The 72,089-nt window shown below is 37.1% G+C and overlaps 1 long non-coding RNA gene across 1 annotated transcript; it reads left to right on the top strand.

Moving 5' to 3' along the window:
• The first annotated feature begins 21,141 nt into the window (after positions 1–21,141).
• LOC116556746 lies at positions 21,142–46,320 on the top strand. Its single transcript, XR_004271140.1, has 4 exons — positions 21,142–21,179; positions 29,708–29,791; positions 32,455–32,457; positions 46,308–46,320. It is a non-coding gene; the product is annotated as an uncharacterized LOC116556746 (long non-coding RNA).
• Positions 46,321–72,089: the final 25,769 nt, after the last annotated feature.

Below are 72,089 nucleotides of genomic sequence, written 5' to 3'. Positions count from 1 at the left end.
CTTTTGTTACCAATGCTTTTGGTGTTTTAGTCATGAAGTCCTTGTCTATGCCTATGTCCTGAATGGTTTTGCCTAGGTTTTCTGCTAGGGTTTGCATGGTGTTAGGTCTTAGGTTTAAGTCTTTAATCCATCTGGATTTGATTTTAGCGTAAGTTGTCAGGAAGGGGTCCAGTTTCTGCTTTTTGCACACTACTAGCCAGTTTTCCCAACACCATTTATTGAACAGGGAATCCTTTCCCCATTGCTTGTTTTTGTGAGGTTTGTCAAAGGTCAGATGGTTGTAGATGTGTGGTGCTCCCTCTGAGGACTCTATTCTGTTCTATTGGTCTATATCTCTGTTTTGGTACCAGTACCATGCTGTTTTGATTACTGTAGCCTTGTAGTATAGTTTGAAGTCAGGTAGCATGATGCCTCTAGCTTTGTTCTTTTTGCTTAGAATTGTCTTGGCTATATGGGCTCTTTTTGGTTCCATATGAAGTTTAAGGTGTTTTTTTCCAGTTCTGTGAAGAGGGTCATAGGTAGTTTGATGGGAATAGCATTGAATCTATAAATTACTTTTGCCATTTTCATGGTATTGATTCTTCCTAACCATGAGCATGGAATGATTTTCCATCTGTTTGTGTCCTCTTATTTCCTTGAGCAGTGGTTTGTAGTTCTCCATGAAGAGGTCCTTTACATCCTTTGTTAGAAGTATTCCTAGGTATTTTATTTTGTTTGTAGCAATTGTGAATGGGAGTTAGCTCTTGATTTGGCTCTCTGTTAGTCTGTTACTGGTGTATAGGAATGCTTATGATTTCTGCACATTGATTTTGTATCCTGAGACTTTGCTAAAGTTGCTTATCAGTTTCAGGATATTTTGGGCTGAGACAATGGGGTCTTCTAAATATACAATCATGTTGTCTGCAAATAGAGACAATTTGACTTTGTCCTTTCCTAATTGAATACCCTTTATTTCTTTTTGTTGCCTGATTGCTCTGGCTAGAACTTCCAATATTATATTGAATAGGAGTGGGGAGAGAGGGCATCTGTGTCTACTGCCAGATTTCAAAAGCAATGCTTCCAGTTTTTGTCCATTGAGTATGATATTGGCTGTGGGTTTGTCACAAATAATTTTTGTTATTTTGAGATACTTTCCATCGATACCTAGTTAATTGAGAGTTTTTAGCATAAAGGGCTGTTGAATTTTGTTGAAGGCCTTCTCTGCATCTATTGAGATAATTATGTGGTTTTGTCTTTGGTTCTGTTTATGTGGTGGACTACGTTTATAAACTTGCATATGTTGAACCAGCCTTGAATCCCGGGATGAAACCTACTTGATCATAATGGATAAGCTTTTCGATGTGCTGTTGCAATCAGGTTGCCAGTATTTTATTGAAGATTTTTGCATCTATGTTGATCGTGGATATTGCCCTGAAGTTTTCTTTTGCTGTTGAGTCTCTGCCAGGTTTTGGTATCAGGATGATGTTGGTTCTATAAAATGATTTGGGAAGGATTCCCTCTTTTTGTTTTGTTTGAAATAGTTTCAGTAGGCTTGGTACCAACTCCTCTTTGTATGCCTGGTCGAATTCAGCTATGAACCTATCTGGGCCTGGATTTTTTTGGCTGGTAGGCTATTAATTGCTGCCTCAACTTCAGCCCTTGCTATTGGTCTATTCAGGGTTTCAACTTCTTCCTGGTTTATACTTGTGAGAGTACAGGTGTCCAGGCATTTATCCATTTCTTCCAAGTTTACTGATTATGTGCATAGAGTTATTTGTAGTACTCTCCAATGGTAGTTTGTATTTCTGTGGAATCGATGGTGATATCCCCTTTATCATTTTTTATTGCATCTATTTGATTCCTCTCTGTTTTCTTTTTTGTTAGTCTTGCTAGTGGTCTGTCTATTTTATTGATCTTTTCAGAAAACCAGCTCCTGGATTTATTGATTTTTTGAAGGGCTTTTAATGGCTCTACCTCCTTCAGTTTGGCTCTGATCTTAGTTATTTCTTGTCTTCTACTAGCTTTTGAGTTTTTTTCATCTTGTTCCTCTAGCTCTTTCAATTTTGATTATACGGTATCCATTTTAGATCTTCCTCCCTTCTCATGTGGGCATTTATTGCTATAAATTTCCCTCTAGACACTGCTTTAAATGTGTCCCAGAAATTCTGGTACATTGTGTCTTCATTCTCATTGGTTTCAAAGAACATCTTTATTTCTGCCTTCATTTCATTGTTTATCCATTTGACATTCAGGAGCCAGTTGTTCAGTTTCCATGAAGTTGTATGGTTCTGAGTTAGTTTCCTAATCCTGAGTTCTAATTTGATTGCACTGTGGTCTGAGAGACTGTTTGTTATCGTTTCCATTCTTTTGCATTTGCTGAGGAGTGATTTACTTCCAATTATGTGGTCAATTTTAAGTAGGTGGGATGTAGTACTGAGAAGAACATATATTCTGTGGATTTGGGGTGTAGAGTTCTGTCAATGTCTATTAGGTCCTCTTGGTCCAGATCTGCGTTCAAGTCCTGGATTCCTTGTTAATTTTCTGTCTTGTTAATTTGTCTAATATTGACAGTAGAGTGTTAAAGTCTCCCTCTATTATTATGTGGGAGTCTAAGTCTCTTTGTAGGTCATTAAGAACTTGCTTTATGTATCTGGGTGCTCCTGTATTGGGTGTGTATAATTTAGGATTGTTAGCTCTTCTTGCATTGATCCTTTTACCATATGTAATGCCCTTCTTTGTCTCTTTTCAGGTTTGTTGATTTACAGTCTATTTTATCAGAGACTAGGATGGCAACTCCTGCTTTTTTTGCCTCTTCATTTGCTTGGTAAATCTTCCTTCATCCCTTTATTTTGAGCCTATGTGTGTCCTTGCATTTGAGATGGGTTTCCTAAATACAGCACACTGATGGGTCTTGACTTTTTATCCAATTTGCCAGTCTGTGTCTTTTGATTGGGGCATTTAGCCCATTTACATTTAAGGTTAATATTGTTATGTGTGAATTTGATCCTGCCATTTTGATGCTAACTGGTTATTTTGCCCATTAGTTGATGCAGTTTCTTCCTTGTGTCAATGGTCTTTATCACTTGGTACATTTTTGGAGTGGCTGGTGCTGGTTGTTACTTTCTATGCTTAGTGCTTCTTTTAGGAGCTCCTGTAGAGCAGGCCTGGTGTTAATGAAATCTCTCAGCAATTGCTTGTTCATAAATGATTTTATTTCTCCTTCACTTATGAAGCTTAGTTTGGCTGGATATGAAATTGTAGGTTGAAAGTTCCTTTCTTTACGGATGTTGAATATTGTCCCCACTCTCTTCTGGTTTATAAGGTTTCTGCCAAGGGATCCGCTGTGAGTCTGATGGGTTTCCCTTTGTGGGTAACTCAACCTTTCTCTCTGGCTGCCTTAGCATTTTTTCCTTCATTTCAACTATGGTGAATCAGATCATTATGTGCCTTGGGGTTGCTCTTCTTGAGGATTGTCTTTATGGTGTTCTCTGTATTTCCTGGACTTGAATGGCCTGGCTTGCTAGGTTGGGGAAGTTCTCCTGGATAATATCCTGAAGAGTATTTACCAGCTTGGATTGATTCTCTCCATCACATTCAGGTATACCTATCAAACGTAGATTAGGTCTTTTCACATAATCCCATATTTCTTGGAGGCTTTGTTCATTTCTTTTTACTCCTTTTTTCTCTAATCTTGCCTTCTCATTTTATTTTATTGAGTTGACTTTCAGTCTCTGATATCCTTTCTTCTGCTAGGTTGATTCAGCTATTGAAACTTGTGTATGCTTCACGTAGTTCTCTTGTTGTGATTTTTGAGCTTCATTAAGTCATTTATATTCTTCTCTAAGCTGTTAATTCTTGTTAGCATTTCATCAAACCTTTTTTCATGGTTCTTAGTTTCTTTACATTGGACATGTTCTTTTAGCTCTGAGAAGTTTGTTGTTACCCACTTTCTGAAGCCTGTTTTTGTCCATTCAACAGACTCATTCTCCATCATGATCTCTAAGAGGAGGAGAGGCGTTCTGGTTTTGGATGTTTTCATCCCTTTTGCACTGGTTTCTTCCCATCTTTGTAGATTTATCTACCCATGGTCTTTGTAGTTGGTGACTCTCGGATGGGGTCTCTGAGTGGATGTTCTTTTTCTTGATGATGAAGTTCTTTCTTTCTGTTTTTAAATTTTCCTTCTACCAGGCAGGTCCCTCTGCTGCAGGACTGCTGGAGGTCTACTCCAGACCCTGGTTGCCTGGGGATCCCCTGCTGCAGCTGCAGAACAGTAAGGGTTGCTGCCAGTTCTATCTTCATCCAAGACAGATGCGTGCCAGATGTCAGCCTGAGCTTTCCTTTATGAGGTGTCTCTTTGGATATACAGGGGTTGGGGAACTGCTTGAGGAGACAGTCTGTCCCTTATGGGAGCTCAAGTACTGTGCTAGGAGCTCTGTTGTTTCATTCAGAGCTGCTGGGCAGGTACATTTAAGTCTGCTACAGAGGAACTCATAACCACCTATTTTTCCAGTAGCTCTATCCTGGGCTGGTGGGGCTTTATTTATAAGTTCCTGACATGCTGCTTCCTTTTTTCAGAGATGTCTTGCCCAGCAAGGAGGTAGTCTAGTCACAGTCTGCCGACAGAGGTGTCGCTGAGCTGCCACAGGCTCTGCCCAGCTTCTGTGTAAACTTCCTTGTGGTTTTGTTTACAGAGGTACAGACCACCATTGCCTTGGTAATGGTGGTCTGCCTCAGTAATGGCAGACTGCCTGGGTAATGGTGGACTGCCTCAGTAATGGTGAATTGCCTAGGTAATGGCAGACTTCCTCTGTAATGGCATACTGCCTCAGTAACGATGGAATGCCTCTGTAGTGGTGGACAGTCTCAGTAATGGTGGACTCCCTTCCCCCCAGTGAGCTGGACTGTCCAGGGTTCAGCTGCACTTGCTGTGAAACTCTCAATCCAGAGCATTTCAGATTGCTGGTCTTTGTGGGGGTGGGACCTGCCAAGCCAGATCACCTGGCTCCCTGTTTCAGCTCCCTCTTTTTCAGTTGAATGGGTGGCTCTGTCTCCCAGGCATTCCAGGCACCAATTGAAATGACCACCCAGATTTGTGTGAATTTTTGTGTAGAAACTCCCAGTGCCAGCTGAAACAGCTGTGCTGGAAATTCAGCCCAGGAATCTCCTGATCTGTGGGCAGTAAAAACTCATTTGGAAATGCAGTAATCACTCACCTCTTCATTGTTCTTGCTGGGAACTGTACTCCAGAACTGTTCCTATTTGGCCATCTTGGATCTCCCCCCGGTATATATCTTTTTTACCCAAATGACTTGTTCCCCTAACAACAAGCTTGAAAGAATTAGAAGTTTCAAATGGCCTCTTTGAGCCCTGTTTGTACTTGATTTTTTTTAACTGAAATTTTGTTAGCAAAAATGACTTTTTCATAGAGAAAGCACAGATGCTACATATAACTTTGGCTGAGTCATGCTTTAATGTCCCTTCAACTTTCCCAATAACCAATCTTAATTCTTTATTGTATTTCCTGGAAAGCATCTGCAGCAGCTACTCCTGCTACAACTACTACTCATGTTGCCCAGACTATATTTGCTACAACTATCAGGGGTCTAGGCAAGTAGATCTCTGATGGAAGAGAGGGCTCTGGTGGATGAAGCAGCCAGGAAGTGGACCTAAAATCTTATGTGGGAAATGGAAAAGGAGGGATTTGGGCAGAGAAAAAGAACAACAAACTGAGAGAGACAGAAAGAGAGAGAGAAAAAAATAACACACAATTTGTTCTCTCCAACTTAAAAGTCTGTAAATTCTTATTTATTTATTAGCCTATACATTTTAAACCCAAACTTAGAGATTTTTCCCAAGGCCATTTTGAAAAATGGAAGAAAACTAGAATTATTAATTTTATAATGGAATATAAGCACAGATAGAATGGCTTAATCAGCACCAGTTTTCAGAGTTACATGCTACATTGTCAGATGCATTAGAATGTTTTGGACTGCAGGTAACAGAAAACGGAACTCAAAATGACTTAAGCCTCAGGGCATTTATTATTTCATATGACAAATTATCTGGAGGTCCATGATTTATTATTTCAATTGTTCAATGGACTCAGATTCTTAAAGTTCTATATGGTAGCTTCCAACAAGATTGTAAAATGGTTGCAGTAGCTTCACCCTCACCTTTGATACGCCAGACTTCAGAGGCAGAAAAGGTGCTTATATGTTTTTTCTTTCCCTTTTTAAGAGTTAAGAAAGATTTGTCAAATATACCTCTGCCCCACTTTACCACAAGATTTTCTTTCACATCTCACTAGACAGTCACTGGCCGGAATGAGATGATGCCAAAATCACTCTGTTTGGTTTTATCAACTCAAAGGTCACCCACTAAGGCTAGGGATGGAGCCAACCTTCCCTGAAGCACTGAAGCTCCATGTGGAGGAGATGGGTAGCATGTACTCCACAAGTTTCCTAGAGAGACAACCCAAACTGGATATTATATTTCCTTTCTTGTGTAAAAAGAAATGACCAGTGTACTGGAAGAGCTCACACAAGCGTCATTGCCATTTAGGATAGTTCTTAACATGGATGCCCTGATTGCTCATTGTCAGAGAGAAGATGAGAATGTTCCAGAATGCTTGTGCAGGGAGAGGGGAAGGATTCAGAGGGTAATTGGTCCTGGGAGGGGTAGGAGAAAGGAGTTGATAAAGAAATAATTGATTATCAGAAAAAAAATGCAATGTGAAGCCAGGATAAAGTGATGTATGAGGTAAGTAGGATCTTCATCATAATCATGTAGTAGAACAAGACCTGGTTTTGAACTCTAATGGAAGTGTTTAGCATACTTTCCAGTGCTAACCGGATAACTTTTTAATTTAAAAGCTTTTTTTTTTATTTTAACAGCTAAAAAAAAAAGAAAAGAAAAGAGAAATATCCCATTCTGCACCTTAGCTTCATGTAAGGTTAGATATGAGAAAGAATTTCCAAACAGTGAAAGCTGGTTATTTTAGAATCTCCATTGGATGTTTTTCCAAGTAGCAAACCTTGTTGTTCATCCTAGATTGGGTTCTATATGAAGAATGGAAGGTAGGCCATCTGAATTTGAAGGTATTATTCAGGCATAGGTTTCCACATAGATTGATTTTATTTAAGACTTGCCTTTTGCACCATATTTAAAATCCCACTATTCTATACTGATTCCTTTTAACTTTCCTGAGGAGTGTTACAATAAAAGTTGTTTCTAGTGTTTATCCCTATCCCTTTTCCTCATCTCTACATACAAAAACCCAGTGCTATTTTGAGAAAAGAATATGTTGGAACATTATTGCAGAAGCTCTTTTTCAGAATTTTCCCAGGTGTAATGGCATTGTTTTTTAACAAACATACATTACTTACCATATAACCAAGGGAAAGGATGGGGAGAGGCAAACATCAGTCATAATACTTATTAGTTTCTGTAGAACTAAGGGCTTACCCTATCATGCTGTTTCTTCCAATACTTCTTGCTTCAGGCAGGGAGGGGAAAGAGAAGAAACAATTCTACTAACAAAACTGTTTTATTGACTATCTCTTGTCCTTTCTTTCCTACCAAAGATGCTATGTGGTAGACACTGTGAGGGAATAATTCTACTGTTTATATGGCAGTTAAGAGAGAACTGGGAACATCTTTATATTTAGAATACAGTGCAGAGTTTCTTGTAAACAGCAGGATACTGTTTTGCTTTATGAGAATATATAGGCATTTTTTAAAGTAATGAAATAATTTATATATTTCTAACCTTCATTAGTAAATTTTAAATTTTATCATTTAGTAAAGTACAAAACAATTATAGGATTAAAAATAATGTATGTAATCCCTGTATCTATGTACCCTCAAAGTCTTCAAACTTTGGGGGTTACCTTGAATTTAATACTTAAAATCACTTGAGTCCATATCCCATATTGTGGAACATAGTATTTCTCAATATTTCTAAGAATTCTCGGAGATGTACACATTTGTACATGTCATCAATTGATCTATTCAACACTGTCTAATAGAAATATTTTAAATTACATTTGTGGTTTCATTATAATGAAAATATTTTGATACCCACATTAAGTAAAATTAAATAAGTGAAATTAATTTTAAGATTATATCTTTTAAAACCCAATATGTCCAAAATATTATCATTTCAAAGTAAGGCACAAACCACAATTCAAGTGCTCAATATCCACATGTGGCTAGTTGTCTGCTGTGTTGGCCGATGAAGCTCTATATCCTCACATGTCATTTCCAATGATAGACCTTTTCCCTCTCTGCCAACTGTAACATGGAGCATTGAACCATTTCTTCATTTCCCAAAGCAACCATGAACTATAGCTTTTGTTTGTATTACACTTTATGGTTTGGGAAGAATACAGGATGGTAGTGTTACACACATTTTGCCCAACCACTAAGACTTGACTACTGGCAATTCCAGGTCTTAATGTCCTTCTACAATTTTTGTTATGGTGAATTTTTTTCTATGCAATTTTTCCTAAGCCATAACCTCCCACCAGGCTTCTAAGCACAATATTAATGGTAAAGGATCATGGACATGAGGTGAATGTGTTGCAGGACTTTTTAAAAAATAGACAGCCATTCTGCCTATCTCAATGTCACATCTCAGAGGAAGGCTTTTCTGACTCCAACAAATAAATATAAATTATTATGAAAACTTCACCAAACTTTTCTTAAGACTATCAAATTATTTTGACTTGTAATAGCTACATATTTATTTGCTGAGACCCTACCTTGGTCCCCCGGGAATTTGAGGCCTGCCTTGTTTATAAGGAAGGACTTCTCTATTACTAAACTATGCATCCATCCTGTTTATGATAGCTCCTGACTGTCTCTGACTTGTGCCAACACAGGAACTCTGATGACTCACATCTGACTTCTTCTATTTCTTATTTGGATGGTCATGTCACTCTTCACTGTTGGTTTCTTTAGCCAAACCACTGTCACCACCTGATCCATATTAACCTATCTTGATGCCTGTGTGTATAAACAATTTGCCTGTCTCATGGCTGCACATTCTCCATACCCCTGCCATTCTGTCCATCTTTCAGGACACTTCGTAGGAGCCAAATTAGCTAAGTTTGAGCCAAGATTTGATAGTACTTACCATCTTTTTTTATCTAAACTACAGCTGATGTAGGCTTGAGAATAAACTCTGACTTGTAAGACAAAAATCTCAAGTCAACTGGAGAAGAGTCACTAACTAATGAAAACCAAATTCTAAACTAAAGAAAATATTTTAGATAGTTGCAAAGCTTGGCTTTTCACAACTCTGGATATTTAACTCTTCCCAGTGCCATATGCTACCCCACATGCTTGCCCACTGAGCAGGATGAGCCATTATAACTGTTGCTTTGGTGACAATTTTAATTGCAACACATTGAAGTCTTTTAACAATAATCTATATCTGTAATCACGAAAAAATAAAGGAACAGATAAAAATGCAGGCATTGTAGGAGGCTTTAAAGTGTTTTTATGGGACGGGTCTTTATTGTTCTTAAGGAGTTGAAAATTCCCAGACATCTTGACTTGCAAATATTATTATATGACCAAGATAATACAAATATGTTACACATTTTGGTAATCATTCAACATAAAATACAAAATTTTAAGGAAAATTCATCTCTTAATGGTGAGAATGAGCCTTTTTTCATTTACATATGTGTTTAAAGATGATTATTACTTATTTCTAGAATGACAGAAAGGCCAGCATCGTCTTCCAGTTTTACATGTTGTGTATGTATGCACCAAATAGAGGAAGATAAGAAGAAAAGGAGTTTAGTTACAACAATGTCACTCATTCTTTGAATGTCTTCTGGATTCTATACCACAAAGCTTTCACGTGCTTTATCATCAAAAACTACTTTTATTGATCTGTTAATGAGGAACTTAAACTTTTTTTTCAGTTTTGTCAAAAGCAGAGTTAGAAATTGACTTGGCAAGAGATTTGTTAGCTTCTCATTAGAATCATTCACTTAGACAACAATGGAATCAATATTTTGAATTGTCCTTTGTTTGGCAATAGGAAAGCTTCCACAACCAGTGCAATTGATGCCCAATAATCAGGTTCAGGATGATTGAGAAATAGGCTTTTCTTTTTGTAAAATGGGAAAAGTATGATTTAAAAAGCAAAGGATGGAAAATAAAAGTAGAATTATGGTGGGCACATTCTTCAATAGATTGACTTTAGGAAAGAATACATGGAAGAATTGAGGATCTGGAAATTGATTTATTTAAAGTTACCAATGCCAACATTCTCTTTGGATATTTTTTGTGTGCCTGAAGGGATCCATAAACTCCCTAAGTCTAGAGCACCCTGAAGTGCAACACACAAGAATCACTCTAACCTTGGAGTTGCTTTGGCATTACTGAATGATATTCAACTGATTAACTTGGAAAATTTTTGTATTTTTTGATTTAGAGTTTTATGTTTGTCATATTTGGTTGTTTAATTTTACCCCCAAGTGTATATTAGCTCCTGTTTTCTTAAACAGATTATAAACTATTTGAAGATTGGGACTAGATATTATTTATTGCCTCATTCATCTCAGTACCATTCACAAAACTAAACTTTGTTTGATTGGTTATTGGTGCCTGTTAACCTTGGTTTTGGCTTTGTTAAGCAAGTTTCTTTCTCTCTTATAGCCTCCTCTCCGTCAAATCACACTTCTATAAGCTTGTTTATACCTAAAAGTGGTTTCTACAAAAGGAGAGGTTTAGGTCTCTATGATTGCAGTTTGACCATCTATTTAGATCCTGGCCAATCCCAGTCTACAGGCTGATGTGGTAGTCAAAGAAAAACTCAGACAGCCTAAAGTGAATGTGACCAAGTTTGGAGTATTTGTACTATTTATTGACTTATAGTCGGTTCACTGCTGTATTTTGATGGTAATTTATTAGACTTGCACAAATTTTAAATTGTTATATATTCTTGAAAAAGTAAAGCTTTTGTCCATATGTGGTGATGTCGTGATTTGAAATAAACTCCCCTTTTTATCTTACAGACAAGAGATCAGTAAACTTCTTCTATAAAGGACCAGATAGTAAATGTTTTTGGCTTTGGGAATCCTACAGTATTGTCAGAGCTAATCAACTCTCCCTTTGTAGCATGAAAGCAGCCATAGATAAGGTGTAAACAAATAGACACTGCTGGGTTCCAATAAAACTTTATTTGCAAAAACAAGCAATGGCTAGATCAGGTTGTAGTTTGACAACCTCTGTTACAGACTATTTGACTAATATTAATAGGACCAGCCCGGGTTTACTTTGGTTACTATCTTTTATGTCCTTTTACTTGCAACCTTTCCACAATTTTCTGTTTCAGGCCCACAGCTTGCAAACAGCATATAGCTAGCTTTTTCTTTCTCAGTTACTCTGAGAGTCTGTCTTTTTACTAGCTACTTAGTATGTTTATGTTAATGAGATTATTTATATATAGGGCTTATTATCACGGTCTTACTTTTTGATTTCTATTTATCCTACAATCGTAGAGGATACAATATAATTTTTATCTTAGGATAAAAAAATAATTTTTTTTCTGTGCATCCTAAGTTCATTCACTGGGCCCCTTGAACAAAGGAAAGATTAACAAGAGAAAAACAGAAATATATTAACATATGTATTTTATATATGTGTGGGAGATACCCAGGGAATAAGTAATTCTCAAAGAGGTAGCTTAGAACTCTGGTTTATATAGCATCTTTAACAAAAAATAGTAAATTTTTAGAGCAATGACAAGACAAAGAAAAAGGAGGTTAATCCCTAGGAGTGACAGATGGTGGGAAGGCAAATACATTAGGTAAAGCCTAGTTAATAAGTTTGCCATGTAGATTCCTCCAGTGCCTTCTTCAGGCTGATAAGGGTCTAAAGTTGTCTTTGGTGATCAACCTTTCTCCTTTCTGTTAGAGAGAAAAGACACCTTTGCCTTTGTAAATTTATGTCCTGGTTTTGGACAAATAAAAGGAGAACAGAGGGCTTTTCTTGTATCTTCTTCTTCTCAATTGCCTTTATCTCAAAAATTATCCTTCTGCCAAAGTAACACATTTTGTGATGGATATTCTTGTCTCCAACACTACTTGGAAAAAAGTCTTTTAAAAAATTGTCTGACCTGTTTTTGGATAAAATATGATTGAAGGAATTCATACTTTTGTTTGTCTCTGTCATTCTCAAACTCTATCTCTTATTCTTTTTACTATGCATATTTAATGGAAACCTACATTTAAAAACCAATATGAATGATAATGGGAACTTTAGAAGATTAATTTCAACAATCCCCCTTCCTATTTTAATTGCTATTACTGTCTAGTATTTTAGTTCTGTGTTTTTTTTTATGCTCATCAAATTATACATGACTATGGTTATTTTATAAAATAATAATTGTTTAAATTTGGTTCATATTCACCTTTTCCCTTCTTATGATTACTCTGCATTTCAAACTTTTCTTCTAATATTATTTTCCTTCTTTCTGAGGTATGTAATTTAGAAGTGCATTTGGTGTAGGTCTGTTTTAGTAAACTCTTTTAATTTTTGTTTCTGTCAGTATATTTCACAAGAGTACTATTGACATTTTGAGTGAAATAAGCCATTGTCATTCAAGACTGTCTTCATATTGCAAGATATTTAACATCCCTTACTATCACCAACTAAATGCTGAAAGCAAAATCTCCGGATATTTTTACAACCACAAATGCTTCTACACAAATCCCCCATAGAGGTGTCAGAAAGTATTCCATTGTTAAGTATCTCTATATGTATACAAATGTCTTTATTTTTACCCCTTTCCTTGCATAAAGCTGTGTAGTATAGACAATTCTCACTTGACAATTTTGACTTAATCAAAAGTAAAACTTATGCTCTGTAAAAATCCTACCATTGACCTTCTTCACAAAACTGGAAAAAATGCTTTAAACTTCATATGGAACCAAAAGAGAGCTGCATAGCCAAGACAATCCTAAGCAAAAAGAACAAAACTGGAAGCATCACACTACCTGACTTCAAACTATACTACAAGGCTACAGTAATCAAAACAGCATGGTACTGGTACCAAAACAGAGATATAGACCAATGGAACAGAACAGAGGCCTTGGAAACAATGCCACACATCTACAACCATCTGATCTTTGACAAACCAGACAAAAACAAGCAATGGGGAAAGGATTCTCTGTTTAATAAATGGTGTTGGAAAACTGGCTAGCCATATGCAGGAAGCTGAAACTCCAGATGGATTAAAGATTTAAACATAAGAACTAACACCATAAAAGCCCTAGAAGAAAACCTAGGCAACACCATTCAGGACATAGGCACAGGCAAGGGCTTCATGACTAAAACACCAAAAGCAACGGCAACAAAAGCCAAAATAGACAAATCAGATCTAATTAAACTTAAGAGCTTCTGCACAGCAAAAGAAACAATTAGTAGAGTGAACCAGCAACCAACAGAATGGGAAAACATTTTGCAATCTACCCATCTGACAAAGGGCTAATATCCAGAATCTACAAAGAACTAAAGCAGATTTAGAAGAAAACAAATCCATTCAAAAGTTGGCAAAGGATATGAACAGATACTTTTCAAAAAAAGACATATATGAGGGCAATAAACATATGAAAAAATGCTAATCATCATAGATCAGTAAAGAAATGCAAATAAAACCACATTGAGATACCATCTCACACCAGTTAGAATGGCAATCATTTAAAAATCTGGAGACAACAGATGCTAGAGGGGATGTGGAGAAAAAGGAACACTTTTACACTGTTGGTGGGAATCTAAATTAGTTCAACCATTGTGGAAGACAGTGTGGTGATTCCTCAAGGACCTAGAAATAGAAATTCCATTTGACCCAGCAATCCCATTACTGGGTATATACCCAAAGGATTATACAGGTATTGATCAACTTACGACCTATGCAACTTATGACCATTTGACTTTATGACCACAATCGCTAGGCATGACTGCTCCACTGTAGATTTTTGGAAACACCACAACATTCTGATGTGTATCAAGAATATCGCTACCGCCTGGGAGGCTGTGACAACAAAGTGCATGAATGGCATCTGGAAAAATTGTGTTAAGCGCTATGTTAATGATTTTGACGGATTTGACAGTGAACGTGAACTTGAAACGATTCGGGAAAAAATAGTAAAACTTACTAAAGGCCTTTCTTTGGAGTGTGAAATGGAAGATGTCAAAGAGTTGCTAGACAAAGAATCCGGAGAACTTACAAATGAAGAGCTAATCAAACTGGAAGAAGAAAGAGTGGCGGAAGAAGAAAGAAGAGAAGCAGAGAAAGAAGAGGAGGAGCCAGACAGAAAGTTCACCACTAAGGGATCATCAGACAGTTTATCTTTAATAAACTTATACATTTCGAAGCAATGGACCCAAACATCAAACGATTTGCAAGGATTGAACGGGTGGCGCATGATGTGTTTCGTCTGTATCGTGAAATGTATGAAGAAAAAAAGAAACATACAATTCAGACAAAGCTCACCATGTTTATGAAAAAACCAACTCTGGTAACCCCAACTGCTGCCTCAGATGACAACATCAATGATCCGCAGCCAAGCACCAGTGGCCAATAAAATGTTTTGTACATGTTTATATATTTTGATATGTTTTGCAATTGGGAAAATGTTTCCTATGGTATTTTTTTACACCTGTATTTTGTATTTTTGTATGCACCTGTATTTTGTAATTTTGTATGTTTTGCAAATATTAAACCAGTTGTACTGGTAATGCAGTATTTTACTTAAATCTGACGAATATAAAAATAAGAAACAAAATGGTGTAGAGATGATACAAATGGCATAAAATGAACAAAGAAAATTATGATATATAACAATAATGAAAGAAAATTATGATAAAATATGACTTAAAGATTTTTATAACATCATTTCACAGTACTGTACATATAGCCTACTCAACTTACAACCAAATCGTGTTACGACTGGTCTGTGGGAACCAATTGTGATCATAAGTCGAGCACTAGCTGTAAATCGTTCTATTATAAAGACACATGCACATGTATGTTCATTGTGGCACTGTTTATGATAGCAAAGACCTGGAACCAACCCAAATGCCCATCAATGATAGGCTGGTCAAAGAAAATGTGGCACATATACACCGTGGAATACTATGGAGCCATAAAAAATGATGAGTTCATTCCTTTGTAGAGACATGGATGAATCTAGAAGCCATTATTCTCAGCAAACCGACACAAGAACAGAAAACCAAACACCACAGGCTTTCACTCATAGGCAGGTAATGAACAATGAGAACACCTGGGCACAGGGAAGAGAACAACACTCACTGGGCTAGGTGGGGGGATGGTGGGGAGGGGAGGTGGGACAGCAGGGGAGGGGCAGGGAGGATGGAGAGGGATAACACCTGGAGAATTGCCTGATGTAAGCGATGTGGTGGAGGGGATGGAGACAGCAAACCACCATGGCATGTATATACCTATGCAACAATCCTGCAGGATGCAGGATGTGTACATGTACCCCAGAGCCCAAAGTACAATAAAAAAAGATCCTTTTAGGAGGATGAAAAGATGAGCTACAGACTAGGAGAAAATATTTTTAAACCACATATCCAGCAAAGGACTCATATCTATAATTCATAAAGAACTCTCAAAACTCAACAGTGAAATAACAAGTGATCCAATTAGAAAACAGGCAAAGACATCAAAGGATATTTCACTGAAGAGGATATACAGATGGCAAATAAGCACATGAAAATGTGTTCAATATCAGTAGCCATTAGGGAAATGTAAATTAAGACCACAGTGAGATATTACTACACAACTATTAAAACAGCTAAATTTGAAGATAGTGACAACACTAAATGCTGGGACGAATGATGGGAAAATAGGAGTATGCAAAATGGTACAGCCACCCTAGAAAACAGTTTGGCAATTTCTTTTTAAAAAAAGAAACGTATTTATCATGTGACCCAGCAATCACATTCCTTGGCATTTATCCTAGATAAACAAAAACTTATGTCCACACAAAAAGAAAAATCTATATGTGATTGTTTATGGCAATTTATTCATAATAGCCAAAAATGAGAAACTGCCAAATTGTACTATAGTTGTTAAATTGTTAAGCAAACTATGGTACATCTGTACCATTGAATGCTATTCAGCAATAAAAAAGAATGAACTATTGATGCACACAGCAACTTGGAAGGATCTGAAGGGCATTATGCTGAGTGAATAAAGCCAAACACAAAAGTTCACATACTGTACAGTTTCATTTTTATGACATTCTTAAAATTACAATGTTATAGAGAAAGAGAACAGATTAGCTGTTTCTAGGGGCTAGAAAAGAGGCATGGTGAGAGGATGCCTATGATTATAAAAGGGAGTTCTTTATGGTGTTGGAATAGTTCTATATCCTGATTGCCATCATGATTATAGATTATATATCTTTGATTAAATGACATAGGACTGTGTATTTTCTTCTCCCTGAAGTACACGCTTTATACCAATATCAATTTCTGGATTTTGACATTGCATTTAGTTATGTAAAATGTAAATATTTGATGAAATTGGGTGAAGGGCATATGGGACCTCTCTGTACTACCTTTGCTACTTTCTGTGAATCTATAATTATTTAAAAAGAAAAGTTTTAAAATCCATATTTTATTTTTTACTTCTAGTTCTAGTTGGCTGTTTTTGTATCTGCTTTCACCTTGTTCTTTTATTTCTATAAACATCAATATTTTCTACTTTGTACCTGATAAATCTAATATCTTGAGCTTAAAAGTCTGGATTGAAGTTGAGTTCTTTTAGAACAAATTTCTGTTTGCTTCTGCAATCTGTTGGGAGTGGAGCCAAACCTGTACTATGATCAATTTAATTTCTCACTTGAGGTTTTTGGACAATATAAGTTGTATGAATCCTTAGGAAATACTTTATATTCTTATCATCTACTAGTAGGGTATTAATAGCCAAGTTTTCTTTCTGTTTCCTTTTGTAGTGGTGCTTAATTTTCAATTCACCCTTATTTCATGGGTGTGGTGGGTGTAGTCCTTTGGAGCCCTATGTATATGTGGGGAATGAATTATAGAAAAATCCATTTGAACTTACCTGGTCCTATCCTCTACATCATTTGCAGTCCTGAAAGGAAGAAGCTCAAAATCTCCAAAGTCTGGCAAAAACCCAAGGTTGAAAATTGCCTTTAGCGCTCACTCCACTCCCATCTCCTCTAGGTTCTTGGTTTAGCCTTTTTCTTTTTTTCCTCTGCTTCATTGATTTTCTACTTTTATTGAGCTCAACAATGATGATGCCCTTTCTATTTTATCAAGACTTTTAGTGTTTCACTAGAGAGAGTAATTTAGGCTATATAATCTGATATACAGCCTGAAATGGAAGTCTGCTAAATTTTCTTTTCTTGCGTATGTTTTTAAACACCGTACTTTGTAGTCTCAAGCCTTCCAGAAAACACCACACCCTAATCCCTCCACCCCCTGTCCCAAAACCCCCGGAGTCACAAAGCAGTGCTTTTGTTCTATTCAGTATATTAACTATTCCTTGTTCAAATTGTGTGCCCCTAAATACTTAAACTGGATGACTCCATTTGAAAAATGAAATTAATATCAATGGATAATGTGTAAAATATCACAGTGAGAATTATCAAAATATTTTTAAAAAGAGGTTGATATGAATATAAACAGAGATTCAATGGCAGGCAAATCTGAATTTTAGAAAATCTTTGCTAGCTTTCAAACAGGCTAATTGAGCATATTTGTACAGTTGACAGAATGAGGCAACTAGAAATGTCTGTCTTCACTGTTTCTGGGAAGGTAAATGAGGTCCAAAATGCCATCCTTTATAACTCTCTAGGAAAATTCTACCTGTTCTCCGGGAGACTAATATGGAATGAGATTTCTTACCAGGAGAATCTCGTAAATTTTTTTGATTATCTAAATTATTATCTAGGATGAGCCTCTCTCTGGTGTACAGTGAATAGTGTGGTTGGACTTAACTGGAGGTAAAATGAATTCCCATTAAGCCCTTTAAGGGGAAAACAGCTGAAGTAGTTCAAGTTGCTGGATTTTGTAGATCCTTCTTTTCTTAAAAGAGGTAGTGGGAGTTTGATGAATGTCTTGATTAAAATGGTCTTCCCTTCTTATAAGGAAAAAAGGAAGTCTATTAATATTTCAAAACAAAGATTGGACTACCTCTCCTTTTGCTTTCTTCCTTTTGCTTCAGGTACATGGCTAATGTTTGTGATCTGCTAGAACTTTGTTTGATTAACGCTAAATATTCTCTTTTCCCTGAGTTTCAGAAAGTCAGGGAAGGTTTGTTAAGATTTAACTAACTGGGAGATACATATTCACATTATATAGGTCTTTCAGTTACATCACCTCTAATCACAATTCTGTTCTTGTCCTGAATGCCTTTTTTTTTTTCTGATACATGTCTCTGATAGCACATATCAGATGGCACTGTCTGATACTTGTGTATGCCTTCTCCCTGTGACGCAATGAGCACTTGTTTAATAGTGGACAATCATGAAAAATAGTAGGGTTTTTCAAATAGTAAGTAGTACATAAAGCAGAATAGGAAGGCATACGCAAACATTGAAAGAATAAGTAAATGGTGCTGTAAATGTTATTTATATTCCATGCAACTTTAATTGGAATGGAACACTAAACTGAGAGATACTAAAAAAGAATACAGAAAGGTTCATGGGGCAACTATGTAAGGAGACCATAATTGGAAACCCAGAAATAAATCAGAAAACAATGATTTAAATACATAAACCATGAAAGTTGGATAATGTTATAATAATAACTAACATATATATAATTATTTGTAGTTTCCAAAGAATTTACTACATCTGTTATTCAAATGCTCAAGTGACTGTGTTCATGAGGTTATTATTTAGAATAAACAAAGATGAAAGAAGTAGAGTGAAGAAAACGCTAGTAAGTTAAATGATGTTACAAAAACATCAATAAGAGAATGTGTGTTCTCTATCTAAATCACAGCTCTAATCAAGTTATTTCACGGCAAAAAAATTCCTCTGAAGATCCTCTATTGCCAAGGGTCAAGTTGTAAATCCCTGGTGAAGCAGAAGAAGGTGCGTACTCTTTTTGCAGCTTACCATTTTAGTCTTATCGCTAAACATTTCTTTCAGCTCAAATATCTAACATCCAGTCACACATTTTTCTATTAACTGACCACAGAACAGGTTATGCTTTTTCCTTTTTCCTTGTTACTCTTTTTTATTATATAAGAATACAATCTTGCTGTTAACAGGTAACAGTGTATAGAAGAAACATGCAATAGGCCCGGTTCAGTGCCTCACGCCTGTAATCCCAGCACTTTGGGAGGCTGAGGCAGGTGGATCAAGAGGTCAGGAGATCAAGACCAGCCTGGCCGAGATGGTGAAACCCCATCTCTACTAAAAATACAAAAATTAGCCAGGTGTGGTGGCATGTGCCTATACTCCCAGCTACCCAGGAGGCTGAGGCTGAGAGTTGCTTGAACCTGGGAGGCGGAGGTTGCAGTGAGCCAAGAGCATACCACTGCACTCCAGCCTGGATGAAACAGACTCCATCTCAAAAAAAAAGAAAGAAAGAAACATATAATAAAGAAGCTTGTCTTCATTCCTCTCTAATATCCCCACTCAACCTAATTATCTAATTATCTAGAAGTAACCAGTTGTGTCTGTCAATGGTTTATTGGATATTTTAAAAACATTTTCTATGCCTATAAAATATATGTAATAAATAAAAACGCAATATTAACCCTAACCCTATGTAATAAACAATATAACATTTAACATTATATATATATATATATATATATATATATCCTACAAATTGTATTATATAATATCTCCTACAAATAAAACAAGGCCTTTTGCTACTACCTTAAACTGATCTCATCACAATGTCATATCCATAAGAAATCCAAATGTAACTATCTAGTGCTTTAAAATCTAGTATCTGCTTTTACTGGAACATTTTGAACATAGAATGAGGAGTGGGGAATAACATCCCCTTGTTCTCTGTATGCACATGGATTTCCAAAAATTCCTCTTTAAACAATTCTCTCCTTCAAAGTCACTATAATATCTGTCTTTTTTCATCTGTCAAAAAATTCCAGGCTACCTGTTTCTTCTTTCCTCAGGTAGCTCCATACTCTGCCTATATGAGAATAAAATTAGAGTTTCTTAGCTACCCTTAATTGACATTTTCACCTATTACCGCTAAACAACACTACAAAGATTGAGGATCAGAGAGACACAAACAAACAAACAAAAATCCTCCTTAGGAAGGAGACAGAATTATGGGGTGAGGTGGTGGATAATGGATTTTGTATTTACATTTTAATACATAATAACATCTAAGTCTGTGTGTATGCATATTATAGAATTATTCTATATTCTATAACTTTTATTCTATATTCTGTATCTTGATGTTTGATGATTTGCTTAGCAGCCTTTCCAAGTTAGTATAGATATATAAACTTCATTTTCTGAAAGCATTATATATTTGATATATTACCATGTGTGGAGGCCCCATAATTATTTAACTTTTCCTTACTGATGGATATTCAGGTTTTTTCTTTCTTTCTTTTTTACAATTACAAACAATGCTACTTTATTGCACATATATTTTGACTCTCCTTTTTTTTTTTTAAATAATGATGTCTACTTTGTCATCCTACTAATTTTATATGTCAAATGCTCTATAAAACTTAGGTTGAAAAATATTTCTGTTGTCTGAATTTTCATTAGAGTTTCAAAGCTAAGGACAATAGGTGTTAGCTATCTATCCCTATATTCTAATATCAGGGCCAAGATACTTCCAGGCATCCTCTCAGAGCTTAGTAAGAAATTTTACTCCCATTACCCCAACCAATCCATAAAGAAGGAAGTTCACTAAAGAAAGATCTTTTGTGAAAAAGAGAATATCTTATAAATATATTAGTAAATTGTTGATCTAATAGAATTTATTCTGGAATTTTTTCTCTCTTGTGTCCTATTTTCAGCTACCATTATCTTCCACTCTCCATTCTTCACCTGAATATAATTTCTGAAGTTGCAGATGTACAGAGCAAGGTGAAAATGTTGGAGAACTAACACCTCAGGTTTCTCAACCAATAACTCTCTGCCATCTTTTTTTTTTTTTTTACTTTAGGTTCTGGGGTACATGTGCGGGTCATGCAGGGTTGTTACATAGGTGTATACATAACCAGGTGGTTTGCTGCCTGTATTCCCCCTTTAACTATATCCGGCATTTCTCCCCATGTTATCCCTCCCCACTGCCCGCTGTTCGTCCCATGTCCCCCCAACTGCCCCCAGTGTGTGATGCTCCTCTCCCTGAGTCCACGTGTTCTTATTGTTCAACACCTGCCTATGAGTGAGAACGTGTGGTGTTTGGTTTTCTGTTCTTGTATCAGATTGCTGAGGATGATGGTTTCCAGATTCATCCAAGTCCCTACAAAGAACACGAACTCATCGTTTTTTATGGCTGTGTAGTATTCCATGGTGTATATGTGCCACATTTTCTTTGTCTAGTCTATCAATGATGGGCATTTGGATTGGTTCCAGGTCTTTGCTATTCTACACAGGGCTACAATGAACATACATGTGTGCATGTGTCTTCATAGTAGAATGATTTATAATTGTTTGGGTATATACCCAGTAAAGGGATGGCTGGATCAAATGGAATTTCTATTTCTAGATCCCTGAGGAATCACCACACTGTCTTCCACAATGGTTGAACTAATTTACACTCCTACCAACTGTGTAAGAGTATTCCTATTTCTCCATGTCCTCTGAGCATCTGTTGTCTTCAGATTTTTCAATGATCACCATTCTAACTGGCATGAGGTAGTATCTCAATGTGGTTTTGATTTCATTTCTCTATTGACCAATGATGATGAGCATTTTTTCATATGTTTCTTGGCTTCATATATGTCTTCTTTTGAAAAGTCTCTGTTCATATCCTTTGCCCACTTTTGAGTGGGGTTGTTTTTTTTTTCTTGTATAACTGTTTTAGTTCTTTGTAGATTCTGGATATTCTTTGTCAGATGGGTAGACTGCAAAAATTTTTTCCTATTCTGTTGGTTGCCAGTTTGCTCTAACGATGGTTTCTTTTGCTGTACATAAGCTCTGCATTTTAATCAGATTCCATTTGTCCTATCTTGGCTTTTGTTGACATTGCTTTTGGTGTTTTAGTCATGAAGTCCTTGCCTGTGCCTTTGTCCTGAATGGTTTTGCCTACGTTTTCTTCTAGTGATTTTATGGTTTATTAGGCTTTATGTTTAAATCTTTAATCCATCTGGGGTTAATTTTAGTGTAAGGTGACAAGAAGGGGAAAAGTTTCTGCTTTCTGCACAGTGCTAGCCAGTTTTCCCAAAACTATTAAACATGGAGTCCTTTCCCCATTGCTTTTGTCAGGTTTGTCAAAGATCAGATGATTGTAGATGTGTGGTGCTCCCTCTGAGGCCTCCGTTCTGTTCCATTGCTCTATGTCTCTGTTTTGGTACCAGCACCATGCTGTTTTGATTACTGTAGCCCTGTAGTATAGTTTGAAGTCTGGCAGCATGATGCCTCCAGCTTTGTTCTTTTTTCTTAGGACTGTCTTGGCTATGTGGGCTGTCTTGTGATTCCATATCAAGTTTAAAGTGATTTTTTTCCAGTTCTTTGAAGAAGGCCATTGGTAGCTTGATGGGGATAGTGTTGAATCTATAAATTACTTTGGGCAGTATGGCCATTTTCACAATATTGATTCTTCCTAACCATGAGCATGGAATGTTTTTCCATCTGTTTGTGTCCTCTCTTATTTCCTTGAGCAGTGGTTTGTAGTTTTCCTTGAAGAGGTCCTTTACATCCTTTGTTAGTTTTATTCCTAGGTATTTTATTCTCTTTGTAGCAATTGTGAATGGGAGTTAGTTCTTGATTTGGCTCTCTGTTTTTCTGTTATTAGTATATAGGAATGCTTGTGATTTCTGCACATTGATTTTGTATCCTGAGACTTTGCTGAAGTTGCTTATCAGTTTGAGAATATTTGGGGCTGAGACAATGGGGTCTTCTAAATATACAATCATCTCATCTGCAAATAGAGACAGTTTGACTTCCTCCTTTCCTAATTGAATGCCTTTATTTCTTTTTCTTGCCTAATTGCTCTGGCTACAACTTCCAATACTATATTGAATAGGAGTGGTGAGAGAAGGCATCCTTGTCTAGTGCCTGATTTCAAAGGGAATTCTTCCAGCTTTTGCCTGTTCGTATGATATTGGCTATAGGTTTGTCATAAATAGCTTTTATCATTTTATGATACATTCTGTCGATACCTAGTTTATTGAGAGTTTTTAGTATAAAGGGCTGTTGAATTTTGTTGAAGGCCTTCTCTGCATCTGTTGAGATAATCATGTGGTTTTTGTCTTTGGTTCTGATTTTGTGATGGATTACATTTATAGACTTGCGTATGTTGAATCAGCCTTGAATCCCCAGGATGAAGCCTACTTGATCATGATGAATAAGCTTTTTGATGTGCTGTTGCATTCAGTTTGCCAGTATTTTATTGAAGATTTTTCATCGATGTACACCACGGATATTGGCCTGAAGTTTTCTTTTTTAGTTGAGTCTCTGCCTGTTTTTGGTATCAGGATGATGGTCTCATAAAATGAGTTAAGGAGGATTCCTTCTTTTTGTATTGTTTGATATAGTTTCAGAAGGAATGGAAACAGCTCCTCTTCTTATGTCTAGTAGAATTAGGCTGTGAACCCATTTAGACCTGGATGTTTTTTGGCTGGAAGACTATTGATTGCTGCCTCAATTTCAGCCCTTGTTATTGGTCTATTCAGGGTTTGAACTTCCTCCTGGTTCAGTCTTGGTAGAGTATAGGTGTCCAGGAATCTTTCCATTTCTTCCAGGTTTACTGGTTTATGTGCATAGAGCTGTTTGCAGTAATCTCTGATGGTAGTTTGTATTTCTGTGGGACCAGTGGTGATATCCCCTTTATCTTTTTTTTATTGCATCTATTTGATTCTTCTCTCTTTTCTTTTTTATTAGTCTGGCTAATGGTCTGTCCATTTTGTTGAACTTTTCAACAAAACAGCTTCTGGAATCATTGATTTTTTTTAAGGTTTTTTTTTGTGTGTGTGTCTCTATCTCCTTCAGTTCAGCTCTGATCTTAGTTATTTCTTGTCTACTGCTAGCTTTTGAGTTTTTTTTTTTTTTTTTTGATCTTCCTCCTCTAGTTATTTCAATTTTGATGATAGGCTGTCAATTTTAGATGTTTCCTTGTTTTTCATGTGGGCATTTATTGCTATAAATTTCCCTCTCAACATGCTTTAAAGGTGTCCCAGAGATTCTGGTAAGTTGTGTCTTCATTCTGATTGGCTTCAAAGAACATCTTTATTTCTGCCTTCATTTCATTGTTTATCCAGTCAACACTCAGAAGCTCGTTGTTCAGTTTCCAAGTGGTTGTGTGGATTTGAGTGTGTTTCTTAATCCTGGGTTCTAATCTGATTGTGCTGTGCTCTGATAGACTGTTTGTTATGATTTCTGTTCTTTTGCATTTGCTGAAGAGTGGTTTGCTTTCAATCATGTCATCAATTTTAGACTAAGTGCGATGTGGTGCTGAGAAAAATGTATATCCTGTGCATTTGGGGTGGAGTGTTCTGTATACATATATTAGGTCCACTTGATCTAGCTCTGTATTCAAGTCCTGGATATCCTTGTTAATTTTCTGTCTCATTGATTTGTCTAATATTGACAGTGGAGTGTTGAAGTCTTCCAGTATTATTTTGTAGAAGTCTAAATCTTGTTTTACGTCATTAAGAACTTGCCTTATGTATCTTGGTCCTCCTGTGTTGGGTGTGTATATATTTAGGATAGTTAGCTCTTCTTGCTGGATTGATCCTTTTACCATTATGTAATGCCCTTCTTTGTCACTTTTGATCTTTGTTGGTTTGAAGTCCATTTTATCAGAGACTGGGATTGCAACCCCTGCTTTTTTTTGTTCTCCATTTGCTTGGTAAATCTTCTCTCATCCCTTTATTTTGAGTCTATGTGTGTCTTTGTATGTGAGATGGGTTTCCTGAATACAGCACACTGATGGGTTTTTACTTTTTATCCAATTTGCCAGTCTATGTCTTTTGATTGGGGTGTTTAGGCCGTTTACATTCAATATTAATATTGTTATTTGTGAATTTGATCCTGCTATTTTGTTACTGGCTGGTTTTCTTGTCCATTAGTTGACTCATTTTCTTCTTTGCATTTTTGGTCTTTGCCATTGGGTATGCTTTTGCAGTGGCTGGTACTTGCTCCTTTCCATGCTTAGTTTTTCTTTCAGGAGCTCTTGTAGGGCTGGTCTGGTGGTGATGAAATCTCTCAGTAATTGCTTGTCCATAAAGGATTTTATTTCTCCTTTACTTATGAAGCTTAGTTTGGCTGGATATGAGATTCTGGATTGAAAGTTCTTTTCTTTAAGGATGTTGAATATTGGCCCCCACTCTCTTCTGGCTTGTAGGGTTTCTGCCAAGAGATCCACTGTGAGTCTGATTGGCTTCCCTCTGTGCGTGACCTGGCCTTTCTCTCTCACTGCGCTTAGCATTTTTTCCTTCATTTCAACCCTGGTGAATCTGACGATTATGTTCCTTGGGGTTGCTCTTCTTAAGGAATATCTTTGTGGGGTTCACTGTATTTCTTGTATTTGACTGTTGGACTGCCTTGCGAAACTTCTGAAGTTCTCCTAGATAATATCCTGGAGTGTGTTTTCCAGCTAGGATTCATTCTCCCAGTCATATTCAGGTACACTGATCAAGCGTAGATTGGGTCTTTTCACATAATCCCATATTTCTTGGAGGCTTTGTTCATTTCTTTTCACTCTTTTTTCCTCTTGTCTTGCCTTCTCTTTTTATTTCATTGAGTTGATCTTCAATCTCTGATACCCTTTCTTCTGTTTGATTGATTTGGCTATTAAAACTTGTGTTTGCTTCACATAGTTCTCGTGCTGTGTTTTTCAATTCCATCAAGTTGTTTATGTTCTAATCTAAGCTGGTTATTCTAGTTAGCATTTCGTTTAACCTTTTTTCAAGGTTTTTGTGTTTTTTTGCATTGAGTTAGAACGTGTTCTTTTAGCTCAGAAAAGTTTGTTATTATCCACCTTCTGAATCCTGTTTCTGTCAATTAATCGCACTCTTTCTTGGTCATGTTGGGTTCCCATGTTGTTGCAGGATTATAATCCATTGAAGGAGAAGAAGTGTTCTGGTCTTTGATGGTTTCATCTTTTTTGTGCTGTTTTTTTCCCCATCTTCGTGGATTTACCTGGCTGTGATCTCAGGAAGCTGCTTAATGAGGTCCCTTGTCTGCCTACTGTGTTCCTAGGGACTCCTTCAGGTAGGCTTCCTGTGTCTTTTTTGTTTACACTGGGAGGTTAGGCCTGCCTCTGCTGGGTGGTCAAGAACACTGTCCCATTACTACGTAGGCTTCCTGTGCTTTTTGTTAAAACACGAAGCCTAGTCCCATCTCTTTAATGGTGAGTTGTGTCTTTCCTCCACAGGGCTGGATCATTCAGGATTCAGCTCAGAGTGAGGCACTGGCCACGTAACTCACTAGAGTTAGTGCTTTAGCCCTCTGGGGTTTGTGGGGGAGGGTAGGGACCCGCTAGCTGCACTATCTGCCTCCCCGCTTTCAGCTCCCTCTCTCTCTCTGGTCATGGGGGAGGGGCCCACCCAGCTGATCTGTCTGTCTTTCCGCTGTAAGCTCCCTCTATCTCCAGGCAGTGGGAGGGGTGTGATAGTTCGGTCTGCAGGTTCTCCTGGCAGGCTTATGGACTTATGCATTTGCTTAGATCTGTGCATCAATGCAGGACACTGTCCTGGATTATTATTCAACTCTGCACTTGTAATTCTCGGTGCTTGACTCACAAAGATCCCTTGTTCTGTGTATTGCTGAGGCTTTGGGGTAAGTGCTGTATCTGGACTGGAGTGCAAGAGCGGGAGCCTGTGACTGAATGGTCAGATGAACTCTCTGGGTGAAGCAGCACCCCTCTCCACCTCAGTCTACCCTGCCTGGGCTTTGCTCACCATCTGACCAGACCCACTGAAATGCACCTGGTACCTGAGTTGGAACTAGGAGATCTCTCAATTTCTGCATCTCTCTCACTGGGTGTTTTGCTCCGGAGTTGTGTCTATTCAGCCATCTTGACCTACACTCCCTTCTCTGCCATCTTTGTATAAGTACGTCAGCTCCCTTGCATCTCAAGTGGAAGAATTGGCAGCTCCTGAGTTACCCCAGGCCCAGTTGTTCGCTGATATTAATTTCTTAATAATAAAAACATTTATTGACTTCCTCTCTTTCCCTTTCTCACTTCCCCTCTTCCATGACAACGTTTCCTTGGATCACTTTTATTTTTTTAAATTTTTAATTGTTGTGAATACATAGTAGGTGTATATATTTATGAGGTACATGATATATTTTGATGCAGGTTGTTATGTGTAATAATTACATCAGAATAAATGGTCTATTCATCACCTCGAGCATTGTCCTTTGTATTACAAACAATCCAATTAGACTTTTTTTTAGTTATTTAAAAATGTACACTTAAATTAAAACACACAATTAAAATCTTTTACCATATTCACCCTGTTGTGCTAGCAAATACTAGTTCATGCTCATTCTTTCTAACTACTTTATTGTACCCATTAACTATCACCATTTCTACCACCACCACCCACACTGCTTTTCCCAGCCTCTGATAAGCATCCTTCTACTCTCTATCTCATACTGCATTTTCTTTATCCATTTGTCAGCTCATGGACAAAGGAGGCTTCCAAATCTTGGCTATTGCAATAGTGCTGCAATAAATATAGGATTACAGATGCCCCTTCAATATCCTGATTTCTTTTCTTTGAGGCCCATACCCAGCAGCGAGATTGCTCTATTGTATGGTAACTACTTTTAGTTTTTTCAGGAACCTTCAAACTGCTCTCCATAGTGGTTGTACTAATTTACATCCCAACCAATAGCATACAAGGGTTCCCTTTTCTCCACATCCTCGCCAGCATTTGTTATTGCCTGTCTTTTGGATAAAAGTCATTTTTATTGGGGTGAGATGATACCTCATTGTAGTTTTGATTTGCATTTCTTTGATGATCAATGACATTGAGGACCTTTTCATATTCCTGTTTGTTATTTGTATGTCTTCTTTTTAGAAATGTCTATTAAGATCTTTTGCCCATTTTTAACCAGATTATTAGATTTTTTTCCTATACAGTTGTTTGAGCTCTTTGTATATTCTGGTTATTAATCCCTTGTCAGCTGGGTAGTTTGCAAATATTTTCTCCCATTCTATGAGTTGCCTCTTCACTTTATTGTTTTGTTGTTGTTTCTGTGCAGAAGTTTTTTGATTTGATGTGATACCATTTGTTCATTTTTGCTTTGGCTGCCTCTGCTTGTGGGTTACTACACAAGAAATTTTTGCTCAGACAAATGTACTAGAGAGTTTCTCCAATATTTTCTTGTAGTAGTTTCATAGTTTGAGGTCTTAAATTCAATTCTTTAATCTATTTTGATTTGTGTTTTAGTATGATGACAGATAGGAGGCTAGTTTTATTCTTCTACATATGTATATCCATTTTCCCCAGCACCATTTATGAAAAAGACTATTTTTTTTCCCCAGTGTATGTTCTTGGCACCTTTGTCAAAACTGATTTCACTGTAATTGTATGGATTTGTTTCTGGGTTCCTTATTCTGTTCCACTGGTCTGTGTGTCTGTTTTTATGAAAGTGCCTTGCAGTTTTGGTTACTATTGCTCTGTAGTATAATTTGAAGTCAGGTAATGTGATTCCTCCAGTTTTGTTCTTTTAGCTTAGGATAGCTTTAGTTATTCTGGATCTTTTATGGTGCTATATACATTTCAGAATCGTTTTTTCTATTTCTGTGAAGAACAACATGTTGGTACTTTGATAGGGATTGTGTTGAATCTGCAAAATGCCTTGGGTAGTATAGACATTTTAACAGTATTGGTTCTTCCAATCCATGAACACGGAATAGCTTTCCTTTTTAAATTTTTGGTGTTCTCTTCAAATTCATTTATCAATGATTTAAAATTTCCATTGTAGAAATCTTTCACTTATTTAGTTAATTCCTACGTATTTCATTGTATTTGTTGTTATTCTAAATGGCATTATTTTCTTGACTTATATTTCAGATTGTTTGCTGGTGGTGTACAGAAATGTTGTTGATTATCGTATGTTGATTTTGTGTCCTGCAACTTTACTTAATTTATTAACCAGTTCTAGTAGTTTTTTAATGGAGTCATTAGGATTTTCCAAATGTAAGATTATATCATCTGCAAACAAGGATAATTTGACTTCTTCCTTTCCAACTGAGGTGCCCTTTGTTTCCCTCTCTTATCTGGTTGCTCAGGATAAGACTCTCAGTACTGTGTTTAATAACAGTGATGAATATGGGCATCCCTGTCATGTTTCAGATCTTAGAGGAAAGGCTTTCAGTTTTTTTCCTATTCAGCATGATACTAGCTGTGTGTCTGTCATATATGGCTTTGGTTATGTTGATATAAGTTCTTTCCATACCCAGTTTTTTGAGGGTTTTTACCATCAAGGGATGTTGAATTTACCAAATGCTTTTACAGCATCAATTGAAATGATCATATGGTTTTTATTCTTTATCCTGTTGATGTGATATATTATACTGATTGAGTGTGCAGGTTTGTTATATAGGTAAACTTGTGCCATGGGGGTTTGTTGCACAGACTGTTTAATCACCCAGGTTTTAAGCTTAATACCCTTTAGTCATTTTTCATAATCTTCTGCCTCTTCTCACCCTCCAACCTCTGAGTGAACCCAGTGTGTTATTCTACTCTATGTGTCCATGTGTTCTCATCATTTAGCTCTTACTTATAAGTGAGAACAAATGGAATTTTATTTTCTGTTCCTGCATGAGTTTGCTAAGGATAATGGCCTCTATCTCCATTCATGTTCCAGCAAAGGATATGATCTCATTCTTTTTTATGGTTGCATAGTATTCCATGGTGTATATGTACCAATATTTTTTTTATCCAGTCTTCAGGACCTGAATTCAGCACTGGATCAAGTGGACCTGATGTACATCTACAGACCTCTCTACCCTAATACAACAGAATATACATTCTCATTGCCATTTGGCACATACTCTAAAATTGATCACATAATCAGAAGTAAAAACTCCTCAGCAAATTCCAAAAATCTGAAATCATAAGGAAGAATCTCTCAGACCACAGAACAATCAAATTGGAAATCAAGACTGAGAAATTTACTTTAAACATTACAATTACATGGAAGTTGAGTAACCTACTCCTGTATGACTTTTTGATTAAATAATGAAATTAAGGCAAAAATCAAGAAGTTCTTTGAAATTAATGAGAACAAAGATACAACATACCAGAATCTCTGGGACACTGCTAAGGCAATGATAAGAGGGGAATTTTTAGCCTTAAATGCCCATGTCACAAAGTTAGAAAGATCTCAAATTAACAACCTAACGTTACAACTAAAAGAACTAGAGAACCAAGAGCAAAGAAATCAAAAAACCAGCAGAAGACCAGCAATAAGCAAAATCAGAGCTGAAATGAAGGAGATTGAGACATGAGAAAACATTCCAAAGATCAACAAATCCAAGAGCTGGTTTTATAAAAAAAATAATAAACTAGATAGACCACTAGCTAGACTAATAAGGAAGAAAATAGAAAATATTCAAATAAACACAAACAGAAACAACAAGGAGGATTTTACTACTGACCCCAAAGAAATACAAACAACCATCAGAGAATATTATGAACACTTCCATGCATATAAACTATAAAATCTAAAAGAAATGGATGAATTTCTGGACAAATACAGCCTCCTAAGGCTCAACCAGGAAGAAATTGAATCCCTAAACAGGCCAATAATAACTCTGGAATTGAGCCAGTTATAAATTGCTTACAACCAAAAAAAAAAAAAAAGGACCAGGTCCAGATGGATTGATAGCTGAATTTGACCAGATGTACAAAGAGGAGCTGGTACCATTCCTGCTGAAATTATTTCAAAAAATTGAGGAGGAAGGACTCTGTCCTAACTTATTCTGTGAGGCCAGAATTATCCTGATACCGAAACCTGATGGAGACACAACAAAAAACAAAACTTCGGGCCAAGATCCTTGATAAATATCAGTGCAAAAATCCTCAACAAAATACTTGCAAACTGAATCCAGCAGCACATCAAAAAGCTAATCCAGCATAACCAAGTGGGCTTTATCCCTGGAATGCAAGGTTAGTTCAACATAGGCAAATTAATAAATGTGATTGATCACATAAACAAAACTAAAGATAAAAATCACATGATTGTCTCAGTACATGCAGAAAAGGCCTTTGTTAGAAATTCAACAACCCTTCATGTTAAAAGCTCTTAATAAACTAGGTATAGAAGGAATATACCACAAAATAATAAGGATCATCTATGACAAATTGACAGCCAATATTATACTGAATGGGCAAAAGCTGGAAGCATTCCCCTTGAAAACTGGCACAAGACAAGGAATTTCTTTTACCACTCCTATTCAACACAGTATTCAAAGTCATGGCAAGGGCAATTAGGCAAGAGAAAGAAATAAAGGGCATCCAAATTGGAAGAGAGGAATTCAAACTATCACTGTTTGCAGAAGATGATTCTTTTTTTTTTTTTTTTTTTTGAGACTATGTTTCACTCCTGTCACCCTGGCTGGAGTGCAGTGATGTGTTCTCAGCTCACTGCGAACTCTGCCTCCCAGGCTCAAGCAATTCTCCTGCCTCAGCCTCCCAAGTAGCTGGGATTACAAGGGTGCACCACCACGCCTGACTAATTTTTTATTTTTAGTAGATATGGGGTTTCATCACATTGGCCAGGCTGGTCTTAAACTCCTGAATTCAGGTGATCCACCCATCTCAGCCTCCCAAAGTGCTGGAATTACAGGCTTGACCCACTGCACCCAGCTGATGATTCTATATCTAGAAAACTCCATAGTCTCAGGTTCAAAGCTCCTTAAGCTGATAAACAACTTTAGCAAAGTCTGTATACAAAATCAATGTGGTAAAGTTCTTTTAAATATGTTTTTGAATTTAGTTCACTAGTATTTTTAGAGGATTTTCACATCAACATTTATCAGCGATATTTGCCTATAGTTTTGTTTCATTTTTTCCTGATGTTCCTTTTTCTGGTTTTGGTATCAGAGAAATACTGGCCTCATAGAATGGTGTGGAAGTATTTCCTCCCCCTCAATTTTTTGGAACAGTTTGAGTAGGATTGGCATTAGCTCTTTAAATGTTTGGTAGAATTCAGCAGTGAGGCCAACAGGTTCTGAACTTTTCTTTACTGGGAGACTTTTTATTATGGCTTTGATCTCATTACTAGTTCCTGATATGTTCAGATTTTGGATTTCTTCATGGTTAAATCTTGGTAGGTTGTATGTGTCTAGGAATTTATCCACTTCTAAATCTTCCAATTTGTTGGCATATGTATTTGAAGGGTTTTTTTTTTTCTTTTTTAATGTAGTTGCTTATATCTATATACTACCATTTTAGTACTGCTTTCACTATATCCCATAGGTTTTGGTATGTTGCATTTCCATTATCATTTTCTATTTTCTTCTTTATTTCTTCATTAACCCACTGGTTGTTCAGGAGCATATTGTTTAATTTCCATTTGCTTGTATAGTTTCCAAAATTCCTATTGTTATTGATTTCTAATTTTATTCCATTTTGGTCAGAGTAGATGCTTTACATCATTTCAAATTTTGGAGATGTTTTAAGCCTTGTTTTGCTACCTAACACATAATCTATCCTTTAGAATAATTCATGTGTGGAGGAAAAGAATATGTATTCTGTAGCCACTGGATTAAATGTTCTGTAAATATCTATTAGGTCTATTTGGTCTGCAGTGCAAATTAAGTCCAATGTGTCTTTGTTGATTTTCTGTCTGGAAGAGCTGTCCAATGTTGAAAGTGGAGTGTTGAAGTCTCCAGATATTATTTAATTGAGGTTCACTTCCTTTTTTAGCTCTAATAATATTTGCTTTATATATCTGGGTGCTCCAGTGTTGGGTGCACCTCTATTTACAATTGTTACATCCTCTTGTTGAATTGACCTATTTATCCTTATATAGTGAATTTCTTTGTCTCATTTTATAGTTTTTGTCTTGAGGCTATTTTTATCTGATAGACTTCAAGACAAAAGATAGAAGTATAGCTATTCTTGCTCTTTTTGTTTGTTTGTTTTTGTTTTTGTTTTTCATTGGCATGGCATATCTTTTTCCATCCCTTTATTTTCAGTCTACATGTATCTTTATAGGTGAAGTGTGTTTCTTAAGGCAACAGATCATTGGGTCTTGGTTTTTTGAGGGGGGCCATTCAGCATTGTATGTCTTTTCATTGAATAGTTTAGTCCATTTACATTGAATGTTATTATTGATAAGTAAGAACTTACTCCTTCCATTTTCCTATTTGTTTCCTTGTTGTTTTGTAGTCTCCTTTTCCTTCTTTCCTTATTTTCTTTCTTTTACTGAAGGCGATTTCCTCTGCTGGTATGATTTAATTTCTTGCTTTTTATTTTTTGTGTATCTGTTGTATGTTTTTTGATTTGAGGTTATCATGAAGCTTGCAAATGCTATCTTATCACCCATTATTTTAGGCTGATAACAACATTACTTGCATAAGCAAACAAATAAAAAATAAGCAACAACAACAAAAAACTAATAACAACTCTATATCTTAACTTTGTCTCCCTGTTTTTTTTATCTTTTGTTGTTTTTATTTATAACTGTTGTACTGTCTTGAAAAGTAGTTGTAGTTATTAATTTTGATTGGTCCATCTTTTAGTCTTTCTGTGAGTAGTTTGTACACCACAGTTATAGGGTTATAATATTCTGTTTTTCTGTTTACTTACTGTTACCAGTGAGTTCTGTATCTCCAGATGATTTCTTAGTGCTTATTAACAGATTTTTCTTTCTGACTAAAATACACCCTTTTGCATTTCTTGTAGGACAGGTCTGATGTTGATAAAATTTCTCAGCATTTGTTTGCCTGAGAAAGGCTTTATTTCTCTTTAATTTTTAAATGAGATTTTTATAGAATGTGTCATTCTCGGATAAAAGCTTTTTCCCTCAGCACTTTAAGTATGTCATTCCATTTTGTGCTGGCCTGTAAGGTTTCCACTGAGAAATCTGCTTGCAGTGATATTGGAGCTCCATTGTATATTATTTGTTTCCTTTCTTTTCCTGTTTTTAGGATTCTTTCTTTATGTTTGACTTTTGGGAGTTTGATTATTAAATGCCTTGTAGTAGTCTTCTTTGGGGCCAAATCTGCTTAGTGTCTTATATCCCTCTTATACTTGAATGTTGATATCTTTCTCTAGGTTTGAGAAATTCTTTGATATTATCCCTTCGAATACACTTTTTATCTCTATCTCATTCTCTAATTCTTCTTTAAGGTCAATAACTCTCACACATGATCTTTTGAGGTCATTTTTTAGATCTTGTAGGGGTCCTTTGTTCTTTTTACTTTTAACTTCTCTGAATGTCTATTTTCAAATAACATGTCTTCAATCTTACTAATTCTTTCTTCTGTTTGATCAATTCCTCTGTTAAGAGACTCTGATGCATTCTTCAGTATGCCAATTGCATTTTTCATCTCTAGAATTTCTGCTTGATTCTTTTTTAAATTATTTCAATCTCTTGGTCAAATTTATCTAATAGAACTCTGCATTCCTTCTCTGTATTATCTTGAATTTCCTTGAGTTTCCTCAACACAGAGATTTTGAATTCTCTGTCTGAAAGGTAACATATCTCTGTTTCTACAGGATTGGTCCCTAGTACCTTATTTGGTTCACTTGGTGAAGACATGTTCTCATGGATGGTCTTGATGGTTGTGGATATCTCTCTCTGTGTCTGGGCATTGAAGAGTTAGGTATTTATTGTAGACTTCATAGTTTGGGCTTGTTTGTCCCCACGCTTTCTTGGAAGGCTTTTCTGGTATAATCAAAGGCACTTAGGCCCCAATTCCAATAAGGCTGTGGTTTTTGTAGATTCATAGATGCACCACCTTGGTGGTCTTAGATAAGATCTGGAAAAATTATCTAGATTAATAGGTAGTGATACTTGCAATCTTCTCTTACTTTCTCACAAACAATTGAGTTCTCTCTCTCTCTGTGCTGAGCCACCTGAATCTGGGGATAGGGTGACACAAGCATGCCTGTGGCCACCACCAGTGGGACTGTGCTGGGTCAGACCTGGAGCCAGCACAGAACTGGGTCTTACCCAAGGCCCACTATGACCACTAACTGACTATGACCCTGAGGTTCTATGATCCACGGGTGGCAAAGCCAGCCAGGCTTGTGTCCTTCCCTTCAGGGCAGCAAGTTCCTTCAGGCTCTGGGCAGGTCCAGGGATGCCATTCTTGAGCCAGGGACTGGAGTCAAATACTTTAGAAATTTACATGGTGTTCTATTCTACTGCAGATGAGTGGGCACTCAGACCATGAAACACAGTTTTTCCCACTCTTCCCTCTCCTTTCCACAAGCAGAGGAGTCTTGTTCTGTGGCCATCACCACCACAGGCCCATGGGGAGTACTGCCATGTTACTACTGTGATATTGTGCTGGCCTAGAGCCAGAACCTGAGCAATGCCATTTTTATAAAATGCAAAACTGTTTTTTAAATAAGTTGCAATGGCTGCCCCATTCTCCTCACAATAACTACTGGCCTTGGCCTCTGTAAATAGAACTGCTAGTTTGTTCTGCAAACTATGTAAAGCTGCTTACCTTTTCTTATCAGTAACTGCTAAAATCTGTGACTTCTATCACCACCCAGACAATGTGTAAACAAATGTGTACCTTGACTTCTGTAAACCACTGAAGTAACAAACGGAATGACAAAAGTCCCCTGGACCTTGGAATGTCCGGAGACCTCCGCCCTTGTCTCCACCCAGGAGGTGAATTACAGAATCCCCTGGACCTTGGAGTGTCCGGAGACCCCCACCCTCGTCTCCGCCCAGGAGGTGAATCACAGAATCCCCTGGCCCTTGGAATGTCCGAAACCTTTTCATCTTCATCCCCGCTCCTCACCCCTACTCCCAAGGTGGTTTTTCGGGTATAAAAAGTCTTGGCACCCTCCTTTTGATGCCACAGGTTGGAGAGACATGAGTCCTCTGTGGTCGCTGGCATAATAAATGACCCTGCAATCTGGCATACTTTTGTCTTGGTGCTAACTTTCTACGCTCGATCCAATACAACACTACCAATGTTCACTTAAGGCCCAAAGACTCTTCAGTTAGCTTGTGGTAAATGCTGCTAGGACTACAACTCACCCTTCAAGGCAGTGGGCTCCCCTCTGTCCCAGGGCAGGTCCAGAAATCCTGTACAAGGCCTAGACCTAGAATCAGGGACCCTAAGAACCCCTTTGTGCTCTACCCCACTGTGACTGAGCTGGTACCTATGGTGCCAGACAAAGTTCTCTTTACTTTTCCCTGTTCTTTTCTCAAGCAAAAGGAATGTCTCACCTTAGCCACCACAGCTCAGAGTGTGCTCGGTCTCATCTGAAGCCACCACATCTGAGAGTCTCACCCAAGGCCCATAGCATACTATCTGGGTATCACTGCTGGTTACTCAGGGCAAAAGGGCTATTTAGACAGTAGGTGATGTGTCCTGCCAAGACTGGGCCCTTTCTTTTAAGACAATGGGTTCCCGCCTGGCCCAGGGTGTGTCTAGAAATGTTTCGGAGCTAAGACCTATAAAAGGGGCCTCACATCTGTGACTGGTGCCCTATTTGATATGGTTTAGGTGTGTCCCCACACTAATCTGATCTTGAATCCCCACATGTTGTGGGAGGTACCCAATGGGAGGTAATTGAATTATGGGGTTGGGTATTTCCTATGCTGTTCTTATGATAGTGAATAAGTCTTATGACATCTGATGGTTTTAAAAATGGGAGTTTCCCTGCACAAGCTCTCTCTCTCTTTGCCTGCTACTTTCCAAGTAAGACATGACTTGCATCTCCTTGCCTTCTGCCATAATTGTGAGGCCTCCCCAGGTGTGTGGAACTGTAAATCTACTAAACCTCTTTCTTTCATAAATTGCCCAATCTCAGCTACGTCTTTATCAGCAGCATGAAAATGGACTAATACACTATTCTACTGTGGGTGAGCTAGTATCCAAGAATCCAAGACAAATTCTTTACTTTTCTCTCTCCTGTCTTCAAGCAGAAGGAAGGAGCCTTTTTTGATCCATGATCTGTGTAGCCTGGGTCTGGGGGGAAGGATGGCACAAGCACTCTCTTATATGCTTTGTGTGTGTGTGTGTGTGTGTGCGCGCGTGCGCACCTGTGCATGACGTAAAAACTTTATTTACAGCTGAACCAGAGCATTGCCATTAAGCAGTGTTACAGTTCTTTCTTAGGTATTTCAGCCTATGACTCCACATAATCATTTTAGAAAACCTACTAAAGCTAAACACGTTAAGACTCAGAAATGAGCACATATGTCCACAAAATCAGAAATATAAGAATATTTATAAGAGCTTTATTCATAATAGCCAAATGCTGAAAATATACAAATGCTAGTGAACAAAAGAATGAGTAAGTAAATGGTACTGTATTCATGCAATGGAAATCTATATAACAAAAAGAACAAGCTGCTGGTACACATAACAACATGGATGCACCCCCACATATTTTATGTTGAGTGAAAGAAGCCAGATACAAAAGAATGCATATGTATTCTCTGCCTCCCAGGTTCAAGTCATTCTCCTGCCTCAGCCTCCCAAGTAGCTGGGATTACAGGCATGCACCACCACACCCGGCTAATTTTTGTATTTTTAGTAGAGATGAGGGTTCACCATGTTGGCCAGGCTGTTCTTGAACTCCTGACCTTGTGATCCACCCACCTCAGCCTCCCAAAATGCTGTGATTATTGGTGTGAGCCACAGAAGTGTTAGTTTTATAAGAAATCTAAGGCTTAACATCTAAATACAGGCTCCTATTTTTTATTTATCTTATTATTCTACACAGCAAAAGTGCCATGAGGATTATCATAGGCCTTAAAAATATCTTCAGAGGCAATATAGTCTGGTAATTAACAGACTCCCCCATGTCCTAGAAGTATGACCTTGAGCAATAGCCTTGGTTTGGAAATAATATTTCCAGTGATTAAATATGTTATATGTTTATAAGGCTTGGAGTAGTGCCTGGCACATAGTATGTGATAATACATGTAATGTCTTCATCATTTAAAAGAAATCGGATGGCAAGCATGGAAGAAATTCAACTAGCTTGATGTTTCCTTTCTAATACAGATATGTCTCAACTTTTATGACTTACCATTGTAAATAAGAATGCATTTTTCCAAAACAGCTATATTCTCTCTTGTGTAAATTCCTTTAGAAACAGAGACTCTGGAGTTCTGTTGCACAGTAGGGGGATTATAGTCAATTATAATGTATTGTATACCCCAAAATAGCTAGAAGAGAGAATTTTGAATGTTCTCGCCACAAAAAAATGACAAGTGTTTGAGGTGATGGATATACTAATTACCCTGATTTGATCATTACATAATCTACATACATATTGAAACATCACACTGTTCCCCATAAATATATATACTTATTATTTAACAATTAAAAATGAAATAAATCTTATAAAAACAGCTACTCTATGGGTATAATAATCTTATGACATACATGTATGTTCTAAGGCTGAGAAGTAAGCAGAACTCCCATAGCTGATCTGCAAATCTGTAAGTGGGAGAAGAAATTCTTATTGTTGTATATCATTGAATTTAGGTATGGTTTGTTAAATAACATTATATGTCAACAGCTGATTAATTCACTTGGTAGCTTATAGTCTAGAGCAGAAGTTGGCTAACTATTCCCTGTTAGCCAACTCTGACTCATGGCCTATTTTTGTATAGTTCATGAGCTAATAAGTGGTTTTTACATTTTAAAAGTGTTGTTTAAACAAAAGAGAATATGCACCAAAGACCTTATAGGACCTGCAAAGCCTAAAATTTTTATTGTGTGGTTCTTTATAGAAGTAAAAAGTTGCTGATTCCAGTCTAGAGGAAACAGTAAGGAAGAGGAAAGAGAAATTCTCATTATTGCCATGGCAAAGGCACATTTTTGTGGACTACATCTCTGCCCGGATGGCTGTCTCTAACTGGATTTTGCCAATATATTGCTGAGTAAGTAGAAGACCACTGCATTTTGGAGAGGTCGTATGTGTATGTGTATGTATGTGTATGTGTATGTGTATGTGATATGGTTTGGCTCAGTTCCCACCCAGCTCCCCCCACACAAATCTCATCTCAAATTGTGATCCCTGTGGGTTGAGTGAAGGATCTGGTACAAAGTGAATGGATCATGGAGGCAGTTACCCCCATGCTGTTCTTGTCATAGTGAGTGAGTCCTCATGAGATCTTACGATTTTAAAGTGTGGCGCTTTTTCCCTTGCTCTCTCTCTCCCTCCTGCCACATTGTGAAGGAGGAGGTGCTTGCTTTTGCTTCACCTTCCACCATGATTAAAGTTTTCTGAGGCCTTCCCGGCCATGTGAAACTGGAAGTCAATTAAAGCTCGTTTCTTCATGAATTACCCAGTCTTGGGTAGTTCTTTATGGCGATGTGAAAAGGAACTAATACAGTATGTATGTTGAGGGACAGGTAATTGTAGTGGTTTCTGTAGCCCATTGACATAAACAACTGCTGGCCATGAGCAGTGTTCCTAGGAGGAAGCACTGTTCACAGGGATAATTGGGGGAGAAACCAGCACAAACCTTATAAACTAGAAATAATTTCTGCAGGTCTGATAGCAACTCATGGCCTCTCTCTTGAACTACATTTAGTTAAGAACAACTCCCAAGCCCTTCCTACTTTTTTTCTCCTACAGAACTATTTATACATTTGTTGTTCCTTGATGTACACTGGCAGTGCTGGCTATTGGAAAATATGATGAAAAAATGTCCTACAGCAGACTGAGCATGTGCTAGTACATGCAGCTCCTGACATTTGTTTGTCTGCTTTGACAGATGTTATTGAATGAGCAGGTAAAGACAGTGAGAAGTGAAGCAGAGACATTTAATAGACAGCATCACATTAGCAGAACCATTAACAACTGGCAATGAAAAGTAGCTACTGTTTGTATCCAGATGTCTATATTAGAAGGCAAAATAGTTCTATATATACTACCACTCTACTGGTAGAGAAAGACCCTGGAGGGACATGGGTCATTATCTGCAGTACTTACATGATATGACCATCATTGTTTTTGAAAAAAAAAAAAAAAAAAAAAAAAAAATCTTTAATCTACCTTTGGAAACTTTAATTCTAACCTACCTTTGGCACTTCCTCTTACCAAAATGTTACGTATGGCTGTGCAAGTGTTGTAACACTAGATTGTTTCTTTATCAAAACTTATAACTTATATTGATTATGTTTTGTGATACATTATTTTGTTTAAATGTAATGTGTGTGTATATACACACGCACAAGCACACACACATATATATAAATGGTTTATCTTTGAAGTATATATATATATGTATGTTATGCCCAAGAAATAAATGTCACTTTTAGAAAATCTAGAAAGCAGAGTTTGCTTGGGACATAAATATAGTTGTCTGCCTCTCTCTGCCTAGACGGTCTCTCATTATTGTTATTTTATACCTCATTCTAGGCTTTGCTGACACTGATTTGTCAATACACCATTTGAGCCTTAAGTTTGTTCTGATTTTTAAAAAATCTGGAGCTATATACTTGTTATTTGGAACCGCATTGTACTTTTATTTGTAAGAACAGAAGGAAACTGCAAAATAGTTATTGACCTGAAAATAACATATATTTTTAAAAACAGGGACTGTGTAGATATAATAATCTTAGGGAAGAAGTGTGTGTTTTTTAGGTGAGTCTGATAGCATTTATGAAATACTTTGATCTGGTTCTATGCTTGTCTCTGAAGCTCTTGTAACCTCAGTTAAGCCAGCTTACCTGGATTTTTCTGTAAGATCTATCTCAGGCCTTTGTGAGGTGATGTGAGAGATACCAAGAACGATCCTTTCACCCCAACATATCACGTCAACTAGATGCTTGAAGTGCAGGTGGTATTTGGGAAAAATGAGAGAGCCTTTTCAGAGTCCTGGAAACCCCTAAAGATAAACCTATTAAGTTTCACACTTTTGACTGGAGTGGGTTTCAAGGGTCATGGGAAGTGGACAAAATAACTTGCCTTTAAACTTTCCCCTTGGAAATAAGACATTATTTGTGACTTGCCTTCAGTTCTCTAGAGAGAAATCACATTTGGGCAGGAGGAATATTGTCAATAGTGGAACACCTTTGACATCAGGATGAAGGGTTTACTATTCTGGGAAGATAGAGTGCAGCCTTCCTCAAAGACAAGGAAGTAGGCTTGGTAAACTTCAAATGGCCATTCTGCTTCTTAGGCGTGATGTCTTGGCTCCTAAAGGATTCTGTTTAATCACAGTTTTCCATGACTATTTAATCACATTTTCATAATAAAGCATTTTATTTAATATGTACTTGATTGACCTTCAGCCTTTTTATGTTTCAATCTAGCTTTCCATTCCATCTCCATGCAATTTCATCCCATCCCATTCTATCATATTCCATTATTTTTCATTCTATTCCATCCCATTCCATTTCACCCCTCTCCACAACTACCTGTTGATTATCTACTCTGTACAAAGCATTGTTGCGTGCTCTGAGTTAGGAGGTGAAGTGGGCATTGTAAAACCTTCAATGAGCATAAGATCCAATTGGAGAGACCAGTCATATGAAACAAACAGTAAATAACACAAAGTCACATAAAACAAAGTGATCATTTTTGAATACAAAATCAGTATTCCAAAGAAAAGAAAGGAAATGTAGGCTTCAGTGATTAGATGTGGCTTTAGGCAAAAGATGAACTTAAATTCAGACCTGATAGATGAGGAAGTTTTGTAGAAACAGAAAGGAAGAGGGAAGGATTTCAGGATAAGGGAAGCAAATTTGTAAAGAAATGTACAGTTGAGGGGGAATCATTTTGTCTCTCTCATATGCTTGTCACAGCCCATAAAATGGTAACCTCTACTCTGGAGAGAGTATTGAAGAGAATGTGTTCATTCTTCTTTGTTCTTCTTATACAGTGTTCTCCATGTGAACATGAATTACTTACCTGAGTGGTGAATTGTTAGACTATGACAACCCTGCATCCATGCTTCTCTACGGGACTGAGCTGATAGGTTAGAAATCATTAGGTTGGTGTGCATTTTTTTTAATTGGCCCATCTGTGCTTGACCAAGTAGGAGGCAGGCCAAGTTTCCCTGTCTAGCTGAGCACCTTCTTTGCAGATCCAGTTCCCCTTGTGTGGGTTCCAAGATCTAGATTTGGGGTAGAGAAGTAGAAAGTCCATTCTGGCTTTAGATTTCAGCCAAACTCGCCAAGGCATCTTTAGTTAGAAATAAAGCTGGTATTTTCATCCCTATTCCATTCCTATATACTTCTACCAATTGTTTCAAAATTCAGAGGGACACACTATAAATAATCATCACTTGTGGACCACAGCTTAAGGCATTCATGAACGTAGACTGTTTGAGGTGGGTGGAAGCGAAAGAGACAATGAAGAGAGAAGACTAGTCAGTCAGAGAGCTTGTGGCAAAAAAAAAAAGAAAGAAATAGGTGATGAGCTAGGATTAGAAGGAAGCAAAGACAGACTGCAGAAGGCCTTGATTGCCAAAATATGGATAAGAATGGTCACAGCCTAGCTGCTACAAGAGAAGTATAAAATTAATTTCAACATAATGAGCTATTATAAAGATGTTTTCCAAGAATGGGAGAGGCTAACTCTGTTTGGAAAGTACATGAGGAAATGAAGCTTGAGGAGGGTGGAATAATCTTGGAAGGTTTTACAAAGGCGGAGCATTCCAAAAGCCAAAGATAGTCCTGTCTGTCAGCAGCATCTCTCCCCACTGCACACCACCATCTCTAGCTCAGCAGCTGCTTGGGAAATAGAAAAAGATGAACCTGAAAAAGTAGGCAGAAGAGAGTGTTAAAGAGGTTGTGTTAGGTGCTGGAGGCAGGAAGAAGCCTGTGGAGTTTATTTCATTGTACAAACTCATACATTATGGCACAGACGATTTAGGAGCCATGAGAATGTGTCCCTCAGGGCCAGGAACAGACATACCCACCATGTGAAACCTGAAATGACCTTAGTTGGAAAGAGTTCTTCGAAGGGGAAGAGAAGTGGCTTTGCTGTTGATTCTATATGCAGTAAGTATTTCTTCACTCAAGGAGGCTTTCTTTGGAGGTGCCTGCTTGTTAATCTTTTAGCGGGCACCTGCTACTACTGGTGCCAGGAGAAGCTTTGGAAAGAGTACAGTGTCTGCAGAGAGGCTTCAGTGAAGATGTGTTTTTGGCTGCAAACAAAGAATGGAAGCAGATATGGGGGAAAGGAAGAATTTGCTGCCTATCTTCGCAACTCAGTCATAATTGGTTTCTCTTTTCCTTTCTAGCATTTTTCTAGCTGTCTCTATTTCATAGCTTAATTAATGGGAAACATTGCTGAGAGTCCTTGAATATTACCAAAGATCTGGAAGGTAGGATCTGGAGGTGATTTTAAAAATTTTCAAACTTGGTGATTATCTTTAAGATATTTCAGGGGAGAATGGAGGATAAAACAAGAACCCTGAACTCTGCTTATATATCACTTTTCCAGTGACAGCCTTATTTAGTAGGGCACTCCCCACCTTCTTCATCTCACTTCCCACTCCAGTCCTTGGTCCCTTTCAATAGACTCTATGACTTATTATGTTATTTACTGTTTCTCTCTCACCCGAATATAAATTACTTGAGAGCAGGGATTTTTGTGTTTTATTCACAACTATAATCTCGGTGCCTAGAACACTGTCTGGTGCATAGAAAACATCAATTAATATTTGTCATATTTGTTTCATTTTGTATGAGCGCAGAAAGTGCAGGAGACATAGTCAGCCCTCGCCCCACCCCTATACCTTCATTGGCTACTCCTCAGTGAACACTAGCCTGACCTACAACTTCCAGGACTTGTATGTCTTTACCTAAGGGATTTCTTTGGCTATCACAGCCTGTTCTTCTCTGCAGCATATGACAGGCAAGAAGGCAAAGAATTAAGACTCTCCAGGTGGAGACCTCAGCTACTGGCTGACTAATGGGAGTTAGTGAAATAAAACCTTGGCTTTCCTCCATCCTCTCATTTGATATAACTCTGAGGTATGTAACTCTGAGGTGCATGTTCTACATGAACTTCCTTAGTGCAATTAAATCTAGTTGCCCACAGGGCCACTTTCTTGGAACATATATCTTGTATTAGCTTTTATTCCCTGCCCTATCTCATTTTCCCACTCCCCTATTAGTGTTTCCTGGGATCATCTCTCAAATAAACCATTTGAGCTCTGATTCTTACTTCAAGGATTAATCCTAAGGGAACCCAAATTAAGATATAAAGTGTTAAAAAATGTTTAAACTAATTCATGATTATGTTCTTATATACCTTTTACATGTATTGGAGTAGGCAGGAAACTGATAGGCTATAGCTGAATTTTGCCTGAAAGTGGGGGATGTGGGGGGGGCAATATTTGAATACATTCACATATGTGGCATGTACTTGACATCCACATATTTTCCCAGAGTTTCACTATTCTCTATTGTATTACCCCTACTGACTTCACAAACTTCACTCCCCACCTGGATCTTGTAGACCAGAGGTCTACAAACGTTTTCTATAAAATAGCAGATAGTAAATATTTTAGGTTCTGTGGGCCATGTGATCTCTGTCACACCTACTCAATTCTGTCATCATAGTGTGAAAGCACTTATACAATACCTAAATGAATGAACATGGCTATGTTCCAATAAAACTTTTTATGGACACTAAAATTTAAATTTTATATAATTTTCCTATGTCACAAAGTATTATTCTTTTGATTTTTCAACCATTTAAAAATGTAACAATTATTCTTATTTCCAGAGCTGTACAAAATTAAGCAAAATGTTGGAACTAGCCAGTGAGCTATAGTTTGCCTACCCCTGCTATAGGCATTCACATTGAAACTTTTGGCTCTGGAGAGTGTGTTCTGAGAGGCAGCACACTGAATTAAAAAGCACAACTAAAAAGGCTTTGATGTTACATCCGTACAATGGAATATTATTCAGCAATAAGCAGACATGCATTGACACATGCTACAACGTGAACAAAGCTTGGAAACATTATGCTAAGTGAAAAAAGTCAGCCACAAAAGACCACATATTGTGTAGTTCTGTTTATATGAAATGACCAGAATAGGCAGATCCATAGAGACTAAAGTAGATTATTGGTTGCCTAGATCTGGGGGTGTGTGGGATGGAGGAACAGAAAAGTTAATATTGATGAAAGCTGACTTTCTTCTTGGGATAATGAAAATGCCGTAAAGATTGTGCTGATAGATAAACTCTGTGGACATATTAAGATCCATTGAATTGCACACTTTAAATGAGTGAAGTATATGGGATGTAAATTTTATTGCAATAACACTGTTTCTAAAGAAGACTTTGATGTCTGGCAGATTTGGAGTTGAGTTTTTACTGTTCAGTATGCTTGCCATGTATGAGCCAAATGAGTTGTACAGGTAAACCTAAGGAGAAAGGAAAAGAAGAAGGATGAATCCCTTGAGTCTGATTTCTCACTCAAATGAGAGCATAGAGGTGAGAGTGAGGAGTATTTTAGTCTGGGGAGCAGAGAGAGTAAAGTACAGCAATAAATAATAATAACTTTTCCTTATAGAGCACTTACTACCTACAACGCCAGTTCCTTTACTAGGTATTTTGGCTCCATTATCTTTTATTTTTCAATTATTCTTCATGGTAGTTATTATTAACTCCATTTTGCAAAAGAAAAAGGCAAGGCCCAGAAGGATTAAATGATTCACCCAAGATCACCCAGCCTAGTAAGTCCAGACATAGAATCCAAATCCAGGTCTGTCTTCATCCAGAGATTGTACAACTTCCAATAATAATATATTAATCATAGCAAACACTTGCATATGGCTTGTTATATGCCAGACATAATTCTAAACTCTTTGCATATAATAGCTCATTTAAATAACACTGAGGGAATGCTGGCTGAAAAAAATTATAGTGTGTTATGGACTTATTGAAAAAGGAAGATTTGAAAAACATATTTCTTAAAGTTCTCCAAGTTTCCTAAAATTGAAAAATCAGATATCATCATTATCTGTGTGTAAATTAGAATTTTTTTGACAGGGTATTATTAGAGTTATTTTCCTTAGCTTGCATGGCTAGGAAGAATTAAAATATGAGGCTGCTTGTAAATTGCTGAAGTTAGCCAAGAAACCATTTTACGATATGTTTGAACTTAATCTTGTAGCCAAAGAGCAATACTAACGTTAATAGCAAACTCCATACTAATGTTTAGGTTTCAGGCAGTAAATCAGCTTGGCTCAAATGTTATCTTTAATAAGATAAATTTGGTCAGTAATGCACATTCTGAAAAATATGTTTTGATTTCTTAAATGTGTCCCTATAAGTAAGATAGGCGGTCGAGATCCCCTTTTACCATAGTTCTAGTACTGAGTCTTAGAGTAAACTAAGCAAAGGAGATTTGAGTCCTTCTACTTTTTAAAAGCCTCTGGGAAAGAGACCAGTTAAAGCTAGCTTTGCTCTAATGAACAGGATCCTTGCAGTTCCATGCGCTAAAAATGTCTGAGTCATCATCATAAACTGAGATGTCATAGCAAATTTTTTAACCTTTAAGTTAGGCTGATGCTTTGAGTGTTGAAGCCCTAACTTCTGGCTCTCTATAACCTGGAAGAGTTAGGGGTTTATCCATCAATATTACCCTGGAAGCCATAAGCCACACCCATCCTCCTAAGGAAGAATGCCAAAGTCTATCTAAGTGAGTCTTCAAACTTGGAACCAGAGAGCTCTGGCATTTCATGCCACTTCTCTTTTCCTGTCTTGTCTACTCATTCAATGTATAGTCCCTCTCCTTGATATCAAAGAGATCTGTTGGCATGTCTAAAGAGAATTGAAATGTTATGCTGTCTATAAGTATATAAATTACTCAAGTTAGCCAAGAAACCATTTTACAATATTTTGAACTTTATCTTAAAGCCACAGGGCAATCATTGAAGTTTTATGGATATGGGACTGACATGATATGTTTTAAAAATATGAATCTCTGTTCTGTGTGAGTAATAAATTGAAAGGGATACTAGAGAATAAATGTGGGCATAGTACTGCCTGGCTATTATTACAGTGTTCCTAGTTTGACAATGTGTATTGCAGAGCTGGGCAGAGGCAGGGAATATGGAAAAGAAGGGCAAGACCTAAGAGATAATGTGAAGAAAGAGCTAGTGAAAGGACGTTTGGAGAGAGCCTGGTGAGAGATAGATATCAAAGGTGGCTTTGACATTTAGAGCCTGGGAAACTGTACTGCCATTTCCACCCTGTGCAGAAGCTCTTTAGTTTAATTAGATCCCATTTGTCTACTTTGGCTTTTGTTGCTGTTGCTTTTGGTGTTTTACTCATGAAGTCCTTGCCTATGCCTATGTCCTGAATGTTATTTCCTAGGTTTACTTCTAGGGTTTTAATGGTGTTAGGTCTTATGTTTAAGTCTTTAATCCATCTGGAGTTAATTTTAGTGTAATGTGTCAGGAAGGAATCCAGTTTCTGCTTTCTGCATGCTCCTAGCCGGTTGTTCCAACACCATTTATTAAACAGGGAATCCTTACCCCATTGCTTGTTTTTGTGAGGTTTGTCAAAGATCAGATGGTTGTAGATGTGTGACATTACCTCCAGGGCCTCTGTACTGTTCCATTGGTCTATATCTCTGTTTTGGTACCAGTACCATGCTGTTTTGATTACTGTAGCCTTGTAGTATAGTTTGAAATCAGGTAACATGATGCCTCTGGCTTTGTTCTTTTTGCTTAGGATTGCCATGGCTACACCGGCTCTCTTTTGGCTCCATATGAAGTTTAAGGTGTTTCTTTCTAGTCCTGTGAAAAAGGTCATAGGTAGTTTGATGGGGATAGCATTGAATCTATAAATTACTTTGGGCAGTATGGCCATTTTCGCCATATTGATTCTTTCTAACCATGAGCATGGAATGTCTCTCCATCTGTTTGTGTCCTCTCTTATTTCCTTGAGCAGTGGTTTGTAGTTCTCCTTGAAGAGGTCCTTTACATCCTTTGTTAGTTTTATTCCTAGGTATTTTATTCTCTTTGTAGCAATTGTGAATGGGAGTTTGCTAATGATTTGACTCTCTGTTAGTCCGTTATTGGTGTATAGAGAGGCTCGTGATTTCTGCACGTTGATTTTGTATCCTGAGACTTTGCTGAAGTTGCTTGTCAGTTTAAGGAGATTTTTGGCTGAGACGATGGGGTCTTCTAAATATACAGTCATGTCATCTGAAAATAGAGCAGTTTGACTTCCTCTTTTATTAATTGAATACGCTTTATTTTTTTTTTCTTGCCTAATTGTTCTGGCTAGAACTTCCAATACTATATTGAATAGGAGTGGTGAGAGAGAGCATCCTTTTCTAGTGCCTGATTTCAAAGGGAGTGCTTCCAGTTTTTGCCCATTCAGTATGATATTGACTGTAGGTTTGTCATTAATAACTTTTATTGTTTTGAGATATGCTCCTTCAATACCTAGTTTATTGAGAGTTTTTAGCATAAAGAGCTGTTGAATTTTGTTGAAGGCCTTCTCTGCATCTATTGAGATAATCATGTGGTTTCTGTCTTTGGTTCTGTTTATGTGGTGGATTATGTTTATAGACTTGTATATATTGAACCAGCCTTGCAACCCTGGAATGAAGCCTACTTGATCATGATGAATAAGCTTTTTGATACGCTGTTGCAATTGGTCTGCCAGTATTTTATTGAAGAATTTTGCATCTATGTTCATCTGCATGTTGGCCTGAAGTTTTCTTTTTTTGTTGAGTCTCTTCTGGGTTTTGGTATCAGGATGATGTGGTCTCATAAAATGATTTGGGAAGGATTCCCTCCTTTTGTATTGTTTGGAATAGTTTCAGAAGGAATGGTTCCAGCTCCTCTTTGTACGTCTGGTAGAATTCAGCTGTGAACCCATCTGAACCTGGACTTTTTTGTTTGGTAGGCTATTAATTGCTGCCTCAACTTCAGCCCTTGTTACTGGTCTATTCAAGGTTTCAACTTTTTCCTGGTTTAGGCTTGGGAGGGTGCACGTGTCCAGGAATTTATCCATTTCTTCCAGATTTACTGGTTTATGTGCATAGAGTTGTTTTTAGTAATCTCTGATTGTAGTACGTATTTCTGTGGAATCAGTGGTGATATCCCCTTTATAATTTTTTATTGACTCTATTCGATTATTGTCCCTTTTCTTTTATATTAATCAGGCTAGTGGTCTATTTTGTTGATCATTTCAACAAACCAGCTCCTGGATTTATTGACTTTTTGAAGTGTTTTTTATGTCTCTATCTCCTTCAGTTCTGTTCTCATCTTAGTTTTTCTTTTCTTCTGCTAGCTTTTGAGTTTTTTTTATCTTGCTCCTCTAGCTTTTTCAATTTTGACAATAGAGTGTCAATTTTAGATCTTTCCTCGCTTCTCATGTGAGCATTTCTTGCTGTAAATTTCCCTCTAGACACTGCTTTAAATGTGTCCCAGAGATTCTGGTATGTTGTGTCTTTGTTCTCGTTGGTGTCGAAGAACATCTTTATTTCTGTCTTCATTTCATTGTTTACCCAGTCGACATTCAGGAGCCAGTTCAGTTTCCATGAAGCTGTGTGGTTCTGAGTTAATTTCTTAATTCTGAGTTCTAATTTGATTGCACTCTGGTCTGAGGGACTGTTTGTTATGATTTCTGTTCTTTTGCATTTGCTCAGGAGTGATATACTTTTAATTATAAGGTCAATTTTAGAGTAGGTGCAATGTGGTACTGAGAAGAATGTATATTCTGTGGATTTGGGGTGAAGATTTCTGTAGATGTCTATTAGGTCCACTTGGTTGAGATCTGAGTTCAAGTACTGGATATCCTTTCTGTCTCGTTGATCTGTCTAATATTGACAGTGGAGTGTTAAAGTCTCCCAGTATTATTGTGTGGGAGTCTAAGTCTCTTTGTAGGTCATTAAGAACTTGCATTATGTACCTGGGTGCTCTTGTATTGGGTGCATATATATTTAGGATTGTTAGCTCTTCTTGTTGTATTGATCCTTTTACCATTATGTAATGCCCTTCTTTGTCTCTTTTGATCTTTGTTGGTTTAAAGTCTGTTTTATCAGAGACTAGGATTACAACTCCTGCTTTTTTTTTTTGGCTCTCCATTTGCTTGGTAAATCTTCCTCTATCCCTTTATTTTTAGCCTATGTGTGTCCTTGCATGTGAGATGGGTTTCCTGAATACAGCACACCGATGGGTCTTGACTTTTTATCCAGTTTGCCAGACTGTGTCTTTTGATTGGGGCATTTAGCCCATTTACATTTAAGGTTAATATTGTTATGTGTGAATTTGATCCTGCCATTTTGATGCTAGCTGGATATTTTGTCCATTAGTTGACACATTTTTTTCATGGTGTCGATGGTCTTTACCATCTGGTACATTTTCGGAGTGGCTGGTACTGGTTGTTCCTTTCCTTTTCTAGTACTTTTTTCAGGAGCTCTTGTAATGCAGGCCCGGTGGTGATGAAATCTCTCAGCAATCACTTGTCTGTAAAGGATTTTATTACTCCTTTGCTTATGAAGCTTAGTTTGGCGGATATGAAATTCTAGGTTGAAAGTTCTTTTCTTTAAGGATGTTGAATATTGGCCCTGGGTCTCTTCTGGCTTGTAGGGCTTCTGCTGAGAGATCCGCTGTGAGTCTGATGGGATTCCCTTTGTGGGTCACCTGACCTTTCTCTCTGGCTGCCCTTAGCATTTTTTCCTTCATTTCAACTCTGGTGAATCAGATCATTATGTGCATTGGGGTTACTCTTCTTGAAGAATATCTTTGTGGTGTCGTCTGTATTTCCTGGACTTGAGTGGTGGCCTGGCTTGCTAGGTTGGGGAAGTTTTCCTAGATAATATCCTGAAGAGTGTTTTCCAGCTTGGATTGATTCTCTCCGTCACATTCAGGTACACCTATCAAACATAGATTAGGTCTTTTCACATAATTCCATATTTCCTGGAGGCTTTGTTCATTTCACTCTTTTTTCTCTATTCTTGCCTTCTCATTTTATTTCATTGAGTTGATCTTCAATCTCTGATATCCTTTCTTCTGCTTGGTCGATTTGGCTAATGAAACTTGTGTATGCTTCGTGAAGTTCTTATGCTGTGTTTTTCAGCTCCATCAAGTCATTTATATTCTTCTCTATGCTGTTTATGCTAGTTAGCATCTCATCTAACCTTTTTTCTAGGTTCTTAGTTTCTTTGCATTGGGTCAGCACATGTTCTTTTAGCTCTGAAAAGTTTGTTATTATTCACCTTCTGAAGCTTGTTTCTGTCAATTCATCAGATTCATTCTCCATCCATCTTTGATCTCTAGCTGGTGAGGAGTTGTGATCCTTTGGAGCAGGAGAGGCATCCTCATTTCTGGTGTTTTCATCCTTTTTGCTCTGACTTCTTCTTATCTTAGTTCCTTTATTTCCCTGTGGCCTTTGTAGTTGGTGACTTTTGGATGGGGTCTCTGAGTGGACATCCTTTTTGTTGATGATGAAGTTATTTATTTCTGTTTTTCAGTTTTCCTTTCTAACAGTCAGGACCCTCTGCTGCAGGACTGCTAGAGGTCCATTCCAAACCCTTCTTGCCTGGGAATCAGCCGCAGGGGCTACAGAACAGCAAGAGTTGCTGCCAGTTTCTTCTTCTGTTATTTTCGTCCCAGAAGGGTACCTGCCACATGTCGGCCTGAGCTCTCCTTTATCAGGTGTCTCTTTGGGTATACGGGTGTCAGCGAACTGCTTGAGGAGACAGTCTTTCCCTTATAGGAGCTCAAATGCTGTGCTGGGAGCTCCATTTTCCATGCAGAGATGGTGGGCAGGTACTTTTAAATCTGCTGCAGCGGAACTCATAACCACCTCTTTTCCCAGGTGCTCTGTCCTATGAAGGTCAGCTTTATTTATAAGTTCCTGTCATGCTACTGCCTTGTTAAATAGATGCCCTGCCCCGCACAGAGTAGTCTAGTCACAGTCTGCCAGCAGGGTGTTGCTGAGCTGCTGCAGGCTCTGCCCAGGTGCTGTGTGAACTACCTCGGTAGTGGTAGACTGCCCTGGTAGTGGTGCTTGCTTTTCCCCCCACTGAGCTGAACCATCCCGAGTCCAGCTGCACTTGCTGAGAAACTCTCAATCCAGAGCATTTCAGATTCCTTGTTTTTTGGGGGTGGTACCCACCGAGCCAGATCACCTGACTCCCTCCCTCTGCCCCCTCCCTTCCAGTTGAACGAGAGGCTCTGTCTCCCAGGCATTCCAGGCGTCAGTTGAAACAACCACCCAGATTTGTGTGAATTTCTGTGCACCAACCCAGCACCAGCTGAAACTGCTGTGCTGAAAACTCCTGGCGCTTTTCAGCCTGGAATCTCCCGGTCTGTGGGCAGTGAAAATTTGTTTGGAAATGCAGTGGGCACTCACACTCTGTGTTGTTCTTGCTGCACTCCGGAGCTACTCCTATTTGGCCATCTTGGATCCTCCCACCCTCCAGATTTATTTATAGGGATTTGATCATTTGATCATGGGGGTTGGTAAGCCTAAAATCTGTAGGGCATACCAAGAGACTGGAAAGTCAGGCTGGAGCTGATGCTGTAGTCTTGAGGCAGAAATTACTTTTCTCCATAAACTTATTTTTTACTCTTAAGAGCTTTAACTAATTAGACGAGTTCCACTTACATTTTCTAGAGTAATCTCCTTTATTTAGAGGCAGCTAATAACAGATGTTAACCACATCTACAAAATACCTTCACAGTAACAGCTAAGATTATTGCTTGATTAAATAATGAGGTACAATAGACTAGCCAACCTGACATATAAAATTAACAATCACAGTGGAGAAGGAGAAACAAGAGTTATAAATAAGATTGAGAGTTTGAGAAAACAGATTGAGAATGTTTTCATTGCTTCAGTGGCCTTTCCTCAAAGTAAAAGTACCCGTCTTTTTCTGTTATATATTTCTCTTCTATTAAAAATCTGGTTAGCAATTTTCCCATCAATTTCTCCTTTCTTTTTAATTATTTTATAACCTCTGTACATAAATACACAGGAAACAGTACAGAAAGATATTAAATCTGTCCTGATGGTAATCAAATTTCAAATGCACTGAAAATTTAAGAAGTATATTTAGAAAGTTAATCCTTTATAAAAGTATTTGGTATCTGTTTCTGGAAATACAGCTGACTAAAAATCCTGAAAAATATTGTATCACAAAAACCTAGACATCCTCAATAAATATATAAAACATTTTACGTTCACATAAAACCTAACAATAGATGAATGCAAATGTCAAAGGGCCAGAAAATAAAAGCCGAAAAAAATTATAAATCAGGACTTACATTTGTTGGGTATATATGCTAAAACTGCAAGGATATGAATAAAAGTATAGAAAAAAAAGATTTTTTTCATTGACTAGAGAAGGATAGAGATTTAAAACTCAATTAATTAAAAAGATATATACAGAGGAGTGATGTCAGCAAGATGGCAGAATAGGAAGTCTAAGACATTGTTCTCCCATTGAAACACCAATTTAATAATGCTTTATGGACTAAAATACTTTTATGAGATTTGAGAATCCAGTTAACAAGCTGTAGTACCCCACGCAAGCACAAAACCAAGAAGAGCCACATTGAAATAGATAAGAAGAACCCTTTCATTTTATCAATGCTAGCACTTCCCTAAGCCAGTACAGCTCACTCCTGAGAGAGAATGCCCAAGCTCCTGAAAGAGAAGAGGGAACTGTGTGTCCAATGTTCTGGCTTTTGAAGGGCTGCCCAAGGTACTGGTTTCTGTATTGACTCTTTTGCAGTGCTAATAGAACTGCCATCATTTAGATGCTTAGGGACTGCTGAGAACAATAAGAGCAGGGGACAGTTTGCTGCAAAGGGCATGGCTTGACACAATTTGGAGAAGGTGCACAACTTGAGACCTCTCAGGAGACAGAGAGAATAGGAATGGAGCATTGTTCAGCATTCTGGCTTTCTAGAGGGCTATTTGAGGTACTGATATCTGTATTGACTGACTCAGGATGTGACCAATTGCCTGGTGGCTGATGTGAACAGGAATGTAAAAAGACTTACCACTGTAGAAATAGAGAACTTTCAGTGCCACAGATAGATGCAATCTTGACCCAAACTGACTGGTAAGGTTCTTACCCTGTACAAAGCCAGTCTATAAACACTGGGAGAGATAGTCATTTTTTCAAATGTGAAGATCCTGACAAAAATTTATAAAATACAAAAAACAGGGAAATTTGACCCAAAAAGAACAGAACAATTCTCCAGAAACCAATCCTAAAGAGCTGAAGATACATAAACTATCTGTCAAAAACTCAAAGTAACCATTACAGAGATACTCTATGAGCTCAAGGAAATGATGCATGAACAAAATGAGAATATCAACAAAGAGATAGAAAATATAAAAAAAAAACAAATTTTGGAGCTGAAGAATCCAATAATCAAATTGAAAAATTCGCTAGAGTGATTCAACAGCAGCTTTAATAAAACAGAGGAAAGAATTAGTGAACTTGAAGACAGTCCACTTGAAATTACCCAGTCAAATAACAAAAAGGAATGAAAAAGAGTGAAGAACGCTGTAAGGACTTGTAGGATATTATGAAGCCAATTAATTTATTTAATATGGAAGTTACAGAAGGAGAGGAAAGACAGAAAGGGCCAGAAAGATTTTTTAAAGAAATAATGGCTGAAAACGTCTCAAATCTGGAACAGAAATGAACATCTACATTCAAGAAGCTGAAAAACTTCAACTAAGATAAATTCAAAGAAATCCATGTCAAGACACATTATAGTCAAACAGTCAAAAGTCAAAGAGAAAATGTTGAAAACAGCAAGTAAAGAAGGGACCCACCATGTACAAAGGAATCATTGTAAGACTATCAAATTTTTCAAGAGGAACCTTGCAGGCTAAATAAGAGTGAGATGATATAGTCTATGTGCTGAAAGAAAGAAAAAGAAAAAACAACCTGTCAAACGAGTATACTATATCCAGCCAGACATTCTTCAAAAATGAACGATAAATAAAGACATTCCAGGATAAATGAAAGCTGAGGGAGTTCATTGTCACTAGACCTGCCCAACAAGAAATGTTAAAGAAAGTCCTTCAAGCTGGAATGAAAGGACACTAAACAGCAACATGAAAGTATATAAAAGTATAAAGCATTAAGTACAAAGTATAAAGTATTACAGAATACTGTAATACTGTAACAGTGGCATGCAGATCACTTTAATTCTGCTATAGAAATTAAATGACAAAAGTATAAAGAATAACTATACCTATAAAATATATTAATGGATATGCCATAAAAAGATATAATTTGTGACGTAGATAACATACAGAGTGGGAGGAATATTTTCATATGATTGAAGCTGTTATTAGCTTAAAATAGATTGTTATACTATGGAATATTTTATGTAAACCCCATGGTAACTACAAAGAAAATACCTACAGGTATTGATCGACTTATGACCTATGCAACTTACGACCATTCGACTTTATGACCACAATCGCTAGCCACGACTTCTCCGTGTCTGGCAGCACAAACGTTGCCCAGCTGGGCATACGACAGTGCGGACCAGCTTCCGGTAGCACTACCATCTCCGCGTGCGTGCACCATTTCAATTGTACATATAGCCTACTTACCTTACGGCCAAATCGTGTTATGACCGATCTGCCGGTCCCAATCGTGGTCATAAGTCAAGCACTAGCTATATAGAATATATACAAAAGAAAATGAGAAAGAAATAAAGTATGTCATTACAAAATTTCAAAGAAACACAAAGGAAAACAGCAACAGAGGAAAAGAATAACAAAAAATGCTAAAAAGATAGAACACTTAACAAAATATCAGTAGTAAGTCTTTTCCTATCAATAATTACTTTAAATAGAAATGAATTAAAATTCCCATCAAAATAGAGTGGCTGAATGGATTAAAAATTATCAAACTATATATTGCCTATAAGAGATTTATTTTAGATTTAAGCATACACAGACCCAAAATATGTGAAAAAAAAATATCCCGTGCAAATGGTAACCAAAAGAGAGCAGGGATGGCCATATTTATATGAGACAAAATAGACTTTAGGTCAAAAATTTTCACAAGAGACAAAGGACATTATATAATGATAAAAGGGTCAAGTCACCAGGACAATATAACAATTATAAATGCATATGTACCCCAAATCAAACCACCCAAATATGAAACAAACACTGACATAATTGAAGGGACAAATAAACAGCAACACAATAATAATAGGAGATTTCAACACCCTACATTGAATAATAGAACATGCAGAAAAACAAAAAATAAGGAAACAGAGAACTTGAAAATCATTATAGACCAATGAACCTAACAAACATACACAGAACATTCCATCCAGAAGCAACAATATAACTTTCTTCTCAAGCACAAATGGAATTCTCCAGAAGAGGTCACATGTTATGTCACAAAACTTTAAAAAAGTAAGAAGATTGAAGTCATAACAAGTATATTTTCCAAACACAATGGAATGAAACTAGAAATTTATAATAGAAGAAAAACTAGAAAATTTACAAATTCATGAAAATTCAACAGTATACTCTTGAACAATCATGGGTCAAAGAAGAAATTAGAAACTATTTTAAAACAAATGAAAATGAAAACACAACCTACCAAAACTTATGAAACGCAACAAAAGCAGAACTAAGTGAAGTTTATAATGATAAATATCTACTTAAAAAAGAAACATCTCAAATAAACAAACTAACTTTACACCTCAAGGAACTAGAAAAAGTCAAAGAAACTATGTCCAAAATTATCAAAAGAAAGAAAATAATTAAGATAGAAATAAAGAATATAGCAAATAGGAAAACAATAGGGAAAACCCCACAAAAGTAAGAGTTGGTATTTTGAAAAGATAGAAAAAAATGGACAAACCTTTCACTAAGTTACCTTTAAAAAAGAGAAAAGACTCTAATAAATAAAATAAATAAATAAAGAGACATTCTACAACTGATGCCACAGAACTAAAAAGGATTATCAGAGTCTACTATGAACAGTTATATGTTAACAAATTGGATAACCTGGAAGAAATTGACAATTTCTAGAAACATATCATATACTAAAACCATATCACTAATAAATAGAATTTCTGAACAGAAGTGTAACTAGTACAGAAATTAAATTAGTAATCAAACACCTCCAATACAGAAAATCCCAGGACCACATGCCCTCCCTGGTGAATCCTACAAACATTTAAGGAAGAATTAATGCCAATCATTTTCAACATTTTCCCTCAATAAAGTGAAAAGTAGAGAACATTTGCAACCTCATTTTTTGAAGCCAGCATTACCCTGATACCAAAGCCAATAAAAAATGTGACAAAACAACAACAACTACAGGCCAACATTCCTGATAAATATATATGCAAAAATTTTCGACTAAATACTAGCAGACAGAATGCAACCGTGCATTGAAATGATCATACAGCATGACCCAATGGGATTTGTACCTGAGATGCCAAAATGGGTTAACATTAAAAAATCAATGTTATATGCCACATTATCAAAATGAAGGATAAAAAGCATAAGATCATTACAATTGATGCAGAAAAGCACTTGGCCAAACACAATGCCTTTCACAATAAAAACACTCAACAAATAGGAATGGAAGAAAATTACCTCAACAAAATAAAGGCCTATATATAAAAAGCCAAAGCTAACATCATACTTAATGGTGAAAAATATAAAGCATCACCTCTAAGATCAGGAATAAGAAAAGAATACTCACTCTCACCACTTTTATTCAACATAGTACTAGTCAGAACAATTAAGCAATGAAAAGAAATAAAAGGCATCCAAGTTGGAAAGGAAAAAGTTAAAAAATATCTCTGTTCACAGATAATGTGGTATTATATTTTGAAAATCCAAAATATTTCACAGAAAACTGTTAGAACTAATAAATAAATTCTACAAATTTACAGAATATAAAATTAACATGAAATCCCAGTGTTTCTATACACTAATAATAAACAACACCAAAAGGGTATTAAGGGAAAAATCCCATTCATGACAGCATCAAATTTAATAAAATGCCTAAGAATAATCTTAACCAAAGAGGAGAAACACTTTTACACTGAAAACTAAAAATGCTGCTGAAAGAAATTAAAGAAGAAACAAATAAATGGAAAGACAGTTCATGGATTAGAAGACAATATTGTTAAAATTCCCATACTACCCAAAGTGATCTACAGGTTCACTTCAATCACTATCAACAATCTAAATAACAATTTTTGCAGAAATAGAAACAACAATTCTAAAATTTATTCCACAAAGAAATCTAAATACTCAAAACAATCTTGAACAAGATGAACAAGCTTAGAGCCCTCACGCTTCCTGACTTCAAAACACATTACAAAGCTACAGTAATCAAAACAAAACAGAACTCACATAAAGAAAAACATAGGAGGCAGCTGGCAAGATGGCCAAATAGGAACAGCTCTGGTCTGCCACTTCCAGCATGATCAACACAGAAGGCAATTGATTTCTGCATTTCCAACTGAAGTTCCTGGCTCATCTCATTGAGACTGGTTAGACAGTGGGCGCAGCCCACAGAGGGCAAGCCAAAGCAGAGTGGAGTGTCACCTCACCTGGGAAGTGCAAGGGGTAGAGGAACTCCCACCCCTAGTCAAGAGAAGCCATAAGGGACTGTGCCTTGAGGGACTGTGCATTTCAGCCCAGATACTATGCTTTTTTCACAGTCTTCACAATGCCCAGACCAGGAGAGTCCCTCGGGTGCCTATGCCACCAGGGTCCTTGGTTTGAAGCACAAAACTATGTGGCCATTTGGGCAAACACTGAGCTAGCTGCAGAGATTTTTCTTTCATACCTCAGTGGTTCCTGGAATGCCAGTAAGACAGAACCATTCACTGCCCTGGAAAAGGAGCTGAAACCAGGGTGCCAACTAGCCTACCTCAGTGGATCTCAGCCCCATGGAGCCCAGCAAGCCAAGATCCAATTGTTGCTGCCAGCACAGCAGCCTGAAGTCAATCTAAGATCCAATGGCTTGAAATTGTTGCTGCCAGCACAGCAGTCTGAAGTCAACCTGGGATGCTGGAGCTTGGTGGGGGGAAGGGCATCCACCATTACTGTGTTTTCCCCTCACAGTGTAAACAAAGCTGCCAGGAAGTTTGAATGGGGTGGATTTCTGCAAAGCTACTTTAGCCAGACTGCCTCTCTAGATTTCTCCTCTCTGGGCAGAGCATCTCTGTAAGAAAGGCAGCTGTCCCAGTCAGGGGCTTATAGATAAAACTCCCATCTCCCTGGGACAGAGAACCTGGAGAAAGGGGCGGCTGTGGTCGTAGTTTCAGCAGACTTAGAGGCTCCTGCCTGCTGGCTCTGAATACAACAGCAGATCTCTCAGCACAGGATTTGAGCTCTGCTAAGGGGCAGACTGCCTCCTCAAGTGGGTCCCTAACCCCCATGCCTTCTGACTGGGAGACACCTCTCAGCAGGGGTCAAAAGACACTTCATACAGTAATGCTCCAGCTAGCATCTGGTGGGTGCCCCTCTGGGACAAAACTTCCAGAGGAAAGAACAGGCAGCAATCATTATTGTTCTGCAGCCACCACTGGTGACACTCAGGCAAACAAGATCTGGAGTAGACCTCTAACAAACTCCAGCAGACCTGCTCAGAGGGGCCTGTTAGAAGGAAAACTATGAAACAGAAAGGAATAGCGTCAACATCAACAAAAAGCATGTCCACACAAAATCCCCATCCCAAGATCACCAGCATCAAAACCAAAGGTAGATAAATCTGTGAAGATGGATCCTTTTACATAATGGTAAAAGGATCAATGCAACAAGAAGAGCTAACAATCCTAAATATATACACACCCCATACAGGAGCAACCAGATACATAAAGCAAATTCTGAATGACCTATAAAGAGATTTAGACTCTCACACAATAATAGTGGGAGACTTTAACACTCCACTGTCAATATTAGACAAATCAATGAGACAGAAAATTAACAAGGATATCCAGGACTTGAACTCAGGTCTGGACCAAGGAAACATAATAGACATTTACAGAACTTTCCACCCCAAATCCACAGAATATACATTCTTCTCAGCACCACATCTCACCTACTCTAAAATTGACCACATAATTGGAAGTAAATCACTCCTGAGCAAATGCGAAAGAATGGAAATCATAACAAACTGTCTCTCAGACCACAGTGCAATCAAAGTAGAATTCAGGATTAAGAAACTAACTCAAAACTGCACAACTTCATGGAAACTGAAGAACTGGCTCTTAAATGTTGACTGGATAAACAATGAAACGAAGGCGGAAATAAAGATGTTCTTTGAAACCAAGGAGAATGAAGACACAATGTACCGGAATTGCTGGGGCACATTTAAACAGTGTCTAGAGGAAAATTTACAGCAATAAATGCCCACTTGAGAAGTAAGGAAAGATCTAAAATTGACACCCTATTGTCAAAATTGAAAGAGCTAGAGGAACAAGATAAAAAAAAACTCAAAAGCTAGCAGAAGACAAGAAATAACAAAGATCAGAGCAGTACTGAAGGAGATAGAGACACAAAAAACCTTTAAAACATCATTAAATCCAGGAGCTGGTTTTTGAAAAGATCAACAAAATAGACCACTAGCCGATTAATAAAACATAGAAGGGAGAATAATCAAATGGATTCAATAAAAATGATAAAAGGGATCTCACCACAGATTTCACAGAAATACAAACTACCATCAGACATTATTACAAGCAACTCCATGCACATAAACCAGTAAACCTGGCAAAAATGGATAAATTCCTGGACACTTGCATCCTCCCAAGCCTAAACCAGGAAGAAGTTGAAACCCTGAATGGATCGATAGCAAGGGCTGAAGTTGAGGCAGCGATTAATAGCCTACCAACCAAAATAGCCCTGGTCCAGATGGTTTCACATCTGAATTCTACTAGACATACAAGGAGGAGCTGGTACCACTCCTTCTGAAACTATTCCAAACAATCCAAAAAGAGGGAATCCATCCCAAATCATTTTATGAAACCAACATCATCCTGATACCAAAACTCAGCAGAGACTCAACAAGAAAAGAAAACATCAGGCCAATATCCATGATTAACACAGATACAAAACTCTTCAATAAAATACTGGCAAAACAATTGCAGCAGCCCATCATAAAGGTTATCCCTCACGATCAAGTAGAATACATCCCGGGGATGCAAGGCTGGTTCAATGTATGCAAGTGTATAAATGTAATTCAAGACGTAAACACAACCAAAGATTATGTCAATAGATACAGAGAAGTCCTTCAACAAAATTCAACATCCCTTTATGCTAAAAACTCTCAAACTAGGTATTCATGGAATGTATATAAAAATAATAAAAGCTATTTATGACAAACCCACAGCCAATATCATACCGAATGGGCAAAAACTGGAAGCATTCCCTTTGAAATCTGGCACTAGACAAGGATGCCCTCTCTCACCACTCCTATTCAGTATAGTGTTGGAAGTTTTAGCCAGAGCAATCAGGCAAGAAAGAGAAATAAAGTGTATCAATTAGGATAGGAGGAATTCAAATTGTCTCTATTTGCAGATGACATGATTGTATATTTAGAAGACCCCATCATCTCAGCCCCAAATATCCTGAAACTTATAAGCAACTTCAGCAAAGTCTCAGTATACAAAATCAATGTGTGGAAATCACAAGCATTCTTATATACCAATAACAGACTGAATGAGAGCCAAATCAAGAACAAACTGCCTTTCACAGTTGCTACAAAGAGAATAAAATACCTAGGAATACAACTAACAAAGGATGTAAACGACTTCTTCAAGCAGAACTGCAAACAACTGCTCAAGGAAATAAGAGAGAACACAAACAGATAGAAAAACATTCCATGCTCATGGCTAGGAAGAATCAATATTGTGAAAATGGCCATACTGCCCAAAGTAATTTATAGATTCAACACTATTCCCATCAAGCTACAAATGACTCTCTTCACAGAACTGGAGAAAACCACTTTAAACTTCATATGGAACCAAAAAAGAGCCCACATAGCCAAGACATTCCTAAGCAAAAAGAACAAAGCTGGAGGCATCACGCTACCTGACTTCAAATTATTCTACAAGGCTACAGTAATTGAAACAGCATGGTACTGGTACCAAAACAGAGATATAGACCAATGAAACAGAACAGAGGCCTTGGAGGCATTGCCACACATCTAAAACCATCTGGTCTTTCACAAACCAGACAAAAACAAGCAATGGGAAAGGATATTCCCTGTTTAATAAATGGTGTTGGGAAAACTGGCTAGCAGAATGCAAAAAGCGGAAACTGGACCCCTTCCTGACACATTACACTAAAATTAACTCCTGATGGATTAAAGACTTAAACATAAGACCTAACACCATAAAATCCCTAGAAGAAAACCTAGGTAAAACCATTCAGGACACAGGCATAGGCAAGGACTTCATGACTAAAACACAAAAAGCATTGGCAACAAAAGCCAAAGTAGACAAATGGGATCTAATTAAACTTCAGATCTTCTGTACAGCAAAAGAAACAATTAGTAGAGTGAATCTGCAACCAACAGAATGGGAAAAAAAATGTTTGCAATCTACCCCTCTGACAAAGGGCTAATATCCACAATCTACAAAGAACTAAAACAGATTTACAAGAAAAAAAAAACCCATTCAAAAGTGGGTGAAGAATATGAACAGACACTTTTCAAAAGAAGACATACATGAGGCCAACAAACATATGAAATAATGCTCATCATCACTGGTTATTAGGGAAATGCAAATCAAAACCACATTGAGATACCATCTCACTCCAGTTAGAATGGCGATCATTAAAAAATCTGGAGACGAGATGCTTGAGAGGATGTGGAGAAACAGGAACACTTTTACACTGTTGATGGGAGTGTACATTAGTTCAACCATTGTGGAAGACAGTGTGGCAATTCCTCAACGATCTAGAAATAGAAATCCATTTGACCCAGCAATCCTATTGCTGGGTGTATATCCAGAGGATTATAAATCATTCTATTATAAAGAAACATGCACATGTATGTTCACTGCGGCATTGTTTACAGTAGCAAAGACCTCAAACCAACCCAAATGCCCACTGATGATAGACTGGACAAGGAAAATGTGGCACATATATGCCATCGAATACTATGCAGCCATAAAAAATGATGAGTTCATTTTCTTTGTAGGGACATGGATAACCCTGGAAACCATAATTCTCAGCAAACTGACACAGAACAGAAAATAAAACACCACATGTTATCACTCATAGGTGGGTGTTGAACAATGAGAACAAAGGGACACAGGGAGGAGAGCATCACACATTGGGGTCTGTTGGAGGGGACTAGGGAAGGGACATCAGGGTGTAGGGAGTTGGGGAGGGATAACATGGGGAGAAATGCCAGATATAGGTGACGGGGATGGAAGCAGCAAACCACATTGCCATGTATGTACCTATGCAATAATCCTGCATGTTCTGCACATGTACCCCAGAACCTAAAGTGTCATAAAATAGATTTTTTTAAAAATTAAAAAATAATTAAAAAATTAATGTGCAAAAATCACAAGCATTCCTATACACCAATAATAGGCAAGCAGAGAGCCACATCATGAGTGAACTCCCATTCTCAATTGCTCCAAAGAGAATATAATACCTAGGAATACAACTTACAAGGGATGTGAAGGATCTCTTCAAGGAGAACTACAAACCACTGCTCAAGGAAATAGGAGAGGACACAAACAAATGGAAAAACATTCCATGCTCATGGATAGGAAGAATCAATATCATGAAAATGGCCATACTGTCCAAAGTAATTTATGGAGTCAATGCTATCCTCATCAACCTACCACTGACTTTCTTCACATAATTTTTAAAAAGTACTTGAAATTTCATATGGAACCAAAAAAGAGCCTGTATAGCCAAGACAATCATAGGCAAAAAGAACAAAGCTGGAGGTATCATGCTACCTGATCTCAAAGTATACTACAAGGCTACAGTAACGAAAACAGCATGATACTGGTACCAAAGCAGATGTATAGACCAATGGAACAGAACAGAGGCCTCAGAAATAACACCACGCATCTACAACCATCTGATCTTTGACAAACCTGACAAAAACAAGCAGTGAGGAAAGGATTCCTTATTTAATAAACGGTGTTGGGAAAACTGGCTAACTGTATGGATAAAAGTGAAACTGGACACCTTCTTTTAACCCTATATAAAAATTAACTCAAGATGGGTTAAAGACTTAAACATAAGACCTCAAACCATAAAAACCCTAGAAGAAAACCTACGCAATACCATTCAGGACATAGGCATGGGCAAAGACTTCATGACTAAAACGCCAAAAGCAATGCACCAAAAACCAAAATTGACAAATGGGATCTAATTAAACTAAAGAGCTTCTGCACAGCAAAAGAAACTATCATCATCAGAGTGAACAGGCAACCTATAGGTTGGAAGAAAATCATGGTGATCTATTCCACTGACAAAGGGCTAATATTTAGAATCTACGAGGAATTTAAACACATTGACAAGAAGAAAACAAACAACCCATCAAAAAGTGGGCAAAGGATACAAACAGACACTTCTCAAAAGAACACATTTATGTGGCCAACAAACATGAAAAAAAGCTCTTCATTACTTGTCATTAGGAACATCCAAATAAAAATGAAACTGAGACATCATCTCACATGAGTTTGAATGGTGATCATTAAAAAGTCTGGAAACAACAGATGCTGGAGAGGATGTGGAGAAATAGGAATGCTTTTACACTTTTGATGGGAGTGTAGATTACTTCAACCATTGTGGAAGACAGTGATTCCTTCAGGATTTAGAACCAGAAATACCATTTAACCCAGCAATCCCATTACTGGCTATATTCCCAAAAGATTATAAATCATTCTACTGTAAAGACACATGCATATGTATATTTATTGAAGCACTATTCACAATAGCAAAGACTTGGAAACAACCCAAATACCCATCAATGATATACTTCATAAAGAAAATGTGGTACATACACACCATGGAATACTATGCAGCCATAAAAAAGGAAACGTTCATGTCCTTTGCAGGGACATGGATGAAGCTGGAAATCATCATTTTCAGCAATCTAACACAGGAACAGAAAAACAAACACCACATATTCACACTCATAAGTGGGTGTTGAACAATGAGAACACATGGACACAGAGAGGGGAATATCACATACTGGGGCCTGCTGAGTTGTGGGGGCTGTGGGAGGGATTGCATTAGGAGAAATACCTAATGTACATGACAGTTGATGGGTGCAGCAAATCACCATGGCACATGTATACCTATGTAACAAATCTGCTTGTTCTGCACATGTATCCCAGAAAGTAAAGTAAAAAAACAAAAAGAAAAACAGAAAAATGAAACAGAATAGAGAACCCAGAAATAAACTTATGCATACACAGGCAACTAATCTTTAACAAGGCAGCCCAAACTATGTGATAGAGAAAGGAGAGTAGGTTCAACAAATGGTGTTGGGAAAACCGACTATCCTCATGCATCAGAATAAAATTGGACTCTACCTTACACTGTGCATGAAAATCAATTCCAAATGTATTAAAGACAAACAGAAGAACTAAATTTGTAAGCCTACTAGAGGAAACATAGGGAAGAATCTTTGTAACATCGGTCTTAGCAATGATTTATTGGATCTAACACTAAAAACACAGGTAACAAAAGCAAAAATAGATAAGTGGGACTACATCAATCTGAGAAGTATCTGCACAACAAACGAAACAATGAACGAAGTGAAAATTCAACCTATGGAATGGAATAGAGTATTTACAAACCATATATCTGAAAAGCGGTTAACATACAAAATACATAAGTCCTATAATTCAGTAGCAACAAAACAATAACTCAATTAAACAATAGGCAAATGACTTGATTAGACACTTCTCCAAATAAGACACACAATGAACCAACAAGTATATGGAAAGATTTTCAGCATCACTAATTATCCAGGTTTATGCAAATAAAAACTACAATGAGATACCCTCTAACATCTGTTAGTGTGGTCATTATTTCTTATTTAAACACACACGCACACACAGACACACACACACATATGTGGGGGGGAGAAAGAGAGAGAGAGAGAGAGAGAGAAAAGAACAGAGAGAGAGAGAGAGAGAGAGAGAGATCCGAAAATCCCAAGTGTTGGCAAAGGCATGGAGAAATCGGAACCCTTGTGCACCGTTGGCTGGAATGCAAAATGGTATATTCACTAAAAGAAAACAGTATGAAGTTTCTAAAAAAATTTAAAATAGTATTACTATATGATTCATCAATCCCACTTCTGGATATTTAACCAGAAGAATTGAAAACAGGATCTCAAAGAAATATTTGCACTCCCATGTTCACTGTGGCATTATTCACAATAGTCAAGAGGTGGAAACAACCTAAATGTTCATTAGTGGGTGAATGAATAAAGAAAATGTGGTATATACATACAGTGAAATATTTTTCAGCCTTACCAAAGAAGAAAATCCTGTCATATGCTACACTATAGATGAATCCTGAGGGCATTATGACAAGTGAAATAAGCCAGTCACAGAAGGACACATACTACATGATTACACTTATGTGGGAAATCTAAAGTTATAAACTCACAGAAGCAGAAAATAGAATAATTGTTTCCAGGGGTTAGGGTGGAAGAGAAAATGGCCACTTTCTTTTTAGTGGATACAGAGCTTAGTGGATATAGAGTTCATTTTTTTAAGTACCAAGTTCAGTTTATTTAGGGATACTGTTTAACATTTGAAAATCATTTTATAAATTCAAATTTAAGGAGTGACATTACATGGTTATTTCAATGGAAGGAAAAACATTTGATAAAAATCAAAATATATTATAGTATCTTTCAGCAAACTAAAAATATAACTTTGTAATTCTGACAGAGGATAGCTATACTAAATGTATGGTGAATGTCTGATTTAATGTTTAAAAATAAGGATAATTTCTCTTTTTTGGCTGTTAAAAAATATTTCCATAGTTTTGGGGGAAGCACGTGATATTTGGTTATATGAGTAATTTCTTTAGTGGTGATTTGTAAGATTTTGGTGCACCCATCACCTAAGCAGTATACATTGAACCCAATTTGTGATCTTTTATCCCTCACACCCCATCCTTTCCCTGACTCACCAAAGTCCATTGTATCATTCTTATGTCTTTGCCTCCTTGTAGCTTAGCTCCTACTTATGAGTGAGAACATATGATGTTTGGTTTTCCATTCCTCAATTACTTCACTTAGAATAATAGTCTCCAGTTCCATCCAGGTTGCTGCAAATGCCATTAATTTGCTCCTTTTTATGGATGAATAGTTTCCCATCATTCATATATATATATATATATATCTGTGTTTGTGTGTGTATATATATATATACACACACACACCACAATTTCTTTATCCACTCATTGATTGATGGACATTTGAGTTGGTTCCATATTTTTGTGATTGCATATTTTTGCAATTGCAAATTATGCTGCTATAAACTGCATGTGCAAGAATCTTTTGCATATAATTTCTTTTCCTCTGGGTAGATACACAGTAGTGGGATTGCTGGATCAGATGGTAGTTTTACTTCTAGTACTTTAAGAAATCTCCACACTGTTTTCCATAGTTGTTGTACTAGTTTACATTCCCACCAGGAATGTAGAAGTGTTCCCATTTCATCCATGCCAACATCTATTATTTTTAAATTTTTTCATTATGGCCATTGTTGCAGGAGTGAGGTGGTATCATATTGTGGTTTTGATTTGCATTTCCCTGAACATTAGTGATGTTGAGCATTTTTTCATATGTTTGTTAGCCATTTGTATATCTTCTTTTGACAATTCTCTCTTCATGTCTTTAGTCCACTTTTTGATGGGATTGTTTTATTCTTGCTAATTTGTTTGATTTTCTTGTAGATTCTGGATATTAGTCCTTTGTTGGATGTATAAATTTCTGAAGCTTTCCTCCCACTCTTTGAGTTGTCTTTGTACTCTGCTGACTATTTTTGAGTTTAGTCATTTACAATGAAAACAATCTGTAAATTTGTTGTACTTATACTTTAGTCATTTAGGATAAAAACGTTCTGTAATTTTGTTGTACTTATAGCTGACAATACAGTATTGTACACTTAAACTTTTTTTAAAAGCGTAAATTCTCTATTATTTTTCTTCTTTTTTACCAAAATAAAAATAATAAAATGAATAATTATTATAAATAAATTACTGCTTGCCAAAGAAGGCATAATCTAGAAAAAAGCAGAAACACAGAGAAGCAAAAAACAAATGGTAGAAAAAATCCAGATACATCAGAAATCACAGTAAATGTGAATTAAGTAAGTTTTCTAGTTAATATATGGAGATTTCCACATTCAATAAAAAACTAAGATCCAGCTATATACTCTTTAGGAGATAAATATCTAAAATATAATAATACAGAAAGGTTGAAATAAAAGAATGGAAAAGTGTATGTTGACCTATAATATCATAAGAAAGCTTGTATAGCTACATGATTTCCCATTAAATAACATTTAAGGTAAAAATTATTACTAGGATTAAAGAGTGTTTCTAAAAATTTAAAATTACCCAAAGGAAATAAAAGCATCAAAATATATAATGCAAAACTTGACAATCTTTCAAATTGAAATTTGCAACATCATGATGGAAGAGTTTTACTCATTTATCAGTAAAAAAGCATAAGTAGAAATAAATAATTAAACATAGATGATTTGAACAACAGAATTAAACAATTATGATCTAAGAAATTTATGTCAAATTTTACAATGAAGAGACTAGTGTAAAATATTGTTAAAGAAAATATTTCACTTATGAAAATTAACCATATTCTATGATATAAAGCAAGTCTCAAGACATTTCAAATAATCTTAGCTCAGAGAGACGTCATTCTCTGATCATGATTCAATAAAATTAAAAAAAGTAAGATAACTAATACTTCCAAACTTCTGGAAATTAAAGCACACAGATATATTCATAAACATACACTAATTTAAACAACTCATAGACAAAGGAGAAATCATAAATATTAAAAAATTGAACTAAAATGGAAGAATTTTATATTAAAATATAAAAATGATGAAATGATGGATGCAGCTAAAGAAGTGTGCAAAATAAAATTTATAATGTTAAATTAGTATCTTTGAAAAAGACAGAAAGATGGAATAAAAAGCAAGATGAGGGTCCAACATATTAGAAAAAGGATAACAGAATATATCCACAAAAAATATAGAGAAGAAAATCAGAGAAATATGAGTGAATGACATTAGCCAGACAGCCAACTTGAAGCTCTTAGCACTCTCCTCCCCACAAAAAAAAAACAACAAACAAACAAACAAACAAAACAGTTAAACAACTACATTTTGACCAAAAGTAACTAGACGAGAGCTCTGAGGAGGAGCAAAGATGCAACAGAAATCCTGCTGGAGTGTAGTGGCACAATTTCGGCTCACTGCAACCTCTCCCTCCAGGGTCTAAGTTATTCTCCTGCCTCAGCCTCCTGAGTAGCTGGGACTACAGATGTGTACCACCATGCTCAGGTAATTTATTTTTATTTTTAGTAAGGACAGGGTTTTGCCATGTTGGCCAGGCTGGTCTCAAACTCCTGATCTCAGTTGATCTACCCACCTCAGCCTCTCAAAGTGCTAGGATTAGAGATGTGAGTCACCACGCCCGGCCAGATTCCATGTTTTTGCTATTGTGAATAGTGCTGTGATAAACATACATGGGGTGCATGTGTCTTTTTGGTAGAAGAATATATTTTCCTTTGGGTATGTGCCCAGTGAAAGAATTGCTAGATTGAATGGGAGTTCTATTTTTAATTCTTTGAGAAATCTCCAATCTGCTTTCCACAGTGGCTGAACTAATTTACATTCCCAGCAACAGTGTATAAGCATTCTCTTTTCTCCACAACGTTGCCAACATCTATTATTTTTTCACATTTTACTAATAGCCATTCTGACTGGTATGAGATGGTGTCTCATTGTGGTTTTGATTTGCATTTCTCAGATGATTAGTGATGTTGAACATTTTTTCATGTTTGTTGAATACTTGTATGTCTTTTTCTAAGAAGTGTCTGTTCATGTCCTTTGCCCACTTTTTAATGGAGTTATTTGTGGTTTTTTTTTTCCTCATTGAATTGTTTGCTTTCCTTCTAGATTCTGGATAATTTTATTTGGATGCACAGTTTGCAAATATTTTCTCACATTCTGTAGTTTGTCTTTTTACTCTGTTGACAATTTCTTTTGCTGTGCAGAAGCATAGACACTACTTTATGATACCTTACCCTCCAGGGTCTGAGCTGCCACCATGTCCTGTTCATTCTGGGTCCTGAATTGCAATTGTACCCTGTTCTCCAGGGGACAATCCTGTGGGGCACCCTTTTTTCCCTAGAGCTGTGACAGTGCTGTACCCTGCAGGGTCAAAACCACAGCTATATTCCAGCTTCCTATGCCTGAACTGTTGGGGTGTGTCTCAGAGGAACAGACTCCAGCTTAGTTACATCCATTTATGCCTTGGAAAGTAAACCTGTGCCTCAGGTCCCAAGTGATACAGTAGTTTCACAAGCCCAGGAACCCAGTTCCATAGCTGCTCCAAGCCCCTGTGCTCTAGATTTCCTTGCCACTGTGGCTGCCTTTGGATTGTGTCAGACCTAAGACCAAGAGAGATTATCTCAGCTAAGACTTCCCACTGTGAGGAATATAAGAACAGAAGGATCCCTAAAACCCTTGCCCTAATAACCTACACAGCCACCATCACTGCTACAAACCTATGTAGCTTAGACTACTAAGTTGCCTGCATTCATTGATGACATTGATCACAAAGGAACTGCATAGAAACAACACCACTGCATTTAAACATAATCAGAACCACTGCACCTTTCCTAATCAGCACTCTTAGGCTTGTCTGCAGGTGAAAGTCTTTCCCTATGAAAGCCACTCTGTAGAGTCTGGAAGAGGTGACTGTGCCACCAGATGTGCAGATATATCAACACAGTGATACAGGAAACATTTAAAAAGCAAGGGAACATGCCACTACCAAAGGAACACAATAGTTTTCCAGTAAGTGACCTCTTCCCCCATGGAAATCTATGGATTGCCTGAAAATGAATTCAAAATAATGATTTTAAGGAAACTGAGTGATATATAAGAGAACACAAATGGACAATTCAGTGAAATTAGGAAAACAATTTAGGATCTAAATAAGAAATTCAACAAAGAGATAGAAATGATAGTGGTATATAAATATCTCTAGTATGAAGGTTGAAAGTAAACAAATCTTGAAGCAGAAGAGCTCATTCAATGAAATAAAAATGCAATAGAGAGTTTCAATAGCAGACTGGAGAAAGAAGAAGAAAAAAATCGTGAAGATAGGTCTTTTAAAATGACTTACAGTGGAAAAAAAAGAACAAAAGAGAGTGAAGACAGCTTATAGGACATATAGGATGCCATTAAATGAACATATTTTTACATTATGGGACTTACAGAAGGAGAGGAGACAGAGAAAGGGACAGAAAACTTGTTTAATGAAATAATTGCTGAAAAACTCTCAAGTGTTGGGACAGATTTAGACATCCAGATCCATGAAATATAAAATTCCCCAAACAGATACAATCCAACGAGATATTCTCCAAGGCATAGTAGAGCAAACCCTAAAAAGTCAAAAACAGAATTTTTAAAGTAGCAAGAAAAAAGTCAAGTCAGATATAGGTGAATACCCATTAGACTAAAAGTGGATTTCTCAGCAGAAACATTGTAAACCATTAGAGAATGGGATGATATATTTAAAGTGATGAAAGA

This window comes from Sapajus apella, unplaced genomic scaffold (genome assembly GCF_009761245.1).
Source record: "Sapajus apella isolate SASKATOON/1434 unplaced genomic scaffold, GSC_monkey_1.0 scaffold17, whole genome shotgun sequence".
NCBI classification, from domain to species: domain Eukaryota; kingdom Metazoa; phylum Chordata; class Mammalia; order Primates; family Cebidae; genus Sapajus; species Sapajus apella.
This window is presented reverse-complemented; position numbering and strand designations above follow the sequence as displayed.